Source organism: Hippocampus guttulatus, chromosome 20 (assembly GCF_054856545.1).
Source record: "Hippocampus guttulatus isolate MCC_2025c chromosome 20, RoL_Hgut_1.0, whole genome shotgun sequence".
NCBI lineage: Eukaryota > Metazoa > Chordata > Actinopteri > Syngnathiformes > Syngnathidae > Hippocampus > Hippocampus guttulatus.
Window position 1 is genome coordinate 9,808,366 of NC_141280.1, and position 61,705 is coordinate 9,870,070.

At 44.0% G+C, this 61,705-nt stretch overlaps 6 protein-coding genes across 15 annotated transcripts in view; 1 reads left to right on the plus strand and 5 right to left on the minus strand.

The window, feature by feature from the left end:
• Positions 1-4,654: 4,654 nt before the first annotated feature.
• Positions 4,655-5,681, minus strand: lnc.lemp (lncRNA encoded micropeptide). Of its 2 annotated transcripts, none has more exons than XM_086100173.1 (2): positions 5,442-5,681; positions 4,655-4,849 (listed from the first exon to the last, which is right to left on the minus strand). In XM_086100173.1, the coding sequence occupies exon 1, from the start codon at positions 5,617-5,619 to the stop codon at positions 5,449-5,451; it is 171 nt and encodes a 56-aa protein (XP_085956299.1). In that variant the 5' UTR covers positions 5,620-5,681; the 3' UTR covers positions 4,655-4,849; positions 5,442-5,448. The 2 variants fall into 2 exon arrangements, with proteins under 2 accessions (XP_085956299.1, XP_085956298.1); XM_086100172.1 differs by having other exon boundaries at positions 5,410-5,673.
• A 105-nt stretch (positions 5,682-5,786) lies between these two features.
• On the plus strand, positions 5,787-8,628 carry LOC147187967 (usherin). Of its 3 annotated transcripts, none has more exons than XM_086100169.1 (7): positions 5,787-6,167; positions 6,451-6,599; positions 6,671-6,769; positions 7,430-7,489; positions 7,554-7,700; positions 8,136-8,251; positions 8,462-8,628. In XM_086100169.1, exons 2-6 carry the CDS (start codon positions 6,477-6,479, stop codon positions 8,223-8,225), a joined length of 519 nt encoding a protein of 172 aa, XP_085956295.1. In that variant the 5' UTR covers positions 5,787-6,167; positions 6,451-6,476; the 3' UTR covers positions 8,226-8,251; positions 8,462-8,628. The 3 variants fall into 3 exon arrangements, with proteins under 3 accessions (XP_085956295.1, XP_085956296.1, XP_085956297.1); XM_086100170.1 differs by having other exon boundaries at positions 6,469-6,599; XM_086100171.1 differs by lacking the exons at positions 8,136-8,251; positions 8,462-8,628 and adding an exon at positions 7,803-8,116.
• Positions 8,629-8,819: 191 nt separating this feature from the next.
• LOC147187968 (fasciculation and elongation protein zeta-2-like) lies at positions 8,820-20,598 on the minus strand. Of its 5 annotated transcripts, XM_086100168.1 has the most exons (11): positions 20,201-20,598; positions 17,046-17,154; positions 16,796-16,912; positions 15,726-15,867; positions 15,112-15,239; positions 14,606-14,755; positions 14,389-14,469; positions 13,349-13,424; positions 13,189-13,254; positions 12,400-12,428; positions 8,820-11,330 (listed from the first exon to the last, which is right to left on the minus strand). In XM_086100168.1, the coding sequence occupies exons 1-10, from the start codon at positions 20,518-20,520 to the stop codon at positions 12,418-12,420; spliced, it is 1,200 nt and encodes a 399-aa protein (XP_085956294.1). In that variant the 5' UTR covers positions 20,521-20,598; the 3' UTR covers positions 8,820-11,330; positions 12,400-12,417. The 5 variants fall into 5 exon arrangements, 4 of the variants coding, with proteins under 4 accessions (XP_085956294.1, XP_085956293.1, XP_085956290.1 ...); XR_015097644.1 differs by having other exon boundaries at positions 12,400-13,254; XM_086100167.1 differs by lacking the exon at positions 12,400-12,428.
• Positions 20,599-22,441: 1,843 nt separating this feature from the next.
• On the minus strand, positions 22,442-34,585 carry LOC147187969 (WD repeat-containing protein 26). 2 transcript variants are annotated; one of them, XM_086100188.1, is made up of 14 exons: positions 33,831-34,585; positions 31,799-31,898; positions 31,265-31,321; positions 30,703-30,839; positions 29,877-29,974; positions 29,639-29,795; positions 29,227-29,365; positions 28,577-28,717; positions 28,262-28,381; positions 28,039-28,184; positions 27,663-27,741; positions 27,426-27,555; positions 25,938-26,132; positions 22,442-25,743 (listed from the first exon to the last, which is right to left on the minus strand). In XM_086100188.1, the coding sequence occupies exons 1-14, from the start codon at positions 34,154-34,156 to the stop codon at positions 25,718-25,720; spliced, it is 1,851 nt and encodes a 616-aa protein (XP_085956314.1). In that variant the 5' UTR covers positions 34,157-34,585; the 3' UTR covers positions 22,442-25,717. The 2 variants fall into 2 exon arrangements, with proteins under 2 accessions (XP_085956314.1, XP_085956313.1); XM_086100187.1 differs by having other exon boundaries at positions 29,639-29,974.
• Positions 34,586-37,196: 2,611 nt separating this feature from the next.
• Positions 37,197-47,163, minus strand: LOC147187970 (adenylate cyclase type 3-like). Its single transcript, XM_086101060.1, has 20 exons — positions 46,510-47,163; positions 46,259-46,408; positions 45,789-45,943; positions 44,982-45,093; positions 44,783-44,910; positions 44,442-44,600; positions 44,206-44,365; positions 43,983-44,098; positions 43,709-43,825; positions 43,476-43,634; positions 43,175-43,262; positions 42,994-43,110; positions 41,380-41,645; positions 40,927-41,008; positions 40,676-40,834; positions 40,358-40,504; positions 39,166-39,285; positions 38,958-39,078; positions 38,121-38,245; positions 37,197-37,624 (listed from the first exon to the last, which is right to left on the minus strand). The coding sequence occupies exons 1-20, from the start codon at positions 47,161-47,163 to the stop codon at positions 37,445-37,447; spliced, it is 3,315 nt and encodes a 1,104-aa protein (XP_085957186.1). The 3' UTR covers positions 37,197-37,444.
• Positions 47,164-55,523: 8,360 nt separating this feature from the next.
• The window catches only part of vgll2a (vestigial-like family member 2a), a 6,406-nt gene continuing 224 nt past the window's right edge, over positions 55,524-61,705 (minus strand). Inside the window, exons 1-4 of one of the 2 annotated variants that reach the window (XM_086100569.1) lie at positions 60,938-61,705; positions 58,918-59,176; positions 56,469-56,966; positions 55,524-55,645 (exon numbers count right to left, since the gene is read on the minus strand). The exon at positions 60,938-61,705 is cut by the window's right edge and continues 224 nt beyond it. In XM_086100569.1, coding sequence (XP_085956695.1) covers positions 55,602-55,645; positions 56,469-56,966; positions 58,918-59,176; positions 60,938-61,021 — 885 coding nt within the window. In that variant the 5' untranslated portion in view covers positions 61,022-61,705 and the 3' untranslated portion in view covers positions 55,524-55,601. Of the gene's footprint in view, positions 55,646-56,382; positions 56,967-58,917; positions 59,177-60,937 lie in introns of those variants that run through there. The other variant, XM_086100567.1, reaches the window with a different exon arrangement.

Genomic DNA, 61,705 nt, shown 5'->3' on the forward strand with positions numbered 1-61,705 from the left:
AAAAAAACAGGCACACAGTTCCTTCAGTGTCCACATTGTCCGGAATAGACGTACGAGCGTAAACAGGAGAGAGCTTTGGCGAGCGTGCGAGCGGCGGCTTTTAGCGCTCCGCATATAGCTGGATGTCACTTGTTTGCTTTAATGTGCTGCTTTTATCCACAACATCTTGAGTGCTTCCATTCAGCCGGGATGATGACGCCGGCAGGGATGCCCAACTTTGACCTCTATGGCGCTCGCTGGGAGCACTCTGTCCATTACCTTTCATGCAGCTCGCTTTCTGTCCACCTTGCTGTCCGTCACATGCCTTTGTCGACCGGCGCAGCCGCATAAACTCACATTTGTTTATCAGTTGCGAAGCATCGCGTGCAGCTGCCTTTTTCTCTCGGGCTGTTGCGCCTTATGAACTCTGCCTAGTAACAGGCGGCCACACTAAACCGTGTCACACGTGAGGAAAAAAATCCACTTGATTAAAAAATAAAAATAAATGATGAAAGGTGTGTCCGCGCGTGTCCTTTTATGACAACGCATTTTCCTAACTCACCTTTCATGCACCCTGTAACATGATAAGATGTCCACTGTAGTAACCGCTTTACCTGAAACGGTTAAGTAATCTTTTGTTGTTGCGCTGTTTTTTTTCTTTTTGCAGCACGACAACAAAAATAAAAGTAACACGAGAGCCAATCAAGAACAGTTGGGCTTAGTCTGATTAGTTGAATTAGGAGCATCTGATGGATGGAGTGATGGCGGTCAGCATCATCATCCTCGTCCCCTCTGAAAGTTGCGCACAGCTTGTTGCTAGATAAACATAGACTTGGCACACACACACACATTTTTGACACACACATTTTTGGCACACACCCGCACACCCTCGAGTGCAGCAGCAGGCAGCCATGGCGTTGATGACAGTGGTGGCCCAGCATGAACCAAGGCAAGATTACAAGAGTCTTTCCAGAATGGAAAGCAAACGCACTTCAGCCGCCTCCCGTGACTTTCACACTCTTTAATTCTCCCGAAGATGCCTTTGCGGTCTCTTTTTCTTCTTTTATTTCCTACACCGAATTTCAAGAGTAGGCTATGCCATGTCAGTGTCATGATTCGGTTTAGGGACCAACAGGTGGCACTGTAGGGCTCCCCCGGCAGCTGCACACCTGTTGGTCATAGGTAATTAGGGCCTTAAAAGGACTCCCAGCCCGAACACTCAGTGTTGGGTCATTGTTGCTTCTTGCTACTGTCATGTGTGTTGCTGTTTGCTAGTGATGGGTCCATGAGGCCCCATGAGGCGTGTCGACACAATGACACACTGTGTTGATACTGTACTGATACTGTGTCGCTGACCACTGCCACCTGCTGGACCTTCAAAATCCCTGCAGCCAACCCACTTGACAGACTGAACAAACTGATTTGATGATGACGTGTATACAATGCACTACCTCACTCTACCCACAATAGCCACAAGCGCCATTGTTTATGCTGTTTATATTGTTTATATTGTCTATACTGTTCAGATTACATGTCTTTTTTATACAGTATAGCTGCTATCCTTTCTTAGCTGTGTGTGTTTAATGCACAGCATGTTTGCATGCATGTATGCACTGAGAATTGAGAGGAAGAAATTTCATCTATGTTGCATGTCATACATCAAGCATATTTGACAGTAAAGATGACATTGACCCTTGACAATATCATTCACATCCATGCATTCATATTGTATCATTCCATGTGTTTCAATAATGTGAAAATCATGTGAATGAGGATGCTTGTGGGCCTTGTCTTCACAAATTTTGATTTAGAAAAATAAGATGCTCCAGTGTTTTAAATTTCATTCTGTTGCGTTTAATGCATGCTATTTCCCCTGTTGTGGAGAACACACACACACAATGGAATAAGACATGTCAAAAATCCGAGAGGCACTTGGAGAGACAAGGAGATTTTATTAAATACCTTATTCTCCAAAAGGAGATCAAAATGGCTCTACACGGCGGACAATTTCTATTTGTCCGGAAGCTGCTCCATAATATGCACGTACTGTAGCAACGTCACACGAGTGAAGCGCGTCTCAGCAGTCGATACTCTGCTGCTCTCTGCTGTGAGCGCGAGCACGTACTTGCGGCGCCGACCCAACCCACGCCACATATTAAGCTTTGAACTACGACAACAGCTAAACTAGCCTAGCCGATGTAATGAAGGTCAGCAGACAAGGTTTACGTTTTATGTGACTTTTAATAGCAACGTGGCAGAGTCATCAAACATGCGGTGTGCTCACTCGCAGTCACTTTCTGGAACTCCCCCTTATAGGCGGGACCTCTCAATCAACTGGAGTATGACGTACAGTACAAACGTTCATAAAGCACTTCTCATATAATAATAGCCTATTATATGACAGCCGACATGACGCTCGAAGTCAGACGGACACATTTTTTTCTGATAATCAGTGTGTTTTCCGTATTGCCCAAACATATATTTTTATTCGAGCGAGGGTGAGGTCTGGCTTGTTTCGGCAATCGGCATCGTGTCGCCAGACGCACTTCCTTAGGATACACTGTGCGGGCTTTTGCTGCGTCAACGCCCCCTGCGCTGAGTCGACGCCCCCTGGACTAAGTGGCGCAGCTTGGACTGTGCCAAGCAGCCGATGCAGTCTAAACTGCGCCGGTGCAGTTCTCGTGTCAATCACGTGACGTAATGAAGCAGCACATGCACCGACACGTGGTTTGCTCTGTGAGCCCGGCGCATGCGTTAACGCATCAGTGTCGCTGGACCCATCACTTCTGTTTGCTCTTAGTTTCTGTCATGTTTAGTTCATTGTTATGTTTTAGCTTTAGTCATGGTTTTTGTTTGATACTTTGTGTGTTTGGGATTTAGTTTTCTTTGTTTTAAATACAATTCTTCAAATACACCCTCCTGCCTGCTTTTTGGGGTCCACCACCCCCTCGCTACGTGACAGTCAGGAGCATTTGACACACATTTTGGTGTGTAGATGTGTCACACACATGCTCAAAATCGATGGATATATATATATATATATATATATATATTCATTCATTCATTTTCTGATCTCACAAGGGTTGCGGAGGGTGCTGGAGCCTATCCCAGCTGTCTTCGGGCAGTAGGCGGGGAACACCCTTAACCAGTTGCCAGCCAATCGTATCATGTTTCAGTTTGTGACCAACAGGTGGCACTGAAATGTAAATTTACTTTTCTGAGAATGTTTAGGCCAGCAGAGAAGGCCTTGCTGGCCCTGACGGAATGCCACTGGATATATATATCTATATAGATATAAATATATATATGTATATATATATATATATATATATAGAGAGAGAGAGAGAGAGAGATCTATAGATCGCCATACTATACTATGTCGTTTTTTTCGGCTCAAAAACGCCTTACTATATACTGAGGCGTTTTTAGTCGAATACTAAAAATGCCTTTCTATACATGGTCGTTTTTTTGCGTCTAAAAATGCCTTTCTATACATGGTCGTTTTTTGCGATTAAAAATGCCTTACTATACATGGTCGTTTTCATGGGGCTAAAAAGTCTTTACTATACATGGTCGTTTTTTTGCGGCTAAAAACGGCTTCCTATAAATGGTCGTTTTTTTGGGCTAAAAAGTCTTTACTATACATGGTTGTTTTTTTGCGGCAAAAAACGCCTTCCTATACATGGTCGTTTTTTTGCGGCTAAAAATGTTTTACTATACATGGTCGTTTTTTTGCGGCTAAAAATGCCTTACTATAAATGGTCGTTTTCGTGGGGCTAAAAAGTCTTTACTATACATGGTTGTTTTTTTGGGGCTAAAAACGCCTGATTATACATGGTCGTTTTTTGCGGCAAAAAACGCCTTCCTATACATGGTCGTTTTCATGGGGCTAAAAAGTCTTTACTATACATGGTCGTTTTTTTGCGGCTAAAAACGGCTTCCTATAAATGGTCGTTTTTTTGGGCTAAAAAGTCTTTACTATACATGGTCGTTTTTTGCGGCAAAAAACGCCTTCCTATACATGGTCGTTTTTTTGCGGCTAAAAATGTTTTACTATACATGGTCGTTTTTTTGCGGCTAAAAATGCCTTACTATAAATGGTCGTTTTCGTGGGGCTAAAAAGTCTTTACTATACATGGTTGTTTTTTTGGGGCTAAAAACGCCTGATTATTCATGGTCGTTTTTTTGCGGCTAAAACGCCTTCCTATACATGGTCGTTTTTTTGCGGCTAAAAATGTTTTACTATACATGGTCGTTTTTTTGCGGCTAAAAATGCCTTACTATACATGGTCGTTTTTTTGCGGCTAAAAATGCCTTTCTATAAATGGTCGTTTTCATGGGGCTAAAAAGTCTTTACTATACATGGTCGTTTTATTGCAGCTAAAAATGTCTTACTATACATGGTCGTTCTTTTGCGGCTAAAAATGCCTTACTATACATGGTCGTTTTTTTGCGGCTAAAAATGCCTTTCTATAAATGGTCGTTTTCATGGGGCTAAAAAGTCTTTACTATACATGGTCGTTTTATTGCAGCTAAAAATGTCTTACTATACATGGTCGTTCTTTTGCGGCTAAAAATGCCTTACTATACATGGTAACTTACTATACATGGCAAAAAAGGAATGTGTAATATTTACACATCCCTCAGCATTGTTATTCATATTAATTGCTGTGAATCTTGGAAAACACATTTCATTTATTTCACCAACAAAAATGAGACAAGATACATTCGTGTTCTGCATGTTTTGCAGTTTGGACACTAGTCAAGAATCCAGGATTGACAGACGGACATTCCTGTTTTTCTTCCTCGTCCGGTGGCCAACGTAGAAAATCTGGCAGCCATCCTCTGAGAGCAGCGCACGGTCTTACACCTGAAAAATAATGTGGATCTTCACTTGATCTGCATGGGCAAATTCATGCCCCTCATACAGTTGAAGGTACTTTGGGGTGTAAAATTCCTAGTCATTAACATGGGACAACATTCGAGACACGATCAAAATGAGATAATCATAATTTTTCCTGTAAATGACACTTGAATATTCTGGGAAAAAAAATTAAATGATGAATGGGAGGGTGAAATGCTCTCTTCGTGTGATTTGTGTGTGTGTGTCCAACGACCAAGACCGCGTTTGTATACTCGTAAAATGTGATTGAAATGTTAAATAACAAAATACATGACAGACAAAAATAAAATGACCCAGCAGAGCACAGACTGACCCTTAAAATTCATCACTCTGGTGGATCATTAATTTAAATATAGGAAGACGGGAACACATTTTACAAGGTGTCATTCAATATTCGGCCAGCGGAGGGCAGTATTGACTTTACAAAGATAACTTTCGACAGATTCCTTCACGTAATGCAAGATCAATAAGAAGCATATCGTCTCTCTTAAGGTTTCTACTTATTCTTTTCAAGCGGGCTTGTGTACCGAGTATTGTGCCCGGTTCCTTGATGACGAACCCGTGGTTCAGGCCAAGTCGATTTTCTTCTGCGTCTCACTCAGTTTGTCTTGCAGCCTCTTCTTCCGCCAGTCCAGAAACTTCCTCCGCATTCTGTTGGCCTGCCAGCCGGCTGCAAAACCCGCCAGGAAGGACACGACGACAGCCACCTGCACTGACCTCTCCGAAAAGTCGGCCATAATGCCCGCGCCACGGCTTGCCAGCCGCGCGATACCAGAAATGAAACCCTTGGCACAGGTCTCGCGATAACTCAGCAACGCAAGGCTGAAGTATCACGTAATTGTGTGTGTGTGTGAGAGAGAGTCCCGAGTTTGAAACGCAACACGTCTTGAACTTTTATTATTTATTTTTTGGTATGCATGTTACATTATTTTATGGAATGGAGGAAGGCGCGCGCCCGCGCACACAGGCACGCGCGCGCACACACACACACACACGCGCGGCAGGGTGCGTGAGCAGGTTCTGAAGGCGGTGAGTTTGGTATTGGTAGATTATGTTCTCCTCAGGTAAAATGACACCAGTTTGTTACTATGGAGACACTGAAGCAAAGGCTGATGGGAGGTCAGACCACACGCACGCGCACACACACTAACATGAGACAGTCTGTCATCATGTGTGACAGCTCAAAGGAGCAACAGTAAACATCCCAGAGGGCCAGCTGGTCTTCGGCATTCTGATGACTTGCGCGAGACCTCCGACAAATACCCCAACACGGATCGCGACACCGGTGAGTTGCTCTGATGTTCCTTTCCTCGTACATAGACGACAACACTTGGAACAGAATTTTCAATAAGAGAAATGTTCATGTACACAAGCTGATATTCCTCACTGTGTGTGGACAAACATGATTGGACACTTTATGGGTCGTGTTTGTGGGGACAAAAACACGGGAAACCTCATAAAGAAAATGTAGGCGTTGATACATGAGTATTTATCACTGTATAGGGACAAACATGTTTTGGGGACTTAAATTCGTGAATGACTGCCTTTGCCACAAATGCGTCATGCAGCAAGCCCCGCCCCTCCAGCAGGACCAATGGGAGGCGAGTGGGCCGAGGCGGGCCAGCGTCCAGTTTTCCAGGAGCTGTGGTTCATGGCAGCGATGGCGGCCGTCGCCCTGTTGCTGATGGCCATCGCGCTGGGCGTGGCCCTCCACAAGGTCAGGTGACCACGCCCGCCAATCGCTTCAATAGGCACACTCCATGACAGCCAATCAAAACCGTGTTGCAGGTGCTGAAGAAGGCCCCATTGACCAGAGAGAGACCCCCACTGGTGGCCATGCACAAGCGAAGCCCCATGGCCGTTTATCCAGCCAACAACTCCGTTTTGGTGAGAAGAGCCACCAAATTGTTTCCACAGTAGAAGAACTACAAAAGCCACGAGAACACAGGTGTCAAACTCAAGGCCCGGGGGCCAGATCCGGCCCGCTAGGTCATTTTTATGTGGCCCGCAAAAGCAAATCATGTGTGTCAACTTGCTAAAATGTGTCTCGGAATTTCATATTGTCATGTGTAATAAATAACGTTGAGATTTTGCAAAAATGTTGTTACACAGTTTACAATAATTGAACAAACTATTATAATTGCCTTGGCTGATTTCAAAACTAGTAATCTGTTAATCTAGTGTACAAATTATTTTGTGGTTTCACTGTCAGACCTCCGAGGCAAGTCGTAACTCCAAATTGGCCCGTGACTAAAATGAGTTTGACACCCCTGCACGAGAAGATGAACACTCACTCAATTGAAGAGTAAAACTGAAAAAAACAGAAGTAAAACGTGATGACGCTTAAAAAAAAAAAAATAACACACATTCTGTGAACCAGTATTAGTTTGAAATTATATTCCCGTAATTGCCAACCTTCAAACCAACCTGTTTTACATACAAACACAGCATACGATATTCATAATTACTCTATGATTAACGGTAGATTATATTCTCTCTGCTGCAAGTTTTAACGGAGCCAAAAGCCTCATTTTGTGCTGGTTTCAGTTCGACACGGCGGGTGTGGCCAGCAGTGTGACACTGAAGTCCTTCACCATCAAGATGGAGGTAACGCCCCATTCGCCCCGATGCGCCTGTGTCGCCGTCTGACTTCCGTCTTCCTGGCCACCAGGAGGCGCTGGAGGCCAAATGCGAGGGCGCGAGTGCCCAGGGTGAAGGAGGAGGGGGAGGAGGGGGCGGGACTGCGTTGAGGCGCAGCATCAGTCATGTGATGGACACGAAGACGTCGGCGGAGGCGTGGGGGCATGACAGTGGAATGGTGAGCCAGCCCTCAAACTTCTGAGCGTTTAGGACTTGAATTCTGCTTTTAGGTCTGTGTGCCATTACGCTCCCAACGTGCTCTGCGTTGTCTTACGAGCAGAAGTGGGGCACTCGACGCATGACTCTGGCTCGAGTCACCTGAATTTTTGACTTGGGACTTGCTTGTCAAACACGTCTGGAAAGAAAGACTCGACGTTGGCTTGAATTTCATGGTTTATACTTGACTTTTTTTTTTTTTAAACATTAGACACTATAAGGGGGTCATCTTGAAACGATCGCATGATGATTTGGTGCACTATCACCGGCGGCCTGCACATCCAAAGAACGTGTGGAAATGGGAGACCATTGCCCAAAGTGGATTATCATGGCTAATTTTTCAAAAATGGCTCAAAGGACAAGCCGGCTTTGAATGGCTTTCCTCTTCCATCAACAGTTTATGGACGACGAGGAGTTTGTGGACAGCGTCAAAGGCTTCAGCACCGTTAGGAAAGAGCACACCATGTTCACAGACACCAACTTGTGAGCGGCATCCAAGACGAAACGCTGCAGGCAAGTACCAACAGTAGCACGGATGGACACCCCCCCCCCCCCCCCGTGCAAAAAAAGTACCAAATTTGTACTGGACAGGGCTTTGTCCGTGATAATAGAAGCTCCTCGCCTCTCACTTTAACATCAGAACAAAGAGGCTGCCAAAGCATGACTTATTTCACAATTGAACTCGTTTTTGGCAATTCTTAAATTCAATTATTCTTTTTACAGGGTTGAAAAACCTTCATTGCAATTTTGCTCACAGGTGCAAGGACATTCTATGTGACCCCGAGTGCCGTGTATGGAAAAGGCCTTGCGTATCCATTTTCTCTTTTCAGTAGCAGTAGACTTGCATGAGTTTAAAGAACAGATGAATTAAAAGCAACAATTTGAATCAATGTGTATTATTTTTTATTATTTTTTTGTTGTATTTTTTCTTATTTTATTTGATGCTGTTTTTAACATTGTGTTTGTGATTTTAACTGCTTGTTGTAAGGTGTCCTTGAGTTTCTAGAAAGGCGCCCACAAATAAAATGTATTATTATTATTATTATTATTAATTTAGAGCAATGAGAGGATGGATAAAAAGTGTGGATCGTTCTTCAAATAGTCATTTATTTGAAATGAGGTGCAATGCTGCCAAATTACAGTCAATACATGGTCACAAAAAAACAAAACAGTAACACAATAAATTAATATACTGCAGTACCACGTAAAACAGTAAACCAACATACCCAAACAGGGGTGGAATCCTATGCATTAAAAACGATTAAAAAGCAGTCAAATTAATGTAGAAATCTTTTTTTTTTTTTACAAAGTCTGACTGTTGCTGGTCTTTGCATATAAAATATAAATCTGTAAAATTGTACTTGAGACCAAAGATTGAGGCTTCATTAGAAAACTAAAATCTTTTCTTACCAGATTACATCAAAACTATTTTCATTATCTAAAATGGACCTGATTTGGATTTCACGTGTCAGTCGGCAAATAAGACTGAAAATTTCAGACGGCTACGAGAACAGTCCAAGAAATCGAATCGAATGAAAAGACACGCAACGTGCGGCAGAAAAGTGTGCAGGCGGCACGTCAGAGTTTACACAAAATACCATTCAAGCAAGCACTTTGTCTTTTTCATTCCCGATAAAAACGTTGAAGCGCACACACCTAAACGTCATGAGGCGCCTCCTTTTTTTTCTTCCTCAATTCTTCGGAAATCTGAACATAAAGTCGACTAGATGGAGATACGCTCGAGGACTTTATAAAATTTTACTAACAAATGTAATACGACTGAAGATGCTAACGGTCGTACCTGAGTGCCTTCGAGTTCCCCACTATGTAAAAAAAAAAATCCCTAATTTATGAAAATCCCATTATCCAACGTTTTGCATTTATGAAGGGCGTAAGAGTAAATGGTCACACATCAAAAGAAAGCATGCGGTTAGTGCTGTACTGACCGGTGTTTTTTTGTTTGTTTTAAATTCATGGCCTGGCAAAAGTGTTTTTCATTTGTGACCGATTACAGCACATTGCAAGTTACGTACAATTGTTAACATAATACTGTACTGAACGTAAATCACAGCTGTAGTTAGACCGAAATTAGTGGTGTTCCGCAAGGCTCGCTATCAAGTTCAGAGATTTTAGTGTTTCTCCTACAAAACTCGCAGTATGACTGAAACTTTTTAAACACAACAGCGCCTTTAAAAAAAAAGTACCTCCATCATGACCAGCATTAAAATACAGTACTGAGGTAAAGGCCAAGTAATCATCAAAAACAGCTTTTATTCCGCAAAATATTTTTTAAAGTATTTAATATCCCTACAATTAAATCTTGACTCTAATTTAAATGTGTTGCACATAGTTTTGCCTTGTCCAATCAAGGGTCACCACAGTGAAACACGTGATTTGTTTTTACAGTTTTTTTTACAGACAGTTTTTACACAGAATGCCCTGCATTGCCCAAACATTTTTATCCAGGCTTTGAAGAAAAACATTTATTTAGGTTCGATTTTTTTTTTAAGTATAAACAGTTTGCAAAAGATCAAATGCAACTGTTTTGTACCAAAAAGTAGAATATAGCCTAACTGAACTTGGGTAGTGAGCATGGTACCGTAAAAATCTGTATCGGTGACGTCGCCTCAAGAAATTATCGGTATGTATATTTTTGAAAAACATTTAAAGGCCAACAATACAAAACAATCAAATAAAAACTCTTACATATGAAGAATGAATGCTGTTTTGTGCTGCTTGACCATGCAATCTTAGCCACCGCACAAACTCATTAACTCATTCAGTACCAGCCAATTCTGGACCAAGTCTGAAAAGACGTTTAAAAACGTCTTTGGGAGTGAATGAGTTAAATATTGCCATAAACCACGGGCCCCTTGTGATATGTTCAATTGCTCGGTGAAAAAAAAAAAGCTCGGAGGTGAGCTCTGACAACGATGGTCAAAGTGCCAAAATTTTGGCTACGGCAGCATACAAAGATCACATACTAACATGCTAACTAGCTAAAAGCTTTTCTTGCGCTAATCAACAAATACGCAACGTGAGTAGATCACATCATAGACAAAAAGTGCGACCACATACTACCTAAAGTGTGGAAATAACTAAACACCGAAACTTAACGGCTCTGCCGAGCCACTGCGTTTGCTTGCTAGCTAGCATATAAGTGATGTGGAAGGTACGAGGGAGTCGGTGGGCACCCACTCAAGTGGGTCGTACATGTTCGTCTGGCTTTCCTTTCTTATTCCTCTTTCGTGCATTATAGACAAAAAATATTCTTTCAACATTCAGCCAGTGGTTTGACACCGTCAGTTTGGTGCCACCTGAAATCTCTACTGGACGCAAAAAAAAAAAAAGAAGCCCAGACTGCGTTTCATTTGAAGAACATTAAAAACAAGGAGTCACTTGGGGGCGATGAGTAATACTGGTTAACATCCACGGAGAATCGGGATTGTCCAACTCGATATCCAGGTAAAATCATGATACGGTAAGAAAGTTTTTGTTTAAAAGATCCAACGTTCCAGAAGGTTCTTTGTGGCGTCGCTCCAGGGAGGTTCTGGACACTTTTTTTTTTTTTTTTTTTACGTGGGACAGAGAACTGCAAACACAGCACAAGAGGGTTGAAATGTTGAATTTGGTGGGGCGTTGCCACAAAGATTTGACAAGCGTGAGATGAGAAGAGGAAGACTACAGGTGAGGTGGTACTGGCTACTAGCTGCTAAAGGGGCCGTGTTACGCCGGTATTTCCGGTGTGGGGAAGGAAATGGAAGGGGACAAAATGCAACTAAGCAGACAAACTTGAGAGCAAGGGCTGGGCGATTTAGCAATTTTTTTAACAACTATTTTTAGTTGCTCGGGATGATTGGGGGGGGGGGGGGGGGGATAGGTTTAGCGGCTCCCTTAGTTGAAATGAGTTGACACTGAATCGCAACAACATGAGTGGAATTATTCTCACATTGTCTGACCAAAAAAAGGAGTCGGGTGGCAAGCAATTGACGAGTCCATCACATTGACCTAAAAGAAAACGTGCCTATTTACTATATATTGAGCAAAAGCTGTCATTAGCGACGCGTTGGATACTGTCATGGGCCGGGATCGGACTCTAACGCTTTGATTATCGTCAGCAAAAATATTGTTTTGCGGTATTAAAATTACAGCTCTTAAATTAATTACATTGAAACGTTTGGGGATTTTTTTCTAATTGAATACACCACATTAATTGATTAATTTTTGCCTATTTTTGATTTTATTCTGAAATATTAGTTTTGAAGTGTACTTGTGTAGCTATGTGGTGTATTCAATTAGAAAAAAAATCCTACACAAGTACACTTAAAAACTAATATTTCAGAATAAAATCAAAAATAGGCAAAAATTAATCAATAACAAATTGACTTACTACTAAAAAGGATATTTGAACAATTGATTCATATAAATTCACTACTACTAAAAAAAAATATTTGGACAATTGATTCATCATTTTGACCCTATTTAACTGCCCAAATCCTCAAAATGTCCGCCTCTCTTCAGTAAATCTCCGATATCAGAAGTTCTCCGTGTAAGCAGACTCATTTTTGTCGATTAAAAATGCAGAGATTTTATTTTCGCCCAGCCCAAGTTGAGAGAGAAAGAGAGGAGTGGGAGGTGAAGAGTCAGCGTCCTTTACAAACCTCAGCGTCCAACCGCTCTCATACCAGAGCTGGCCAAAGCGCAAAGCAGCGGCACAGGCGAGACACAAGGAAGGAAGGTACAGTCAAAGTGGGGCAAGCGCACCGACAAACCCTCCCTTCCACTCGCTCTCATGATTACATCAACCAAGAGCAGGCTCGAGAGCCGCACACTTCCATTGGCTTGCAATGTCGGAACTTCAAAAAGGATTTGGAATGGTTTTCTTTTTCGGGGACTGAAAATGTCGTACCAAATGCACTTGAAACTGGCAAAAAATGGAGCGCGCCAAATTTTACAAAAGGAAAAAGTGCTTTCAGAATTAGGTGGACCCGCACAACCTATCGAACAATATCTCACTCAAGACAATTCCACACAATTTTGTAATCTGTGCAAAAGCAGTAGATTCACTTGTCAATTTTCTTTTTATTTTTATGCTCAACAATGCCATCTACAAGACTGGGTTAGAAATTTTTTTGATGGCAACGAAGAATTACAACTTCACCTCAACTTTTCCTGATGGAGGTTTCTGCTCTCTTTTTCCTCCTGATTAGCATTCAACGAATCGCTGAGTGAAGATTTCACCACGATTACACAATGTTTACCTTAGTCGAGATCTGCACATTCTCTTAAATGGTCTTATTTATATTTGGAAAGGATTTTTTTTTTTTTAAATTCAGCTCTAGCTTTGGATGTCTTTCGGATGTAGCTAATGTTGTGGCTAGTGGGTGGAAAATCCCTTTTAGAGAACCAGAAAGAAAGAAACAGCTTCAAGTGGGTGTGCGTGTGCGTACCTTTAAGGATGTAACCTGTGAGCAGAGCAGGAACCTTCTCGCTGTCGTCTCTCATTGCGTGAAGGACTGAGGCACAAAGAGTTGCGCGGATGAACAAAAATGAGGTGGGCAAAAGAGGTGGAAAGATGTGCAAATAGGCTGGGCGGACAGACGCACTCACTCTTTGTCAGGATCTGGAGGTCTTCGACGGCAGGGGAGCCCATTTTCTTCTCATAGGGGATCACTGTGGTCAGGTACTGGAGCAGAAAGAACCAAATGTATTTTACACATCGACAAAGAAATGCTTTGATGCAAACATAAAGCGGGCCAATGACTCCCACGGGCCTTTTTCCAGAAAATTGCTGTGTTCGGAATCAATCCTTAGTATCCACTAAATAGACTCAGCAAGCTGGGCATACTGTCGTCAACGATGATTGGTCATCCCCTACTCCGAGTCTGTCCATGAAGAGCAAGTTGGTAAAGCACTGTAATGACTAACAGATGCCAGTAGATGGCAGTGCTGCTATGGGTTTGGGGACAGCGCATGCTTATATGAGGAGATGATCACAATTCGAACAATAAATCTGTGCTTTTGGTTAAACCAGGCCAATGTTCACCACTGCAAGCGCTGCGTAGTAAAAATTCAACAAAAATATTCCAAAACATTTTGGACCAGTGAACAGTTCACAGACTTTGAATTGCAATAAGTGCAGTTTGTGATACATTTCTAGTTGGATACATGCAACCAAATCAAATAAAGCAAGATGGTCTTGTTTGCCAAGTTGCCAACTTCTAAACTGGATTTGTGGCTTGAATTCTCGGTGAGAAATACTAAACCCGGTTGTGTAATGTACTTTCTTTCTGTAGAGTGTATACATTTCTTTCAGATTTTTGTTTTTATTTTGTTCACAAAAAGGTTTTTTCAATTTTAGTTTTGATTTATTCTGTTAGTTTTCGCTTACGAAAATAAACTTGCTCGGAAGTCAAGGTACGGTTGTGCCGACATCGGAAAGTAAGAATGATTCCAAACACAGTTGATGTGCCTGGAACGTGATGAGGCGCCGTTGAGGCTCGAAACACAAAAGTTGGAAGCAGCAACGTAAAAATATAAAAAATTAAAAACAGCACAGGCCAACTGTTTCTGTCGAAAGATGAAGCATGCTGGGGAGAAAAAATAAAAAATAAAATCAGGAAGAGAAAAAAAAAAAGACGGGAGGGCACCTGTTTGTCCCCTCCTGTGGTACCAAAAGTTTGACGGAAGCCATTTTGTATGACATTGGAGAGTCCCTCCAGAGTGAGGCGCTACAAGGAGTTGAAGGAAGGAAGCAAGAGGAAACAGAGATGAGGAGAGACGCCGATCGGCCACGTCCAAGTCCCGGTCACACCTCTCCCACCGCTGGGCTCTTAACGTGTCTCGTCTGCGGCGGCGGCGACTCACCGTGCCCGGGACGTGCGTGCTGGCGGTCCGCTGGCCGTTGAACGCGGTCACGGCTGCGCCTCGGATCTTCTTCTTCTTGCGCAGCAGCTCACGGTGCTCCTTCTGCCTGTTCTGCACGTCGATGAGCAGCGAGATGAAGCTGTTCTTCACCTGCCGCCGCAATCGCACAAAACGATAAGTACACTTATCGGGGAAAATCAATTTGATTCAGTCGTGACCGCGTCTTGAGGAAGCAATCGCATTTCATGGGGATGTGTCAACTAAGTGTACAAAATGGCCGGCTTCTGAAATAGCTAAAAATGGCTACTACATTTTGCTGCTTATTTCGTATTCCACAAAAAAAATTATTCTCAGAATGCCGTGTTTAGACTAGTGGGGACGCACAGAACATATTCTCAAGAAAACTCCTTGGGGGGGGGGGGGAAAGAAAACGCGTCCGAAATTAAGTGTGAGCAGATGGACCAAAGGAGGGAGTTTCCTGGCTGCTGCGCAGGCACGTGAGTCACCTCCTTCTCATACTCCAGCTCGTCCCGCAGGGCCAGCGCCTGGATGAGCTCCTCGCTGTAGCCGCGGATGGCCGTCTCCACCTCCTCCAGCGTCTCGTTCAGCTCCGACATGGACAGCCGGCGCAAACCTGAACGCGCAAGCCAACGCACACCGTGAGAGCAAACCCGGGCCGGCCTAAAGTCTCGCCACATATTTGTGAACTTGAGCGGAAAAACATGAAAAAGTATTTGCTGTCATATGTTGATGGTACCTCAACATTTTACATCAGCATATAAATTTGAATCTCACGACAACGGTGAACGTGTTCAGTGGAGGAAAACAACAACATGAAAGCAAAATGCCGTCCGATGAGTGTGCAAGTGCTCATCAGTGTGGAAAGTGTGCTTCTTCAATAAAATGTATGTGATACATTACATAACGCGTTGTCTGGTTGCATTTAGCACGGATTACGTAAGAAGGTTCGACACGTGGGTGCGTGTGTCGATGTGTCTTGGAATGACCTCTCACACCTCATTAGGCCCAGCTGGAGGACGCAGCTGAGCTGCAAAGACAGCGCACGTGCCAGCCCTCCGCCCCCGTTTTTTTTTTTGTTTTAAGAGAACTTGAAACGTACGGTCCCTGTAGCTGGTATCAGAGCCAGAGCGTTTCAGGCCGTGAAGGTCCTGGGAGAGCATGGACAGGTCGGACTGGGAAGGGCTCTCGTCGTCGTACGGGTCCGGAGACTCTTGCATCATCTCTTCGATCTCCTCGATCACCTGGTGACCAAAAGCGGAAGATGCGCACTTGAAAAATGAGGCTGGTGCTTTGACAAGTCCATCCATTCATTTTCTACTCCGCTTTATCCTCACGAGAGTCACGGCATGCTGGAGCCTATCCCAAACAAACCATCCGCACCCACACTCACACCTCGGGGCAATTTCGAGTGTTCCATTTACATGCCATGCATGTTTTTGGAATGTGGGAGGAAACCGGAGTACCCAGAGTAAACCTACGCAGGCATAGGGAGAACATGCAAACGCCACACAGGGAGGCTGGAGCCGGAATCGAACTTGCACCTCTGCACTGTGAGGCCGACTTGCTAACCAATCAACCACGGTTTCAAGTGAGATATTCAAATTGAGAACATACGTTTCTAAAGAGAATATTGGGAGGAAATTAAACATCAAAAAAGATCGAATACATTTCAAATTAAAATCGTTCACTCTGAAAAAAAAGTAACACAAATATACAATACACAAAAAAACAACAAATTTAAAATACATATTTGTATTACATTTTTAATACATATTTAAATTATTAAAAATGCTACATATTAGAATAAATGTTTTTTAAAAAACTACATTTCGGAGTAAATTAAAAATAAACAAAAAAATGGAAAATAAGAATGAATGTTTGTATTGCAATTACAATTTTTTTTTAAAATAAAAATGTGAATAAATTAAAACATTCAAATAAAAACTTTTGTATACATTTTGAAATATGCTAAAATTTACAGTACTTTACGTTTTATAATATTTTTAACAATCAATTTAAGACAAATACATTTTAAATCATGATTAAGTGCAAAATACAAATTGCTTGAATTGAGAAGCAAAAACAGAAATGCGGTTGGGTTCAGCATGCAAATATAAGCCCTGCTATGAAGCAATTCTGGATGTATTTTGAGGTGGTGTGGGATGTCACCTGTTCGGCGGTGAAGAGCGGCTCGTCGTTGATGCAGGAGACGATGATGGAGTGCATGTCCATCTGCTCCCTCAGCTCCTCATCGTCCGACAGATCCAACGACTGGCTGTCAAACATCTGCCCATGGAGGACCACTTGCTTTATTTACACCGGTACTTACAGCGAGCCAGTATATGCGTGTGTGTGATTTGTACTTTGGATATGTATAGCGAGTACACAGACAGTAGATGGCATGGGTGAGTGCGGCTACCTGGCGCTCGTTGAGGTTGAGGGTGGGCAGGTGAAGCAAGCGTGTGCGCGACGTCTTCCAGTCCACCGGCATCACGTTGCCGTAGTTGTCCGTCAAAGCGTTCCACACCCTGCAAGGATGGACACACGACACACACCTCCTCAATGTTGATCAGGCACGAGATGTTGGAGCCTGCTAATGTTTCTTTGCAACAAGGTTCTGCTCTTTGTACATATTTTCTTGAACATATTTGCTTCCACAACTCTAACAAGTTCTACATTCCAACCATTCAACAGTATATTTCTTCAGTATTCACACGCAACGGCTAAACAAAATGAATTCAGTCCAGTTCGTTTTTTGGTGAAAGTTCTGTAAGTCGACGCGATGACATCCACGTGAGGATGCTGCAAGGCCACGCATCATCGTTTGCGTCGCCGCTCGCTACCACACAGCGCTTGTTTACGTAACGGCCATGTTTCTGCCTGAGGTGTTGTGCGCAGCGGGGGGACAGAAGAGGGTGGTGGTAGTGCTGCTGCTGTTCTATGTAGGGCAAAGTCGTATTTTACAATGCCTTGAGCGGTAGCCGCCTGCCAAAAAAACCCCCACACAATTAGTTTTGCTCTCATTGCATTAAAAAAAACAACATAGCAGCTCTACATGGCAAGGCAGCAATATTCGGTCCTTTAGCATACTCATCTAGCTTTCCACACTGTCTTCCGTTCACACATTTTCCTTATTTGTCTGAGTTTGTTGGTGAACTGGTTAAGTGACCGAGCACGTTCCCTCCTGCCAAAGTGCATTCATGCGGAAAAGGTTCTCCGGGTTACTTGGGGGCCGCTGTCCAATTACAGTATTCCACTTGCTTTTTTCCCCACCTCTCGAAATGCTATTCAATGGATGAATCAACGCAAACTTGCTTTAGATTCAACATTTGAAATATGTAGCTGTAAACATACTGTGAGTAAGCTCACATTTGGACTGAGCAGCGAGTCTTGTGCAACACCACCAGCTTTCTACTGCATACACAAATAATTGTGATATTTTGACTGTAAAGGCAAGTAATTGTGATATTTAGGTGAAGTACAATATAAAGTGGGCAACTGGTTAGCATGTCGGCCTCACAGTGCAGAGGTGCAGGGTTCGATTCCGGCCATCCTGTGTGGAGTTTGCATTTAGTCCCCATTTCTCCAGGTACTCCGGATTCCTCCCACATTCAAAAAACATGCATGGCAGGCTAATGGAACACTCGAAATTGTCCATAGGTGTGAATGTGGGCGCTCATGGTTGTTTCGTCTATGTGTGCCCTGCGATTGGCTGGCAACCAGTTTGGGGTGTACCCCGCCTATGCCCAAAGTCAGCTGGGATAGGCTTCAGCACGCCTGCGCCACTTATGAGGATAAGCGGATTAGAAAATGAATGGATTGATTGACAATATAACTTAAAATATGTGGACCTTGTAGAGAGCCTTGTGGAACACCACCAGTTTTTGACTGTAAATGCAAGTAATTAACAATGATTTAGAGTACAGTGTAATGTAAAATTCTGTGGGCCGACCATGGAATCTTGCAACGCACCACCAGTATCTGGGGGGGTGGGGGGGGGGGGGCAAGTGTTTTTAACATAAATATCAACAGTACAGTCATTAGGACTTCATTACATAGGACATACACTGTAGGTGTCAAACTCAGGTCCTGGAGGGCCGCTGTCCTGCATGTTTTCCAAGTCTCCCTGTTGCAACACACCTGATTCAAATGATCAGATCATCAGCAAGCTCTGCAGAAGCCTGACATTGAACCTGTTCATTTGAATCAGGTGTGTTGCAACAGGGAGACTTGGAAAACATGCAGGACAGCGGCCCTCGAGGACCTGAGTTTGACACCTATGACATAGGACATCATGTAAATTTCCCCAGTGTAGGACAAATAAAGGATATCTTACTGTGCAAGTGTAGGGTGGTAATAGTACGATGACACATTCCAACTTACAATGAAATGTAGGTTACGTTACCATTGCTTCAATTTGAGAAATATATCAACTTCCCTTTTTTGACTGAAGTCTTGCAACATAAGCGATTAAATCTGGCATTGTCACAGTAGAGCAGTTTAAAGGAGAGAATAGCTCAACTCAACTTGTTGTCTTTAAAACAACCACCACTGTAGACAAAGCGCCGTACATGGAGCAAAAATAATTCATACAACAACGAACAATAAAACAATAAATTATTAAAGACAGTAGAAAGAACAAAAACAGTTAAACTAAAAATCAAATCCCGTGCTTAGTCAAAAGCCAAAGGATAAAAATGAGTTTTGAGACGAGTTTTAAAAATGAGCTGCAAGGAGGCTTGCCGAACGTTCAGTGGGATGTCATTCTAAAGAGAGGGACCACCAACGGAAAAGGCTTGATCTCCTCTGAGTGAGAACAGAAGAGGCCCCAGAATTGAACGCTGTGGAACACCATACAACAGTGGGACAACCAAGGCTAACACAAAAGGTTTTGCCAGTGAAATAGGACATAAACTACCCAAGGGCGGTAGTGCCAAAGCCCACCAAGTGCTGCTAATGACCCAAAATAATACTGTAATCCACTGTATCAAATATTGCAATTAATAGTAACTAGTATTATATAGTGGGAATTGGGAAGTTCTCCATTGTGAGACAAATAAAGGCTTTCTTATCTTATTGTCTGTTTCTGTGACGAGCAAGCGTTCCATTGATAGAACCCTTTTGAAATTATGATTAAGGTTAAGTAAGTTATGAAAGTTAAAATCAGATTTAACAACAGCTCACACCTAAAATCTTGACCTCAAGATTCATTATTTTAATCACAGGAAAATGACAGTTATACCGCTGACATCGTCTTTACGAGATCTATAAATCAATTGATTATTGAACTTGACGCACACAACTGCAGTATAAGTGTGGAGTTCTTTTTAAAGCCTTTTTTTATGGCAGGCAATCTGTAAAATGTATTCCTGGTGTGGGCAAGTTTCTCATGTGAAATGCACAATGAGTTTTAAAAACATAACTCACCTTTTTCCAAGTAGTCAAAACAACAGACGTGTTTTAAATGAGCGGCGCTGTGTTTGAAGTAGTCGGATTGCGGCGAAGCTACTCTCCACTCGACCGGTGAAGCTAACGTGGCTACGGAGCACTTAATTTAAAAAGACGGGCACTCACTCATCGTCTTTCAGGTAAGTCTCCTCCGTGATGGGCTTAATGGGGGCTATGTGCTCCGTGGTGGTGTTGTAGTTGCGGAAGCACACAGTCAGCTTTTCGTCGAAGTCGTGGACCAGGTCTTCCATGGACTGGAAGCTGCAAATCTCCCCGGAAAAACTGTTGTCCAGGTCGGACAGATCTTCCAGGCCCCCCGCCGCCAAACCGCCGCCGCCGTCGACCGCCACGTTGGAGTTGAGCTGGTCCAGCTGCGCGGACGCCTCCTTGAACTCGTTGAAGTCCTGCCAGTCCTCGTCGAAGTGGGCTAGCGGAGCCGCCGCCATGTCTGCCGTGCGGTGCCCGACAGTTTACAGCGAGAGCGATGAGTTGTTTTCGGCTTGGAGGCGTTTGTTGGATGTGTCGTTGGGGGCGGAGTTGGAGAACGGAGGGAGTGAGGGAGCTCGTGACGTCATCAGAAACAGCACAAGCTCCTCCCACGTCCAACAAGCGTCCAACTCATTCCAGTTGCGAAGTACTGTACCGTATTTTCAAACAAACTCAAAGAGCACACAACCGATTTTCACCAAACGCAACGTCTGACGTTCTGTCAAAGTTTTTTTAAAATACATACAATTTCGGGCCGGCTATTGCAACGGAAAACCTAAATGGAAAATGGCTGAATTCGAACACTCCATAGAAAAAAAAATACACGATAATCACTCAAAAAGCCGTAGACGGCACATTAGATGACTGCACTGAGAAATGAAAAACATTTTTGTCCAATGGAAAATATAAAATGTGTGAATTTTTAAAATGTGTGACAAATTTGAATGCTGATTGGTTCTGCCTTGCATTTGGTTTGGCAACAGCAAGATGGAGGGGCCTATTTTATAGCACAAACAGCATTCGAGATGACTTCGGAAAATATGCTTATTTCTTTTATTTTTATTTTTTGTAAGACAGAGATTTTGTGAATAAAAGGACTTGGGATGTTCTTCTAACATAATACTTTTTTTCTTTAGCTGTGTGAGTTTTTGGTCCAAAGAGGTTTCTGGAATGTTTTGTGTGTGTGGGACGTAAATGTCATTTTGGCCCCCCATCTCACTCCGTATTTTCTAATCTCCAAACAAGTCATTGTCAACCCATCAAATCCGCATTAGGATCACCTTTTTTTTTCCAAAACCCAGAATACTTTATTGAAAATATGCATACATGACGTTTTTCCTACACAACAATACAAAACAGTACAATCACATCTGCAAATACCACGTGGACGCCCCCCACCCCTCTTACACACACACACACACACACACACATCACTCCGTGCTCAAGGAACTTAAACATGCTCCAGTAAGCCCTTAGTTCTTAACCCCGCCCCTTCCCAAAAAATTCTAAAGAATAAGACATGAAATCAGAATGAATCTCTTGGTAAACCTCTTAAGAGGAGATAACAGATTGCATACAGACACAGCGTATGACGTAAACATGTTCAACATTTCTTCCTCATCATCTTTGTCCCTGTACTAGTAAATGTTTTGTCCTCACCAGAGACAATGTAGTGCACTACTCGTAATGTTTTTTCCACTACTTTATATTTTGGCACGCTAATAGGACAACTAACCATGACAAAAAGAGTGTGCACAAGTTAACGTGCATGATACGAGTACTACTAATGAAACACTACATGTGAACTACAGAATTTTATCACGTAATTAGTAGTACTAATACCACTTAGGCAGATGTGTCAGGGGCACGGCGGCCATCGTGAATGTCGGTAGAATTTCCAGATTGTCCCGAACGGCTGGTCTATTTCTGGGCCGCAGTGGACAAAACATCACGAGTAAGACAGTCGGTCGACCAATGTGTTAAATTGTGGGGACAAAGAGCATACTAGTAGAAAAGGATACAGAATAAAATGCTAAAACATGCTTCATTTTGGAATCCATCCGGTTGTCCAGGTGGTGGGATGAGCTGCAGTGGGGTATCAAAAGCGTCCAGACCCCCCTGGGAAACATCCCTTTTCAAGTGATTTGGTTTTGACAATGATGGAGATTGGCACACAAAGAGACGTCAGTCAGTTAAACACACACACATACACGAACAATAGTTATTTTTATGTTTTCAAGGCGAGGGGTGGCTATTTTTAACCTGATGGGGTTTTTTTTAGGTAACGCTTCCAAACGGGTGTTACTGTGCATATTTTGGGTTAGTGACAAAACTTAAAATAAAAAAAAAAGAACAGAAAATAAAAAGAAAGAGTCCAAATCACTGGTTATACTTTAATATGATCATACAAGGTGGGGGATATAATGTGGGGGGTGGGGCAAAATAATAAAATAACAAAATATTCAATAAAAACAAGACAGTAAAGCACTCTTTTTGAAACTTGAAAAATGTCTGTGGCAAAATCATCGTCACAAACCCTGAAAAAAGGGGCGAGAAAGAAAGCTTCTGAATGGACGCTGACCACTGGAAACGACTGGCAGACAGGAGGGCGTTTGTCTGGGCATATTTTAAAAAATAATAAAAATCGAATCAGTCAATTCGGGGAAGAGTTCAATCAAATTAAATTGCCTCGACAACCTCTCCCACTTTACAGTAAATTAATGACAAAAAAGGGAAACGGTTGATTGGGGTTTTTTTTGTTTGTTTATGCAGGAAGGCAGTTTGTGTGCGTGTTTTTGAAACTGCAAGTTGCCCTTCCCAGTCAGTAAATATTGTTGTCCTCCGTTAAAAAAATAAAAATAAAATGCTTTTCTTCCAACTGCTGTCAACACAGTGCACTTCCAATGCCACATGGTGTTAGTGTAAATCATAATAATTATATATCTCAGATTTAAATTAAAAAATGGCTCTCAAGTATTATTCTTTTGTTCCACAGATCGAGGTCCAGAGGGCTTTGGATAACTTTTTTTTTAGAAAAAATAATTGTCTTTTATAATTTTGACTGTGGGATTAAGAAGTCTCAGAAAGGAAGGGGGTGGGGGGGGGGGGGATTTTTTGCTGGTGCGAAGTTTGCGAACTGAACACATACACACACACGTGCGCGCACGCGCACACAGAGTCATCTGATCATTTATTCCACATCCCTGATGTCCACCAAAAAGTCAATGTACTAGTCCACTCCATCCTCCCGAGTAAGACAACTTCTCACAACTGAACGACTCAGTCCTCCCGGAGACCGACTGGGTCTTCCCATTTATGTTTTCCCCACGACAGTGTGACATTTCAGCGTACTAGTCCTACTAATAAAAGCACATAACTGCTGAAATGCAAAAATGAATGATTGTTAATGAAAGCCACGGCAGTTCAACTGACTTCTACTCGTGTGCTGATTCATTTTACTCACAAGTACAAAGCGCATAAGAGCACACATGACCTGAATTTGGATATCCAATAAATGCAACATTTTTCAACGACTGCCTTTCTACGACTGTACATCTTTACTAGTATATGTTGCTAGTAAGACAAAACTACTAGTGGAGATTTTAGTGCTAACTCGTAGAGTCCAGGAGGCTACTAGTGTGTGACAAATGCCTAAAAGTTAGGTCTCGTGCAGGTACTAGTGCAGCACAGTAAGGCTTAATTGCATACTAGTCGGTCAAAATTGGCACTAGTGGCAGCGGGGAAAAAAATCTTCCAGGCGTTCTAGTCGTGCGCTGAGTTGTCCTACCAGTGAGGACAAAGAGAATCCTTGTATATGGCTCTTAAACCGGACATCGAGGCTATGGAATATACACTCAAACTGCGTTTCATACACACACGGACTTAAATTTTTTTGGGGGCGGGGCGGGGCGGGGGGTGTCACAGTTTGTCCCAAAAAATGACAGCCCTCCATCACACAAGCGCGCACACATGCACACTGATATGCAGCGTCCTCCCTGTTCAGGCGGATGCAATTGTGCTGCAGCAGCAGCGAATGTCAGGAAAGGGGGACACACGATGGGTGAGCGGCAGAGTCTGGCGTGAGGACCATCCTTGCTCGCCACAGAAACCAAAATGGAATCAAGATGAGTCTCGCAAAAAGAAAATATGTTCGGGCTGTTGTTTAAAAGTAAGTTCCCAAAAAAAAAACAATCTCCGTAAACATTTTTTGTGTGTGCGTGTGTTGCAATGGGAAGACAATACACTAATGCAACAAAGTTGAGCATGCTGGGCATTTGGGTGAAATTTCAAAACCAACCTAAAATGCGCTACAGTGTTGCCTTGACAGATTCATTCGACGAGCACGCTTGGCGTCTCATCGAAATGAAGGGGAAACGTCCATCTGTTCCAACGCTTTTTAAACATGTTTTGGGGTCAGAAAAATGCTCTTTTATCAAAATACACAGGGCAGTGGACTCCTATTTGTGCGGCGGATGGGAGGAAGAAAAAGAAAAAAAGACATGGTATAAAGGAGATCTCAATAAGCGGGTAACAGAAAATAGTAATAATAAAAAATAAGGAAGGGAATGGGACTATAATACTACTAATTGGTGGGGACTATACCAGGAATAGGATCCCCCAAAAATCTAGCAACAAGGGAATCCGTGAATGCCCCCTCCCCCAAAAAAACAACCCACGTTTTGCATATTTTTCGATCAGAAAAAATTGCACTCAACAGTATTGTACTGTACATAACTTACAAAATTGTCTAGCAAGAAAACGTGCGCTAATGTATTGTCCTTCCTTGTTCTTCTGCGAGCTAGAATGAAAAAGCAGCTTAATGGCGCATCAACGCCACCAACTGGTACTGTCCTTACACTGCAAGGAAACCAAAGTGAATTGATGGTGGCTGGATGTTGTAACATTTGCTGCCCTCTAGCGGCAGGGATTTGAAGTGCACTGGTACCTCCAAAAAAAAATTCCCACTTGCATCTCAAGACAGGCGGGGCAAAAAATAAAGAAATCGGCACCAGTGTCTAAGCTAACCTTATCAGCTGATCTTAATTTGACTTTTGTGCACAAATTGGGCACTGCCAAAGTCACAACCCAAGTTGCGAGAAGGTCAAACGAATTGGACCTGGGAAGGTGATGATGCATTTTAGGTTCTCGGTGCAATTTCACCCAAAAGCCCACATCCCACAATTTAGTAGTCGTAGTGTAGTTTTTGAGAAAACGTTGTCCCTTCCACCATTCTTTCCAAAGGAGGCGAGAGGAGACAAACGGACACATGTCGTTCAATGACAACAGCTGGACTGCAAAGTGGTGTGGAAGCGGTCAGCAGAGGATCGAAGGGCTCTGCTGCTTCACCGCTTGGTGGTGGTGGTTGCGTCCTCGCTTCACTGGAGGAGCAAAGGGGTATGGGGGAGGAGGGGGGGACAGTTTTTTTTTTGTTTTGTTTTTTTAGATGAGGACACCAAATTGTCCATCATCAAGGTCTGTCGAGACGCTTCTGCATCCCAGTGTCAGTCTCTCTTTTTTTTTTTGTATTGGTGGCTTGCACGCTCCTTTGTTTTGTTTGTTTCTTTGTTTGTTTTTGCCTCGGCGTACGTTTTGGGTGGGTGTTGAGATTGGATTTTTTTATGGAGTACTGGTGGGTTCTCGGGAGAGAAGTGTCCATCAACTGTCCATGTTACTGCAGTTCTCTGGGGAGGGGGGGGGGGGGGGAGACAGAATAACACGTTTTAGCTTTTTCTTCTTTTTTTTTTTAAATGGGAAACATGACATCAAACTCATATCACAGTATGAAATGGTGACACTGATATGGACAAGCATTAGAAAAAAATGGAAGTTTCGACTTGTTATGGGAAAAGTGTATTGGCCCCTTAATTGTAAGTACCGTTGAGCGCGTCAGCTTCTTGCGAGTCGTGGAAGGGCGCAGGGCCCCAGACGCGCACCGTGCCGTCGTCCGAGGCGGACGCCATGAGCCCCGGGATGGTCGGGTTCCAGCTCACGCAGTTGACGGTACGCGTGTGGCCCATCAACTCCGCGATGGGAAGCTCGCCCCGCCGGTGCCAAATGTACACTTTGTGGTCTGCGCGGGAGGAACACCAGCAACAAGCAACGACTTATGCATGAATGAGGAAGACAAACAAATAAGAACAGATTCAAATGACTACTATTTTTCCATGAATGGATAATGATTCAGTTACTTGTTTGGCCCGTAACATGTCAGAAAATGAGGAAAAAATGTTGATCATTGTTTTTCCAAAGTAAAAGCAGAGTTTCGCAAGTGTTGACTTAGTAAGTAGATACAATTCATTTATACAATAAATATAAATGACTTGATTAGTTTGAAGATCCTTTACCCGTGACATCTGAATAAATATTTGTTCTTCCCTCAATGAGTTACGAAATGTGTCCAAAAGAAAAAAGTTCTTATTTTCTACTGGTTGAGAAGAGGAAACAGCACCATTCGGAGGAGAGAGTGGGTACTACAGTTTACCCTCAAGGCCTTTTTCAGACTGGGCATGCACGGCATGGACGACCTAAAGGCCAAAAATTAAATAAATACAGTAGTTGTGTCATGTATTGTTTGATTAGAATCGATTTAATGATTTCAATGTTTATTTATTTAGCCATTTCAAAATCGAATGATTTCAATATATGATTAAATAAATACTGAACCCATGAAATGAAATACATACTGACATAAATAATGATTGAAATAATTAAATATGGAAATTATTTTAAAAATCGAAACATTAATTATGAATATGTAATTATTTATCTGGCGTAATGGTACTTAAAAAAAACCTGGCATCGTATTTATATGTGTGCCAGCCAGGTAGTGAAGTATTTTTTTCGGGTTGCCAGGACTGTTCTCATACTTGTTTCAAACTTGCCCAAGAGGTTGCAAAATTTGGAATCAAGCCAGCATTTTCTGGCCAGACATGCCTCAGAGGTTGTCAATCCAATTACCACATTACAAGAGACAAACAAAGAAAAAGAAAATAAATATCAGCAGTTTATAACAGAGGAATGCGCAAATAGATATTAAAGGTGCAACCCCCGCCCCGAAAAATTGCAAACATGGTAGAAAGGTTCATTTCTTCCAGTAGTGCAATTCAAAAACCCCCAACTGAGAAATATTTAACTGTCATTGGAGATCATCTATATGACGTTCACTTTTTGAATTTGAGTTTGACGCAAATTTTTAATTTATTGAGATGCAACTGTATATTCTGGTTGAGAGCATTCCGTTTCTCGCCTCACAACCTATTTTGTGTGTGTGTGTGTGTAATTTGTTGTGAAATTCCATTTCCTTTCTCAGCTCCCGAAGTGGTGATTCCACCTAAAGGAAATGTACTGCTGGTGTGTGCTGCACCTTCGCTGCCACTGGCAATGAAGTCTTCATTGTGTCCCCCGAAACACGAGTGGATGGTGTAGAAGCCCTGGGTGACACCTTGGTATTTCCTGACCAGCACTCGGTCCTGTAGGTCCCACAAGTGCACTCCCTAGGAAAGGGCACATGCATGCGTTGATTACCGGACACGTGTCTTAGATGACAGTTTTAAAAAAAAATAAGGGGGGGGGGGGGGAGAGAGAAAGACTGTCTGCTCACCTGAGTTGCTACATTTAACACAGCTAATCTTCCATTCTTGGAAACAGTAAAAGACATGATAGGATGGTCCTCCTGGACTCTGCCGGGCAAAAAAAAACAATCATAACATTAGAGCTCCTGTATTTCTTTGGATAACTTGACACATACATTTTTAAGTGATCCTTTTTTTAATGCCTTTTGAGTTCACCTTTCGAAGCATTTTAGGTTCATACTGAAATTCACCCAGAAAACCTTTTGGGGTGTCGCGTAGGTGTTACAATCCAAGCATTCAAAATGACAATGTGAAAAGATGAGGGTGTGTTTTCATTGGAGAAGATTGTTTAGTTATCATTATTCATTTATACAGTCTGAATGAAACCTCTTGTTGTGGGCGTACATGTTTCTGTCGGCGAGGTCCTCAAAGTTGTAGCCCCGAATACGTTGGTGGGTGTCTGAGGCCAGCACTGTCCTGCCGTCGCTCAGGCACCACAGGCACTGCACTCTCACGCCTTCCCACGAATCCAGCAGGTTGCCGTCCAGATCCTGAGGACCCACGCGGCAAATGTTCAAGACATGTACGCAGAGCAGGAGGCTGCAATGAGCACGCGACGCGCACGTACGCATTGATAGAACTGGCCCCTCTGGCCTCCCGTGACAAAGCGTTTGCCGTCAGGGTTCCAGGCCACGCTGGTCAGACTGTCCTCGTGGGACTGCGACATTTTGGTGCGCAGCTCCCCCGTCTGGTCAAAAGGCAGGAATGGCGAACAGAGGGAAGAGCGTGGAAACAGGGTAGGGGGAGAAGGAAAAAAAAACATTAAGAGCAGGAGAGGGGAAAGAAGAGAAAGTGATGAAGATGGTCACGCCTCTGCGTCCAGACTACAAATAATTGGCACTTGGCTGCAAAACCACCAATCCAAAGCCACGTCGTCGCTTACCTGAACATTCCAGAGCCACAGCTCAGAGCAGTCGTCGGGTCCGCAGGCAATCAGGTAGGTGTCGTCGGGGCTCCAGGCTAGGTACGAGACCCCGTACGCATGACCCTCCAGAGTCCGCAGCAGCTTCAGCTGGTGGCTCTCCTGCACAACAGCACCATAGAAAAAAAAAACATAAAACGACATACACCAAATAATGTCCTCTGCTACGGCTTGGTTCATCCTTCGAGCCCCTGTAATGTTAACATTAAGCTAGCAGACATTAATTAAGCTAGCAGGCTTTCTCGAGACATGCGTTTTTAATGCACTGCATGTTTTGCACTGGGGATTGAGCAGAAAGACAATAAAGATGACCTTGACCTTGATAATATGACGTGGTCTGGTGCAACAGTTTGGTGTTAAACTCATTCACTCCCAAAGACGTTTTTAAACGTCTTTTCAGACTTGGTCTAGAATTGTCTGGAACTGAATGAGTTAAATATGCAATGTGACATCCCTTTTGTTTTGTATGTCAGTTTCAGACAAGACTTCCAACCGGGTATGAGAAATATCGTGAACGGTGACAAACGGGGGTTTACCCCATAACAGAATTTAAAAAAAAATAATGTTAATAATAATAAATACGCTCGAATTCAGCAGGTTTGTATACGCACCGGGTCCACCTGCCAAATGATGACGGTGGTGTCTTTGGAGCCCGTGGCCAGCTTGGTGCCGTCGTTTGAGAACTTGCAAAACCACACTTCGTTACAGTGCTCGGTCAGAATCTGTTGCGTGTAACATGGGAACTGCTTCCTGTGAGAAAACAAGGGAGGTTAAAAAAAAAAAAAAAAAAAAAAAAGCACAGTAAGATCTTCACATAACATTTTCGCTAGCACTGACAGAGGTGGTCAAAGTCCAACAAATAAGGCAAAGATCAGATTAGAAAGTACAAAATGAGATCGATAGCCAGTCGGTTCGCCAAAGTAAACACAGGTTAAAAACTGTGAAACCTCACAATTCAAATGCGGCAGTTGAAACAAAATCGACAGACGTCAAGAAGGAATGCCACACGGCGTGAGCAGAGACCTGCTGCAGACATGATCGATGAGCAGCGACACCGAGTCCAGGCTGCTATCCAGCTTGGTGTTGTGATAGAGGCAGCGGTCCCTCTGCAGCTCCACCGCCTGCCGCAGGAGGTTCTGCAGCCGCCGCGGGGGCAACATCACGGACGGCGGCAGGTACGCTACAGATGGACAGAGACGTCGGCACGGCGCATTAGTGTTCCGGTCGCCGGCGGGAGCGAGACAAACGGCGTCTCCCTCACTTTGTAATTTGTCCAGCAATCGGCAGCGGGAGGCCGTGCCTTTGCCCTCCCACTCCGCCTTGGCCCTTAGATCCTCAGCATGGCTGCACATAAGATACCTGCCGCAAGCATATCAGAGGACGGACAGCGTAATTCGCACAAAACAGCCGTCTGACAGCCAGGCACGTCCTTTACTGCCCGATCAGATCTACTGAATCGCATTTACTGGTTTAAGAGAAAGCAAGATCACACCTGCATTTGATCAGCACAACTCCACCTGATGATCAATATGGTGAAAGGGGCTAATATTTGCCAATATAATCGGTTGGACAATTACTACCCTGCACATACCGGTAGTTCGAATTTGTCTATTGAATGTGTGCCTCTAAGAGGTGTGGCCTAGTGAGTGACATTTGCAGCTGGAATTAAATAATGTGCGAGCATCTGGCTGCAAGCTGTGGGCCACAGAAGCTCCGTATGAATGTTTATCCCATTCAATAACAGCTTAAAGTGCACACGGCTCTCTTTAGATTATCTGAATAGCTCAATTTTTTTCCCCGTCCACATCACATAAGCCGCAGTGTATCTTAAGCTTGACCATCACAATACATTTGGTTCAGAACACAAAACAAAAAAATGAAAGAAATGAGATAACACAAAAAAAAAAAAAAAACATGTTAGGGGACTCAAGTTACCAAGGAAAAGTAAAAAAAAAAAGAAAAGTAAACAAATTAAATCGTACATTAAAATGGAATTGGGTATTCGGATTTGGCCACTCCAGCCAAAAGATTTTGTCAATGGGGTGTGCGGGGTTATGTATGAGCTCTTAAGAGTGACAGAGTGGTACCCGCTGAGCACGTGGATGCGGTCCGTGTTGTACTTGAGCGGCGTCAGCTCCCCACGGAGCACCTGCAGAGCCTCCAGGACTTTGCCGTCTTCTAGGTACTCCAAATATTTCTGTTGCAGCAGCAAGAACTTCATACGCTGAACACACACACCCAAAAAAAAAAAAACACTTGAATAGGCTCCGGCCTTTCTCCATTCCACTCACGTGATCTCGTAGAAAACCAAAAAATACATCGACCCAAATTGTGTGATCCAACCGAGTAGCCTAAATAAATAATTTTTTAAAAAACTTTTGGGTTTCAATAGGCCACAACAGTGCCAAAAGGTTCATTTTCATCATAAGTCATTTTAAATAGGATTTTGATGAAGCTTTTTGGGCCACAGTTGATCTCTCCCGCAAGGTCGTTTTGACAAGTCATTATCATGGCAGTCTACGAAAACACATTCTGGAAGCAGCAGCAACAACAAAAATGAACTTTCTGTTGGTCAGAATCCTTCCAGAAGGCCCCCCCCAGAGGATATTCATGGACCCCTGGTTGAGGTTTTGCAAAAAGGCCGCTTACCACAATGGCGTTGGGCGAATGCATCAGGGCTCTCAGTTCATTGAGATCATTCTCAGCCTGGACCAAAACAAAAGGAAAAATGGTGAGCGCAGCAGTTTTTGCTTTCACACTGACGGCCGACGGGGGTGGACAAGAGGCTGGGAGGGTGGGAGGGCACCGCTGCCCTACGAGAGATTTTTTTATTTGTAATGAGAGAGAGACATGACCTTGATTTTTCACAAGACATTTTTACGACTATAGGCTTGGCGTCAAGAAGAAGAACGAGGCCAATTTGACATCGGCTGGGGCAGAGTAAAAACCTTTCACATCCTAAAGTTGACAGCCTTTGTTGACGTCACTTTCCAGCTAGAAGCACTTCACATTTTTGTCACAAAATTGTCTTTTTTGGACAATTTATAGCCTCGTTAGTTACCCCTGACAAGAGCAAAGGCCTGTTCTAAAATAACATGCGCTTGCAAAGATGACACTCAGAGTAGATATAACAACAACTTGGGCCCCGCCCCCACTAATGTGGTTATCCCCGACAAAACTGACCTTGTCCCACTCGCCCTCCATGACATGGTTGCGGAACTTGCTGGCCGACGAGTGCTCCAGTCTGCAGCCCGACTCCTGCATCAGCAGGTCCACCGTCTGACTGCAGCCACCAAACACACACAGAGAAAGCAAGTGAATGCAAAAAAAGGAGGCAGACGTCTGAGGGGAAGAAAAAAACAAATTCCACCCCACCTCGATTTGATGTAGGCACCATTTGTCACGGCAAGGATTTCTAGCAGACTATTATGTACTATAGGTGTACCCGAATTGCCACTATGTGAGCTGAGGTCAGGAAGGTTAGGCATGGCCTTCAGTGTGATCGCATCCCATTAAGGTTTACAAAGCAGCATTTCTAGCCGTGTAAGTTCAAATGTTACAAAGGCACAGCAACGACCGGCAGCAGTCGTTGAGTCACAATGGAGTTATAGTCCTGCGGCGATGAGATAACCCAAATTTGTATGCGAGTTGGAAGGTGTCGTTGTCTATCTACAAACAACTGAAGTCATCATTTCAAAAATTGTTTGTCCGAGAAACACAAACATCTGTGGACTCAGTTGCGAGCCTCTCTGAACAGTTTTGAAAGGGAAAATTCTGATGGGTTTATTTTTTCGTTTCCATGTTTATTTTATCCACCACAATGTCATGGCACTACATGTATATCGCTATTCTCATATACATTCATGTAGTGGAGGTTTTATTTACTGAGTGACACATTACAACAAAAACAAACAAGTTTAGTACTTATTACTTGAAGAGAGTTACTCAAACAGATTTCCAAGTCAGTAAAAACTTTATGTTTAAGCATGTCTTCGAGATCGTTGCAATCCAGTTTAAGGTCCATGTACTCGTGCGCTCATTGTGCTCACCCGAAGGACACATTTGGCCTACTAGTAAGAAAACCTTTATTCGTCTCACAATGGAGAAATTCACAATTTACAGCAGCAAAGCTATGAAAGGAAGAAAGTAGAAGAACAAAAAGTATAGGAGCTGCTGTAAAGGCAGCCACTCTCGCAGCGCCATCTTGAAGTCATAATAACATCATAATAAAATAATACAACACAACACATAAAACACAGACAGTCATTCAATCTTAACCACTTTTGTGCATACTCTTTGTTGTTTGAAACAGTTATAGATGAAAGAGGAGCGGATGAGGAGATAGTAGGCCAACTAAAGGTTAGTATGGAGGAAAAACTTGTGGGCATTTTGGCGTGACTGGTAAACTCCGGAAGGCTACTTTGTGCCTGAAACATGCCTTCGAGTTGAACGTGGTGAGGGCAATTTAGTGCTAGTCAGCCAAAAGTGGCAGGAATAGAGGAAATAACATTACTGATCAGACACAACGGTTCAACTCGTGCGATGAATTGTCTTACTTTAAAATAAACAGTGTACTAGTAAATGGACCTTAAGACGGAGAGCGAAGAAATGCAGTAAACAGACAGCTTTTGCGACTACTTTTTTGGGGGGGACAATTCGTCACTAGTAGCTTGCATAACATTGCAGTCGGGCCGCCTATTAAAAACACCTCCCAATAGGCCTCAGAAATGTGACATTATCACTAGTGACAGTCAAAATGGAGGAAAACCACAACCCTTAAAAAAATGCTACTACGGTGTAATTCGCTCAGCCAGTCATTAAAAAAACATTGTGAAAACGTAACTGATGAGAGATGATGTAATGCACTCCAATGAGCAAAAAACACTAAAAGTCGTGTAAAAAAAAGAGCACCACTTAAAATCCACTCACATTGTGGTCGCAATGTGTATTTGTATGGCCATTGTTCCGTTTGGTGTGTAAACACGCCAGCTGAGAGCAGGCTGTCGCTTGTTAGCATGCTAAATGTCTAAGTGTTATTGTGCAAGATGGACCCCTCGCCTTCTCGCCTTCTTTGCCGAGAGCGAACCAGACAACATTTGGACCCATCCCCCATGTTTGTCCCTGTCAAGGCGCAGCAACAGCGCTTCCCCCGGCCGCTGTGTCGCACTTTTTAAAGAAAGCAATATCATTTCGAATCAGTTGTGCCACAACTTACTTGAGCCCCAGTCCGTGGAGATGTTGACCTATGAGCCGGATGACATCTTCCTCTGCCTGCGACAACCGCTTCTTCTTCTTCAGCGAGCCCACCTCCGAGCCCGAAGAGGCCGCGGCAGAAGTCCCACAAGCGGTGGAGGTGGACGACGAGGAGCCGTTGCTTGAGCCCACGCCGTTGTCCGCGCCGGCGAGAAGAAGCCCGTTGGAGTGCGACCCACCACCATCGCCGCCACCACAACCACTACCAGCCGCAGCCGCCTCGCCGTTCTGCGCGGAGGCCAGACAGGAAAGCTCGGCCGATTCTTGCCCCGCTCCGTTCGCCTGCATGCTGCTGTTGCTGCTGCTCAAGTGGCCGACGGCGCTGCGGTTCAAGTGGATGGTCGATGTGGCTCCGAGTCCCAAGACAACTTCGGCAAGGCCTGGCACAACCGCTGAAGCCCCGGGCTCTCCTGCTCCCTCCGCCGCCGAGGCTCGGTGCTTCTTCCGCGGGGGCGGCGACGCTCCGCCGGTGTCCGAGTCGGAGGAGGAGGAAGCGGAGGCCAGAGTTTCCTCACCGAGAGCGGCCGTGGTTAGAAGCCGGCGGTGCTCCGGGTGGGAAAAGGGGGCTCAACTTCCAGAACGGAGGCCGCGTCGGTCGAGCTTGGAGCGGACTGTCACCGTTGGCCGCTCCGTCTCTCGGCCCCGTTTTTGTTGTTGTTGTTCCTCTCCAAACAGCTGCAGCTCTAATGGAGGCCTGCCGCTCTGACGTCACCGGAAATTCCGACACCACCAAGTTTCCGGGTAGAACCAACAAGCCTTGCACCCGGATTATTGTAGTCAAGGATTGATTTATGGTTTGTTTCATCAAGTGTTTGCAATTTATTTCGGAATCTTTTCATAATTTTGCGCCACTAACTGATCATAAACTAATTACTATTCTTTGAGTTGGTTCTAAACCTAAATAAATAAATAAATACAGCCCATGGTTTCTGTAAATCACAGGTGTTAAACTCAAGGCCCGTGGGCCAGATCTGGCCCACATCATTTGATGTGTCCCGCAAAAGCAAATCAAACATGCTTACTTCTATGTTGCTTGCTAAAATTTGTACCAAAACTTCAAATTCTTGTATTTAATATATAATTGAGCTATTGTAAATTTTCTTGTTACCAAAACCCTCATTACGGTAACTTAAACTACAGTTGAATAAACCATTATTCTTGACTTCCTGATATGGTTTCACAGTCATAACGGCCCTCTAAGGGAACCGCTAACTAAAAGTGGTCCGTGACAAAAATTAGTTTGACACCCCTGCTGTAAACTAAATAATAACCTCTTGAATGATAAAATATAAAATATTTTGAAATATGGTCAAGAAAACTGCAGTACAGATACTCTGGATTAAAAGTGAAAATAATCAAATGCAAAGATGGGAACACTTAAAGTGAGTTAAACAAATATTTAATATAAAAAAAAGTTAGTGAAAGAGCAATGAGATGAAGTAAAGAAAGCCATTTCAACTAAATAAATCGTTATCATGAATGCACAAAATTCTAAAATGGAAAAAAGATCATCTATCAGAGGATGAAGAGATTGAAATTAAATAATTAAAAGAGGATATAGATTTTGCAGATATTAACATGGTGAAAGGAGCTTTTATAAGATCAAGCGCCAAATGGATGTAATTAGGCGAGAGAAATCCATTATTTTTTTTACTCTGGAGAAACATCAAAAAAGAAATAATGTTTCAACCCTTGAAATAGATGATAACATGACCAACAATTATTTGGATATTTAAAAATATGTTGGACAATTTTACACTCGTTTATATAAATCAAACTCTTCAGAGATTGTGATAAATATATTCAAGTGATTAAAGAATTTCCACTGACTATTTCACAACATAATACATCTCTCAGTCTAGTCACGTAATGGAAAAAAAAAAAATCTCCGGAAAAGATGGTCTATCACTGGAATGTACATTTTGGGGATATTATTGAAGATCATCTATTTGCATTATTGAAAGAATGCTTTGTTAAGAAAGACATGTCCACAAGTATGAAACAAGGTGTAATAACCATACCATACCATTTTCTACCACTTATCCGGGATTATGTTGCGGAGGCAGCAGCTTTAGCAGGGAAGCCCACACTTCCCTCTCGCCAGCCACATCTTCCAACTCTTCCGGAGGGATCACAAGCCGTTCCCAGGCCAGCCGGGAGACATAGTCTCTCCAGCGTGTCTTTAGTCATCCCCGGGGCCTCCTGTCAGTGGGACATGCCCGAAACACGTCACCAGGGAAACATCCAGGAAGCATCCTAATCAGATGCCCAAACTACCTCATCTGGCCCCTGTCAAGGTGGAGAAGTAGCAACTCGACTCTGTGTCCCCCCTGGATGACTGAGCTTCTCACCGTATCTCTCAGGGAGAGGTGGGCCCCGCATCCGGGCAAGGGAGAACGTGTTCCACATTTGTCAATCATCATAATGGGCCTCTGAACCGTGCTTTGTCTGGTCCCTCACCTAGGACCTGTTTGCCATGGGTGACCCTGACCTAGAAATCATTTCTGTAATTCGTCTTTATTTTGCCCTACCTAATATAATACAAATTAATAAGGGTTAAAGTCAGCGATGCAGCTCATTCAAACCCTAAACATATACGAACAACAACATATTCACATACTGACTTTTAACATATGTTGGAATGCAATAATTAAAGTGAAAGATTCATTTTATTGAATCCCAAAATACAATGTGACTACAACAGCAATAATTCGCACCATCCCCTTTTTAGGAAGTCTTCTGACAATTTCCAAGTATGTTTGGTTGTAGATTGTGAAAGGAAAGAATGATTCAAGTTTGTCATCTTTAATAAATCGGTATGTTTTAATTGCTTATACAGATCCATTTAAGATTAAAACATGCGGTTGTTCTTTTATTTAAATAAAATGGCAAGCACCACCCTGGGATATTTGTCGTTGACTTCCAATCTAATTTGATCACTAATAGTAATCAAGGCGGCACAATGGTCCAGTGGTTAGCCTCACAGTGGGTTCATTCCCAGCTCCGGTCTCCCTGTGTGGAGTTTGCATGTTCTCCCCGGGCCTGCGTGGGTTTTCTCCCACATTCCAAAAAACATGCATGGCAGGCTGATTGAACACTCCAAATAGTCCCTGGGTGTGAGTGTGAGCGCGGATGGTTGTTCGTCTCTATGTGCCCTGCGATTGGCTGGCGACCGATTCAGGGTGTCCTCTGCCTACTGCCCGAAGACAGCTGGGATAGGCTCCAGCACCCCCCGCTCCCACCCCCTCCCGGCTACCCTTGTGAGGATGAAGCGGATCGGAAAATGAATGAATGAATGAATAATAATCAAATCAGCTGTTGTGGTTTAGTTAAGGAAGATAAAATCAATATTATAGTGCAAGCTTGTTTAATGAAAAGAACAAATACATAATTGAATGAAAAGTATGAATGGCAGCCAAACCCTTTATCAACCTAGTGCCAGCATTTTACCGTACGGGTGGGGTAATTTTTATTTTTATGTTGGTCTACATGTAATTAGCATTGCTACAGAGCATATGAGCAATACCAATAGAAGAATAAACTGCAGGTGTAGCGAAATGGTACCGTGTAGTTTGGTCAAAACACGTGCACCGCTTGGTGAGGAAGAGTCGTTTGTGGATGAACGTCGCTTGTGTTTTTTTCTTTCCCCTTCATGAAGTAGGTGAGCAGCTCGCCTTTACCTTTGACAAGAATGGGTCCCCTTCGCACAAAGCGGAAGCCGAAGAACTTCAGGATGTCGAAACAGTCTTCCACCACCTGAGGGGAAGCCCAGATACAACACTTTTTTGCGAAGTGCTTTCTCAATTTATTTTCAACTCATTCACGAACATGGACGGTCATAGTCATAAAATGGAAGCGAAATGCTTCAGTATGTGTTTCAACAGTTAGGTGTGGAAGAGGTTCAGGTTTGTACATAGATTCCTTTAGATGGCAGCGGTGCATCGGTTTGGGTTGGTGATCAGCACCGCGTTTGAGAAGAAGATAAATATTAGGAGGTGAATGTCAGCTATTTCCGTCAATTATTTTTGGTTTGGTTTGGTTATAATTATGAGGGGGAGAAAATGCCAACATCTTGGAAGTTGAACACGTTCAGGCACCTGGCACCTCAAAAGAGGAAATATATGCAGGGTTTGAACAGAGTATGTCTGGCGGTAGACAGGTCAGTCCTGGTATTACATCAGCATGTGCTACATTAGTCATCGCAGTTCTTCATCCTGTGTGGGGTCTCTCACATTTTCAAAACCGTTTTTACCTGAATGTTTCCCATGACTCCGGTGGACTCCATCCTGCTGGCCACATTGACTGTGTTCCCCCAGATGTCATAGTGAGGTTTACGAGCTCCGATCACACCGGCCAGAACGGCACCTTTATTGAGTCCTGTGAGAACATAAACGAAAACACAAATTCAGTCAGACTGAGTTCATGTCAAACTAGAACCCCAAAACAATGACTGGGTCCACAATCAGTCAGTCAGTTGCAGTTTTATAAAAACAACAGATATGTAGAAAACTAGTATGAAATACAAACAGGCATATATTCTTTATCCTCTTTAAAGAAGTACTGATATTACAGTGGTTTACTGCACTTAGTGTGATGTCTCCATGTTGTCGGGTTGTGCTGAGGTCAAAGAGCCCATGAGTAAGGTGTGGATGATAAAAGATGTATAAATGATCTAACAGGAGCGCCAAGTCAAGATGAAGTAATGGTGATGGGATGGATTTCTTGCGAAATAAATTCATAAATTAATGGGTTAACCCCCAGGAATAGGTCGTTCCTCCAATTTGAATTTGGAAACAATTGAAATTGTAATTTCCGATTTGAACGCTAGAGTGCGCCAAACCACCGTCCACATAAATGCAATGCATATGAGGGATCAGGGAAGTTTTCATCCTTTGAACAGAGAGTCGGCCAGGACTTTCCCGATAGTCCAACAGGTAAGCGGGATCTGACATTGTTGAGTACATTTGCATGTCTGCAATATATTGCCCCCAGGTGGCCAAGATGCACACAACAGAAGGTGCCGTGGGAGTTTCGAATAACTGATTTTACACACACACACACACACACACGCACACACACACACACTGACCAATTCGTAGCATGAAGTTATTGAAGGACTGCTTGTTGAGGCTGTTCAGGGTGACTATCATGGCCAAAGCAAAGTCTGCCAGATCGGCGAGGTGCTGCCAGTGCTCAAGAAGCGTCTGCTCCTCCAGCTGCACGATGACACAAACACGGCACATTTGCCAAGGACGCCAGCTTGTCAGTCAGAGCGCAAAAGACGGCGTGTTCCAAACCTTGTGATGTCCACCATGTCCATTTGAGCTGCTTTTCGGGGTGAGTCCTGACGCTGCCATGTAGGTGCTTCCTATTGTCTTGATCTTGGTGATGTTGTGGAACTCGTCCCTGTCAAGCAACTGTTGGGAGGAAAAGTGGACTAAAAATACACATATACAGTATAATCAACACACACACACACACACACACACGCACGCACACACACGTACACTACTCACCAAAAGTTAGGGATATTTGGCTTTCAGGTGAAAATGCATTTCAAACCTTTACAGGTGAACTTAACGTGCCCTTCTTTCAGCTTTTGAATGCACATGTCCAACTGTTAAATGTTTCGGTACTTTTGGCACAAGTTGCTGTTCTCTTACAAGGAGCTTAACGGTCATAACAGGTGTTTGATCTTTGAATCGACCAATTAACGTCCTGGTTCAATTAGAGCTCATGTTTAAACAGTCGTCCTTGTCATGCTGTTCACATTTTGACATCATGACGGCACTTAAGAATGGATCAACAGTCTATTGTCATTGTGATGCTTCAAACAGGATGCTCTCAGACGGAAGTGGCCACTGAGCTTACAGTGTCACAGAGTGTCATCAGCAGGGTGCAATAAAGAGACCGAGAGACTGGAAGAGTCACAGAAAGATGTAGAGGTGGATGTCCTTTGGCTATATGCTATGCTGATGACCGCTACATTGTGAACAATACCCTGAGAAAGCGGACGATGAATGGCACTCAACTCCAGGCACGTTTCAGGGAGGTGAGAGGAACCTAAATGTCACTTCAGACCATTCGACACCATTTAAATCAACGTGGTCTGCGTGCTAGACGACGTGCAAGGGTACCTGACCACACCGCCGGGCACAGGCTTCACCGTCTTGCACGGACTAGGGAGTATTAGAGCTGTATGAGGGACCATTGGGCCTAATAAGTCTACTTGTGAACAACACGAGACATCGTCAAGCTGTAATTGGTGCTCAAGGGCACATGATGAGTTATTGGGAAGTTGAATTTTTTTGTTGAGGTGTACCCACCATTGTTGTTAACATTTGTTTCAATGAATAGTTTGAGATGAGAAAATCACCAATGCATCCTTCGACTTAAATGTCCTACTTTCGTGATATGATATGACTGTTGCGTGAACTTTTGACATTTTCCATAAATTTCACCTGAAAGCCAAATTATATCCTTACTCACACTGTCAAAGTCAGAGATGATCTCGTTGAGGATCCGGAGGCACTCGATGCCTCCGTTGTTGATGCTTTCTTCTGTGTAGAAATCTGAGAAGTTGGGGATGGACGCGAACATCACGCCCACTTCTTCGTACGATTGACTGTACAGCTCCTGAAATCGCATGTTTGTCACCCTGCTTTCCTCATTCACAAACGCTCATTCGTTGGACTCTTAGTCGGCCGAAGGCATGAGCCAACTAAGCACCTGCATGTCTGGTGGTGTCGTGACATTTTTCGAATGTAAAACATACACCTAGGATCAATAAAGGCAGACAACGCTGACCTCATCTCTCTTTTTGGTACCCAGGAAGTGCTTAGCCACATGCTCGGGCAACATGTTGGTGACCAGTGCTTCATTCCAGCGTCTCATCTCCAGTACCTTCTCCTTCTGGTCGTGCACGCCCACCTTCCACATGAACAACTCTCGGGATTGGCGCTCCAACTGCAACCACACACAAGACAATAAACGACGGCGCGGGCATGTCGGAGAGTGTCCTCGGCCGTCCCGTGAGAAGCGGAAAAGGACTTACTCACATGGCGGCCGAAGAGGTAAAGGCTGATCATCATCACGATGGTCATCGTGGTCATCAGATACTTGGATGGTACCATGGATGTTCTGGAAGAACAACAGACATTTTAGATGTTTTATACGCTTTGTAAATTTGTATTCATGGTTATACTACACATTAAAAAAAAATCACAGATAAAAGATATCATTTACTATAATAATGTAAAGCTTGGATTATTTTTCAGGGTTATGAATTTGATTGGTTATTTGTTGCTAGGCAGGATTCATAGGGCCTGATGGTAACTGTCCCAATGAGGGGGGAAAAAAGGTATTTCATTCATGCGCTTTGATTTCCCAATTGAATCACTTCACTGTATTACATATGAAATGTAAATAAATGAGAAATATACAAAATATTGTATATGATTTTTTTTAAAGGAATTCAATTTGTATTAGAAATGAAATGTTTCATTCTTCACCTGTATGATGCAAAGTGCATAAAGTCATAGAGATCATAGATCCCTCGCCAGCTGTGGATGTTGACGGCCCCCGTCGCCGTGACGACCAGCAGCATCAGGCTCAGCTTGATCAGGTGGCTAACCTGCACCAGCATGGCGGCGGCCATCAGCGACATCACGGCCATGAAGCTGTAGTGTTTCGGGTTCTCGGCACATTCGCCCAGGGCGTCCAGCGCCACGTCCGACGTGCCGTTGATGAGCCGCAAGTGCGGCGGAACGCAGCTCAGCTGAAAAAAAAAAAAAAAGGGAAGCCGTGGAAATATATCCTTGTCAAGTTACCCTCGGGCCGGCGTTACAGATCACACAAAACCCGGACAAGCAGATTCAGGGACAGTTTTTTTCCTAGAGCTATTACTGCAATAAATAACCACCGAAAATAATCAAAGCTACTGCATTTTAAACTCACTACCTCACTTGTGCAATAATGAGCAATATCTGAGCCATTTCATTTCATGTGCAATATGTGTCCTGTGTGCAATATAAGCCTCAGTCCACACTACCACTACTGCTGCTGTTGTTGTGTGTTGTTGAGTTTTGTATTTATTTTATTTTATTCTATTTTTTTTTCTTTCGAAATGCACCCAAATTCCATTGTATGCTATACAATGACAATAAAGGTGATTCTGATTCTGAGTCATTAACTCATTGAGTACCAGCCAATTCTGGACCAAGTCTGAAAAGACGTTTAAAAACGTCTTTGGGAGTGAATGAGTTAACTATAAAGCAAATTGGTTGAAAGAAAACGGGACAGTGGCGGGAAGTAAAAAACGTACTTAAGTAGATTTTTCAGGAGGGGTCCCTTGAGACACGAGTCACCCATGTAGACTGGGAAAATAACAATACTCAGTGGTGTATTTTCTTTATCCTCTGCGAAGAACGACATGAGTCCCGTGCTGAGGAACTGGGAACGTCTCCGTGTACATGTAGATCCGTCTCCATCTGTTGGTATCATTCTCCCCCGCAGTTCGTTAACCCGAGCATTCTTTGCGTTTTATTTAATTGTGATGACTGTGTGTTTTATCGAGCTTCATTTTCTATTTTTCTTCCATGAAAGGGCATGAGCATTATCCATCTTTATCCTGCGTGTGCTCACAGTGTGACAGTTGACGGTGTTCACTTGAGCGTCCTCCCGATTCCTGTCAGGTGGATGAAAGGCAGCCGTGTGTTTTACAGGCTCCGTTGGGGCCTTGGCAAATGAGGTTGCATGCACCGAGATAGATGACTAATAATGCCCACGGGGTGAGAAGCAAGTCAGGCGCGCCAAAGGCACTCAAGTGATGACAGGTGGCTAGACGGATGTGAGGGTGAGCGGGTTCACAGGTGGGCTGATGGATAGGAAGCCTGGTTGCTTCCATTGGTGGGGACAGTTCAATTGCACAGATCAGCAATATTCGGGGGAAGGTGCTCAAGCCACCCCAAAAAAATCCAATCGCAAATCGCTCAAATTATTCCAACCATTTAGAAAAACACGGGTGGGTCGATGGGTTACTAATTGGATGGGTGGAAAAATGCACGGAGAGGTAGATACATATTTCGGTAGACACTGTATATAGATAGGTCAAAGCCACGTCTTACCATAACAGCGATCACAGCCATGGTGAGGACAAATATGGCCGCCATTGCCCATGTGTTTCTTGCCCAGCGTGTGCGGTCGATCCACAAAGAGAAGGACACCAGCTTCTTGGAAAAAAACTACCCGCAAAATTGTTATGGTCATCGTCAGACGCAGAAAGACATTTTCGCGTGTTGCCTTTACCCTGGGGAAGATGGCAGCCAGGGAGCACACAGTGAGGATGAGCAACAGAATTTCTCCTATTGCGAGAATCACGTAGTTCGCCACCAGTCTGCACACACAACCGTGCAAATGTGTCTTCCAAACTTGGTTTTGACCGACAGAGTCCACGGAAAGCTCTTGGAGCATTAATTGGGGAAAACTGTCACTAGTAAGACACAGCCGAGGGCGCCCTTACTTATTATTTCGGAACAAGTGCTGAAACGGCTTTCCGTACAGCGCCGACTGCAAATGAAAAATGATAATGATATGACGGCGGACCTACAGCGGGTCAATGAAGACTTCCACGGCGGTGATGAAGAGCAGCACGATGGCGCAGCAGCAGAAGGCCGCGCCGCTGCGCTTCTCCTTCTCCGAGGAGTAGCGCGCCTCCAGTTTGCCGTCCACAAAGCGCAGCGAGACAGGATGGATCCGGTTCTTTAATCTGGAGGAAAGGGATGAACGGACGAGTGAAGTATTTCACTCGCGGGTTATGATTATCTCATCCGATCCTCTCACATTTGTTGTGTTTCTCTCTCCAGGAGCTCCCGCTGGAGTCGCGTGTTGATCACTTGCTCTCCAACCAAGCGGCACCTCTGAGGATTGGCAAAGAATAGGCAGGCGGGAGAAGAGAAGCTCAACTGATAGTATGCATTAGCGGCCAGATCATTAGGCACACCTACAGAATGTGAGCCATTCATCCAAATGACACCCTGACAGTGTGGCTAGCTAGTTAGCTAGCTAGTGAGTTAGTTTAGGATTGGGCCCTGGTGTCTCTAAAGTGTCAGTGAACGAGTGTTGATTTACCTCCTGATGCAACTCAGAGACCAGAGATGACGAGGGCATGTTTCCGTTTGATGTGGTGTTTATCAACTGCCGAGACTTTCTGGTCAGCACAACACTGGATTTCTGGAATGAGGACAAACAGAGAATTTCCATTCAGTAAATTACTGCTGGAATCCTGTGATCAAATTCATGACCTGAAATGAGAAGTTCCAGGAGTTGTGCAGACTCACTTTTCGACTGAGTTCATCCGCCTTGTTTTCAGGAACCAGAACCAAGTATGTTTTGATGCCTTTCTCCAATAAGTACTCGCACCTCTCGCCACCGTTTCCTGGCTCCAGTTCAAACTCCCCGTGGAGACATTCCTTGGTGCTCTGGGAAATGTGTACTCGACTGCAGCACAGAAACACATTTCGCCAGAGTCAAAATGATAGCCCCCCCCCCCCCCCGGCCAATATGTATCTCCTACCCAGGAATGCCCCCGGACTCCATCTTATTGGCGACGGTAACATCCGTGGACCAAACGTCAAACTGCCAGCGTTTCTGGCCCAGCACTCCTCCCAACACGGTACCCGTGTGCACACCCACTCGCATGTCCACCTCCGTTTTGGTTTTCTCTCGCACATAACTGACACAGCAATGGAAGGAGCAAAGAGTTGAACACAGCACGTCTCCATTTTCTTGCTAAATCCTTATGGACCATCATGACTGAACTGCTTTTGGATTGTTAAGTGTGGAAATAATTTTTTCCCCTCCCTTGGACGCCATCGTTATTGGATATCAACTAAGTTGGAGGTGGCAAGCACTCACGAGATGGCTTCTACCATGGATAGTCCCATCATGATGGAGCAGGCGGCATGGTCCTCTCGGAAGTCGGGAAGCCCGCAGATGCAGTAGTAGCAGTCACCCAGGATTTTAATTCGCAGTTGATGGTGTCGCTGTGAGATGACGAGAGGGAAGTCACGTCATCAGTCACATCACCGGGCCGCCGCCACCGGCGAAAACTCACTTCAGCCAGTTTGTCGAAGCGAGCGAAGAGCTCGTTGAGCAGCTTGACGAGCTCCTGAGCGCTGCAGCTGGAAGACAGCTGGGTGAAGCCCACGATGTCGGCAAACAGGATGCTGGAACAGGCGGAGGATCAGCCGTGCGCTTGCACTGCTGGTTTTGTTTTGAACATCGGAATGTTTGCCCGACTTGAACTTGGAAGAAATGTGGCAAGTAACACAGTCCAAAGAGTTTCTGATGACTTTTTACACTAGAGATAAAATCAGCTTCAGTTGGGATCTTGATTGCGATCTCGGCAAGGCAGAACATGTGCTCAATATATTTTACAAGATATTCTGAGAATTTTTACAAAGGCTAAGGGTGGGTAGTACTCACTTGTGGATTGATAGTGTCAAACTGTTTTGCACTACTTCAGTTTTTCCGATTTTTTTAGATGTAGCTAAAATGGCACCGGATGACGCATTTTGGAGTATCACATGAGTTGCCCCTCCCCCACAAGAGAAGAACTTGAGCACCTTAGCACTGCATCATTGCTTATCAAACGCAATTGCGACCTGCATTTAGCTAGCTAGCTACGCCTACGCGCTGAAATTGCCCATTCCTTTGAGATATCTGCTGGCATGGATAATTTCGAGTGCCTCGTTTTCAGCCACGAGTGCATGCATGTCACAGAGAAAAGGCGGAAGAGGAAGATTAAAAATAAAAATAAAAAAGTAAACATGCTGATACAACGACTATCGTGTGGAAAGGAGCTTCGCACTGGCGTGGTCGCTCCTGAGCGCCTCGATGTCACGGCATGGAAAAGGCTCACCTGACGTGCTCATGACGGTACATGTACATGGTGTTAAATTGCTGTGGCTGCTGCTCCTGCTGTTGCTGGACTTGGTTCTCATTGGCCTGATTCTTTAAACCCTGCAGCATTTCATCAGCAATGTGTTTGGGCAGGATGGACAACAGTAACTCCTCCTGCGTCGTGAGAGTGGAAATGCCTGTGCATGGGTGAAGTAATCACAGCTCACGGTATACGTACTGAACACAAACACCCTGTGCCGCCCCAGCTAAGCTTAACCAGTCGGGAAATGTTTCCAGAATTTTACCATGCAACACTAGCTGTTAATATACAGTAGGTCTATTTTTTTCTGGGCCAGGTTCATTGATGAGTGCCAGGTAGGTGAAAACAACCACGTCCCTAATCAACCAAGGAACAGCAAGCGTAGTTAAACACTCGCTAATTGGCAGGCACAGGGTGTTCCTGTCCCTGTATTGAAATGAATGACATACTTGCTGGGCGCTCTGCTCCTCTAGTGTGAGTTTAACCTCCAGGGATTGATGTGCCTCCAGAAAGGCCGTCCTGTACTTCCTGTCGGACATGTAGTATGACATCACCCCCACTGAGGCCGCACACAGGTACAGCATCACATTGGCTGCGAGCTGCGATTAAAGCAACCGTGATATAGCAGGGTAAAACTGGACTTGGGGGTCCAGCGAGAGAGAGAGACAGACTTATATTAATTCAAGAGCACCACATTTACCTGCCTGACCAGCATCGTCCCTTGCGCGTTGTCCTCAAACCTCTGAGCCACAGTCAGTCCCAGCAGCAGGATGTGGATCCCGCAGGAGAGGCCCGAGAGCAGGAGCAGGGCCGCCAGGTTGAGGGGCAGAGTCAGGAAGGCGGAGAAGCTGAAGAAAGCCTGCCAGCCCACCGAGTCGCTGGCTTGAGAGACATGCTGGAAGTTGAGCCCCGTGTAGCACAGCACGTGAACGGTGACCATCAGCCACAGGACGTACGGCACGGCCCCTCGCCATACCGCCGAGTCGGGTAGCTTCTGCCTGCGGTACAGCTCGTGGAAGACCAAGTCTGCGGCCAGCCCCACGACTGCCACGACCACCATGGCCCTCTTGTGCTTGGCGTACACAACGGCGCACATGATGACGACAAAGCTGTTGAAGAGAGCGGCGAACGTCATCAGCAGCAGCATGTTCTGCTGCTTCCGCCTCCGCAAGTAACTCTGGTAAAGCCTCTCCAGGGAGTCGGGGGTGAAAGCGGCGCGGATAGTTTGTAGCAGGCCACGGTTGGGCTGGAGTAGCGTCACATCACGGGTGATGGCTGCAACACCAGGAGTCTGAGCTGAGAATACAACGGGGCACTCCGCAGTTTGCTCTATGTCACACACCCTGTTGGACATTTTGATTGGGATTAAAGCTTTCCTCTTTGCTTCCTCAAAACTGCTATGGGAATCTTGAAGGGCAGTCACGGATGGTGTTGCGGTACAGTAGACTGATGATGGGGCAGGCAGCTTGGGTTCAGCTCCCATTCAGTGATGGCACGAACCATCATCTCGCTCCAGATTGGCAAGGGACTGAGTCTGAATCTCAGGTCTTCCTGAGTGGAGTCTGCATGTTCTAGTCGGGTACTTCTGACATCCACAGTCCAAGAACATTTCTGGAAGATTCAACAAAGACTCAAAATCGGTCCTGTGGTGAACGAGATCAGTCGATGGTGCATTCTCCCGTTTGCCCCATGTCAGCTGGGATCAACTCTGACTTGGAAGTGACCGTGAACCGAATAAGCAGTTTTACAGAAGTCGCCATATGTCCAGTCTCGGAGGTGGAGTCACCCAAGCTTCAGCAGCTTTCGCCATTTTTGTGAGGTTGCCCTTACCTTTGAAGAAAGAACTCCTCAATTTGGAACATTCTAAGGAAACTTCACAAATCATCCAGGAAAAATAAGATTTGACGTCTTCCCTTTGGCAGGTGTAGTCTGTAACGCTGCCATAGTCGAGCAACAAGATGTTGAACCACCAGTTTGTTTCCTTTTGCATGCTGTATCAAAACGGCTTCACCGAAGGTAAAATCTGGAAAAGGAGAAGAAACTTTTCATGACATAAAACAAAGCGCCATCCCTAAAACACAGATTTGCCCGATTCCATGATCCGCCGCTTATGTCTAGCTGCCGCATCTCCTCCCTCTCCTGCGCTCCTTGTTCTTGGCATCCTCTGTTACTGTTGCTACGATGAAACCAAAGTAACTGTCTCGTCTTGGGAAATGTGACACTGATGGTGCGAAGAGGCGTGTAAGAGCGTACTTGCGACACTCTTCGAGAGCTTCAACAACCTATCCCGTGTTTCTCCTGGGGCATAATCAAGTCGAAATACTACGATGTTCATGTTTGGAACTTCAAAGTACTTCCAGGCTAAAACCAACGAAATAAGCATATTGTTGATTTCATAAATTCACCACATAACCACCGGTACTTCCACAGTCTCTCGTCTCCACAGATCCACCGCGCCCCTTGTGTCTCTACCCCAAGGGGTGCTAACAGCTACCGCAATGACTTGTCTCCATGGCGATTGCTCTCTTTACACTGGCCACTTTGAAAGATATGCAATGGACAGACAGTACGTTAAGTTTACACAGCCATACCTTTGACCATCGTCCAAAGAAGTGATTTTTGGTTCTTTTTTTTTTTTTATTCATTTATTTCAGGTAGCCGTCAACATAAACAAGACAACCAAAATATAATAATCAAAATTAAGACTCAGCCTGAAAAGGGGAGGGAAGGGGAACCCTAACCCTAACTTTTTAAATCTCCCCCTCTCCACTATTATTAGGCTTAAACATTAACATTACGTTTAAGATATTAAGCTTATTTTGTTGCATCCTGGTAACATTTACTATAGCAGCATCAATTTTGAAAACAAAAGAAAACAACGTGTGAATCAACAGTAACACCACATCAACAGTTCATACAGCAAAGGCGATGGAAGGTGACAATGGTATTCACCTCAACAGGGCCATGTTCCACACTGAGGATTATTGCAGGGTTTGTCCGATTGGCAAAAACGTATCACGAAACGGAACAAATGACAAAAAATTTATAAAAATAATAATATTTTTTTGCATTTGAATGCATTACTCATAAAACCAATACAAACTATGCATGGGAAGTGCAGGTATGATTTTTGTCCACTTCGGGTAACCATCCTCACGTTTATCTTTGACCAACTGTGGACGGATTACAATTTGGTCGAACCAGTGGTGGCAGGCTATAATGAATGAGCAAGACATTTTATTCACCATAGACATGCTGTTGTGTAACCCCAGTTGTGCATTGCTATAGACACTTTACACTTTATTTTCTTTTTGGGGTGTGAAAGGACTCCAAACTATGAATATTCTCTGTCTTTTATCTCTTACGCTAATTGCTACTGTAAGTAAAATCCTGCGATACTGGCCCAAAAAAAAAAAGGGTTATGAAATTACTGTAGATAGGTATGGTTGAAAACACATGATACAATGAAACTCCTAAGAACTGAACCACAATATGGCGAAGGTTGAATATTTTTTGTGGCCTTTTTTGGTGGGCGTATCTTGAGATTTTTCTCATGGAAAATATGTCTTGGCTCAATAAAGGTTGAGAAACACAGCGTCAAAGAATGTATAGATGAAAATAAGAAACAAATGCATGATGTGCATAATGTATGTCTGCATGTTTGAGGCCTTGTCGTCACCGCCTTCATGTAGACTCGAGCGTAGCAAGCGAGGAAACGTCGAAAGACGCAGCGCTGGTCTGTCAAGGATGCTCACGGTCTTGAATGTGAGAAGGGCGACCTCAAGTGGACAAGAACGATATTACACATACACACGTTAGTAAGTTCGGGGTTTGTAAAATCATTATTTTTCACTTAATTCTTGTAAAAACATGACTTTTAATAGACAAAAACGATGGCTTATTAAAAAAAGAATATTTATAAATAAGAATTAAAAAGATTGTTGTTTTACTGGCCTCTGTCGGCCTTTGTTTCACAGCTGAATGACGCCAAGCGAGGAGCTTGCCGTCCTCACTGCCACCACTAGAGGGCGACAAACATGATATGAACGTGAAAAGCCAATTTTTTTTTTCCAGAACAGGAACATCTTGAAATCTTTTCAGGCATGCTTTATTGGCATTTATAGAAATATATAATTCTATAACAGTAGACAAGGTTATTTATGTGTGCGTTCGTGTGAGATGAGCACGTGTTCAGTGATAAACTCTTGTACCCTCAGCTGCTTCCCCTCCTCCTCGTGTGGCATCATCACAAAGAGTGTGTGTTGTTTCAGGAAACGCACGAACACACGCACGGACATACAGATAGCTGTAGAAGTAGCGGTGGTAGTACTTGTAGTACGGTGTACAGTACCCAGCTGTCTGACTTTGTGAGCGCCACTGTAAGAGAATCCCGGTAAGAGACTCTCCATCAATCGGGCTTCCAATGACACAAACTATGTGCACCTGTTCGCTCTCTCTCTCTCTCTCACACGCACACAAATAAATAGAGGGGGAGAGAGAGAGAGAAAGACGTTGATGGTGGAGTGGTACATTTGCCTGACTTGTGTGCGGGCAGGATCGTTTCCCAACTTGGCGACGGTGTGGATGTGGGTGTGAATGGTTGTTTCTTTCTGTGTGTGCCCTACGACTGCCTGGCGACCAGCTCAGGGTATAATCTGATTTTCGAACCAAGTATTAGATGTGGCAAAGTGAACCAAATTGTGAAAATGCTTCCCAGGAGATGGATCATCAAGCAAAAAAAACCTCACTGGATTAATACAGAGTTATTGTTTTATATCATATATATATATATATATATATATATATATCCCATCCCAAATCCAGCACCCTGAGACTGTACACAAGCCGAAAGGAAGGAGGTCGGGGACTAGTGAGTGTGAGAGCCACTGTCCAGGATGAAACATCCAAGCTCCATGAATAGACCAAGGAGAAGGCTCCAATGGATGACGTACTCAGAGAATGTCTCCGACAATGGGGAACAGCGGATGAGGCGCTGGAAGAGGGACCATCATGGGAGGACAAGCCCCTACACGGGATGTACCACCGGACCATAACTGAAGTGGCCGATCTGAAGAAGTCCTATCAGTGGCTAGAGAGGGCTGGCCTGAAGGACAGCACAGAGGCACTCATCCTGGCTGCTCAGGAGCAGGCCCTGAGCACCAGAGCCATCGAGGCCCAGATATACCACACCAGACAAGACCCAAGGTGTAGGTTGCGCAAAGAGGCACCTGAGACGATCCAACACATAACTGCAGGGTGTAAGATGCTGGCAGGGAAAGCCTACATGGTACGCCATAACCAGGTGGCTGGCATAGTCTACCGAAACATCTGTGCGGAGTATGGACTGGAAACCCCAAGGTCAAAATGGGAAACACCTCCGAAGGTGGTGGAGAATGACCGAGCGAAGATCCTGTGGGACTTCCAGATCCAGACTGACAAGATGGTCATGGCGAACGAACCAGATATCGGGATCAAAGATAAAGGGCAGAGGAAAGCCGTTGTAGTGGATGTAGCGGTCCCAAGTGATGGAAACATCAGAAAGAAGGAACACGAGAAACTCGAGAAATACCAAGGGCTCAGAGAGGAGCTGGAGAGAGCCTGGAAGGTAAAGGTGACAGTCGTGCCTGTGGTGGTCGGAGCACTCGGGGCAGTGACCCCCAAACTAGATGAGTTGGTTGCAACAGATCCCGGGAACAACATCGGACATCTCAGTCCAGAAATGTGCAGTGCTGGGAACAGCAAGGATACTGCGCAGAACCCTCAAGCTTCCTGGCCTCTGGTAGAGGACCCGAGCTGAATGAGGGACGGACACCACCCGAGGGGTGAGATGAGGATTTTTTATATACACTGTATATATATATATATATGCATGTACACACACTACTTGTACATGCATATCTACTTTTTCCCCCAAAAACAATGCATATTTGGTGTGCTCACTTTTGGGGGAATTTGTTGGGATTACATGCTGACCTCGGGCTACTTTTTAAGGACATTCCAACAAAATCCTCAACTTTGGTTACTAAAGCGCAGCTCATCCATCCCCAACTACACCACACACACACACACACATAGCCAAACAAAAAGCCCGAGGCCTGGCGGTACCTGTTGACACTTGTGGGCAGGAAATGGGCCAAGGGTCCTGGAGGTGGGGGGCGTAGGGGGCGGGGGGGTGTCGCTGTAGGGCTTCAAGGTGGGCCTCCTCTCAAGTTACATGTCCATCCAAACTTTTGTTTACACGTAATGACTTCCTGCGACTCCGCTTGTCCACCGTCACAAGACTTCATCTGGAATTGGGCTGGAACACCAAGTTTGGTCTTTCCAAAAACAGAAATAATTAAATACAATACAAAATAATGTCAATTAATTTGAAATTAATTACATTATTTTTGATACAAAAAAATGCCACTTTACATGAGAATGAATCAGTATTTTTTTCCAAGAAAAAAAAACGAGAAAAGTCAGAATTTTGTAGAAAAAAAATTGACATTTCACGCAAGACAAAACTTTCTTTTTTAAGATTGTTACAAAGTCTAAAATCCTACATTAGAGAAACATCTTTTACGTGAAAAGGTTTGGGAATTTTGTCAAGAAAAATGTAGTTTTACAACAATGTATTTGTTTGTTTTTTTAAATGCATGCTTTTATTCTGAAATGAATCTTTTCGAAAATTACCACAAAAAAAAAAGTGAGTGTACCTAATGATGGTATTTCACCAAATGGATGGTTCTTCATTGGCAGGGTGGTCTGGCGAGTGAGCAAACGGCGTGTAGAAATGTGTGGAATGCGTGGGGACGCTGCGCGTCCATTGTGCCAGGTGGGTTCCGCTCGGTCGGGCCTGAAAACGACGTCAGGAGTGCGAGAAACCCGATCGCGCCGCTCGCCCTTCATCGGGACTTCATGGCCGACATCACAGGAGGAAGAGCGGGATGCTTTCAACGCCACCGACGCGCGAGCAAACAACCCAAGACAATATTTGATTTTTTTTTTTTTAGATTTAATTTTTTTAACTCACAACAATTAAAACAAATTCTCGTGAAACCACAAAAAAAAAACTCACCAAAAGAAAATTTTCCGATTCAAATGGTGAATTTTTTTCATAGCATTAAGACCAATTAAATTTGTTATTTTTTAAACATTTCTTGAAAAATAAATACTAATTTCGTCTTTTAAACTTGACATTTTTCTGATGAAATAACTTTTTCCTATAACTTTTTTCATACAATGATGACTTTTTTTCATATTTTTTGACTTTAAAAAAAACAAAACTTTTTTTCATTTTTCTTTTTTGTAAGTTTGACTTTTCCCTCGATTTTAACTTTTTCATATTTTCACTTTTTACTCAAAAAATATTTTCTTGGAAAATGTCATGTGTTCTTGGAGTAGAATTTTATTCTTGAGAAATTCAGAATCAAAAAAGGCAACTTTTTTCCTGCTATTTTATTCATATCAGATGTTCACTTTTTCTTCTTGAAAAAATATCCTCCTATTTTAATCTCAACATTCCCAAATTTTTGTCCAAAATTTCTTCTTTGAAAAATTTGGACTTTTTGACATTTGTTTCTCTTCATAATAGCACATTTCCCAGACTGTAAAATGATTTTTTTTTTAAATTAAAAATGTGTTTCTTCTCAATGTGACTATAGTTGCCTCAGTGTTAACCCTTTCAGGGACAGCGATGACTACAGTGGACAGCTTATCGCGTCATCAGGTTACAGGCTGCATGAAATGGTTAAAAACATGCCACTCAAGATTTTTCTTTCTTTTATGTCGTAAGTTTTGTCAAAAGAATCCAACTATGACTTTATTCTGACGAGGAACACGACACTTACCTTCATTTCGATTTCGACTGCCTGTGCAACCTTTAACGGCCATTTGTCTTCATGATGCTGATTTTTTTTTTTTTTTTGGGGGGGGGGGAGCCTTACTTAAGTCACGATCCCCGCACAGAACACGTCTGAACGCGTCATGCAGCGTTGTCGGACTCAAAGCGGCTCTGCTGTGACAAAAGTTTAAGACGACATATTCGACGTCGATTTCAATTCAAATCTCACAAGTCAACATTACTTCATTTATTTCTCAATAAAGCAACACGGACGTAGACGCGCCAGATCACTTTTGGCAATATGTTCAAAATATTTACAATGGCATAGCTGCACTGTATGGACACACACACACACACGCGCGCGCATGCCAGCACCCACGCAGGCGCGCACGCACACACACACACACACACATTAAAGGCTTGTGTTTCACACACTAAATGCTTCTCCCTTATTAACTTCATATACAAGTATGAGCATCCACAACTGTGTGTGCAGCAAGTTGACGAGCAGTTGTCGTTGACAGCTGCATGGGGGTCAGCGAGTGGCCCCAAATAGCCGAGTGGCACTCTCCTAAAATGTGCCCCTATCCCACCCCTCTTCTACGACCACCAAGCTGTGGCGCAGCCGTGAGCGTTTTTACATTCAAACCACTTTCCAATCCCTTTTTTTGTTTCTTCTTAACCCTTTGAGGGACAGCGGTTACTCCAGTGGACAGCTTGCCGTGTTATTAGGGTACAGAGTGACTAAAATGAAACTGTCAAGTAATCCAAACTGATGAATGGATGATATCATTGATGTTTTTTTTTTCCAGCCCCACCGTTTTTGCACCGCCGGGCGGGTTTCACGTGACGAAATAATTTGAGAAGACGCCGTCAGCGTCCATGAAATGCCAAACACACCCGATGAGCGATGAAATGACTTGTCGAGTAGTAAAGTTGACTAGTCAACTAGTCGACCAATCATTTGAAGCTCAACTTTTTCATCCAAATGGGCCCCGGAAGTGGAAATGAGAGGGCGTGAGTCAATTGCGTTCGACCTTTTGTCGGCCGGCAGCGGGGTGCGGATCAGTCCGAGTGTCAACTTCTCTGCTGTTGGATCTTTGTTGATGGTGAGAAACTTTGTAGCGTCTGACTTTGAGCCCCATTCACCAAGACAGTCTGATGCATCAGTTGCAACAGGAAATGATTGTGAGTCAAAGTTGTTTACAAGGAGCAGCAACATGGGGGGGAAGCAGGGACAATGTCAGATTTTGCCCGGCAGACACAAATTGGCACAAAGGAGATTCACCTGAGTGTCTTTCACGCAGCCAACGGGATACGTTAGCTACTTTCATACGAGGCCATTTAAGCGAGCTTTCTCCCAGCCATCCTGTACAAAAAGTACCAATCCAAAAAGGGGATTGCGAGGGACGGACAGGGGGCGGGGGGTCGAGTTTGCCAGGAGAGGCGGAACAGAGACGGACGGAAAGCTGTCAGTGAGTAATGGGCTGCGAGCAGAAAGTGACCTTTTTAACACCTGAGATGAAGATGACTAAGCCTCTCTTTGTGTTCAAAGAAATTGTTGCTGTCACAATGTCATCACAAAACATCGAGAGAAAAAAAAACATGAAGCCGCAATGGAGGTGCAAACGCACACTTCAGACATGGCGACATCTCTCACTCGCTTTGACCAGTTGTGTCACGAGCAAAGAAATGCAGCTTCCATTCAGCACGAAAGGGGCTTTTGGTAATCAGTCCAACTTTCACCAGGACATTATCCCCCCCCCCCCCACACACACACACACATCTGAGCGTCCCCACTTCTCCAGCGCCGCCGTCCCACGTTTGTCACAGTCGCTCAAAGACTTTTTCAAACGTCGGAGGTCAACGCAGGTTGCCTCGAGCAGAGCGTCAATCAGTTTGTGTGTTGCGCTTTTTTTTTTGTTTGTTTCTCGGCAGAGTGAAGCAGGGTGAAGGAGGAAAAGCATCTAGAACCAGTACAAATCCTTGCTCTTGTCCTGTGTCTGCAGACCTGAGAGGACAGCAGTGGAAAAGACAAACAGAAGGTATTAAAGAGGAGAGAAGAAAAAAAAAGGCGCTGAAAGCGTGAAGTGACACAAAAGCGATGCAGACAGCTGGCCGCCGCCGCCGCCGCGTAAGACGAGCCGAGCAGGCGGCGGAATCCGTCTTGAATTCATTCGGGCTTTTCGCCGGCGATGTTGTTGCTTCGTTACGCGGCCGCTCGCGTTTTGTTTTCATTCCGAGATGGCGAGCGCACGCGGAAAGTTGGTCAAAACAAAACCGGCAAAAAGGAGGAGGTCCAATTTAGACGCCTGTGCTTTCAGCGTGTTTATAGAAACAGAATCATTCGCGATACCAAAATATTCCGACATTTTGATCAATCAGCCTAATAAGTCCGATGGTTCACAGTCGTGTTGAAGACTAATTTCAAAAAAATTAACATATCACTGATAACACGTTTTGACTTTTTTTAATCAAGAAAATTCTTTTAGTACCAAACTTACATTTTTCAGCAAAACTCTCCAATTTTATGATCAAACGTTAACATTTTTGTGCTGTAATACAGATTTTGTTTGTGGGCAAATACAGTGTGAAGCTTAATTGAGCAGAAATCCACCATTTTGGTGGGCTTTTCCTGAAATAGAAGTTCAATAAAAAAAATGTTGAATGTTACTTTTTTTGACCAAATATGATGTTTTACTGGCAAAATGTACATGCAGGACTATTTTTAAGTAAAATTTGGCCATAGTTACCTGTAAGTTTTTACTGAACAAAATGAACACTGGCAAACTCAAAGCCAATTTTCAACCCATTTAAAATTCGGAGTTTCTCACCTGCGTCCATGTTGAGTCCAATCTCGCCGACTCCAGAGAACGTCCCGCTCCAGGCAGCCGCCGCCTCGCCTTTCCCACCCAGGTCGCAGGGTGCGCCGCCAGCCGGCCCCACCGAGCCACCACCGGACGCCAAGCGGTGGTGAGACCTGACGGACGGCACTAACAGCGAGCCGTAGCGCGGATCAAACGCTGCGCCGTACACCTCGTGAACGGCGGGCCGCGAGTACGGTGAGCCCTGCGCGCTTATGCCGCCTCCTAGCGGGTAGGGATGGTGGTGGGGGTGGGGGTGGTGCGGGTGAGACGGGTGCCAGGCGTCAGGGCCGGGCTGGTGCAGGTGGCCGTGGAGGGACGACGGGGCGTATGGGTCCCCCGCGGCAAAGGCCAGTTCAGAGTGGGGGGCCGATAGAGCGCTCGCTAGCGAGGACGGCACGGGAGATGGGTAGGAACCGTTCCAGAAAGACGGCGGGAAATTTCTTTGGCTCATCGGGAACGAGCCATCTGGAAAAAAAAAACCAGCACCGTTTTAATCTCAAATTTTCAATTTTGAGGAAAAAAAAAAAATTACGATTTGCTGTTCACGTCAGCCCTGCTCCTTGTGCCTCAAATACAATATTAAGTGGTATTGTTATTTTAATGTCAAAATATTACATTTAGATGGAAAGTAATCACTTTAAGCAAATATTTAAGAGGAAAAATACAAATGGTAACAAGATAAGATAAACTTTATTTGTCCCACACTGGGGAAATTTGCAGTCTACAGCAGCAAAATTGGGGGGGGGGGGGATATATAAATACAGATGTTGAGTGGTTTTGAGCAAAAGAAACATTGCCATTCCTCACTAGCTCTTAAACACTCAACGTGTACTGTGATTTTTTTTCAATGTTTTTTTTTTTTGGTCATTTTGCCAAGTTATCAAAATGGGTATTGTATATGGGCGGCCCGGTAGTCCAGTGGTTAGCACGTCGGCTTCACAGTGCAGAGGTACCGGGTTCGATTCCAGCTCCGGCCTCCCTGTGTGGAGTTTGCATGTTCTCCCCGGGCCTGCGTGGGTTTTCTCCGGGTACTCCGGTTTCCTCCCACATTCCAGAAAACATGCATGGCAGGCTGATTGGACGCTCTAAATTGTCCCTAGGTGTGAGTGTGGGCGTGGATGGTTGTTCGTCTCTGTGTGCCCTGCGATTGGCTGGCAACTGATTCAGGGTGTCTGCCCGAAGACGGCTGGGATAGGCTCCAGTGCCCCCCGCGACCCTAGTGAGGATCAAGCGGTTTGGAAAATGGATGGATGGTATTGTATATAAGTGACGGCAAAAAATAATCTTTCACATTATTGTTTGCAACTAATTTTACATTTCAATTGAGTACACGACCACAAACTGCAAAAATGTTTCCTACTTTATTGGTTTTTTATCTTTCTTACATATCCACGTGACTACATGTTTGAGCCGCAAAGTCAAATCCACTTGCAGTTTCCGCCGTCTGGAATATATCCCACCGGGTCATCGTCGGGATATTCCATGGCGCGACAACAAGGTGTTTAAAAGCGGCCACACTAGTGCGAAGCTCTGGTCCACGTGCAGGATATTGTCAGATTCCATGCACTCACAGCCAACAACGAGGTGCTCTAAAGCAACCACACCAAGCAGAATATCCCAAATGAAGTTATGTTTTCTTTGGGTGCAGGGAGAGCTAGCTCACGAGCTAACTGCTACAAAGTGAATCACACAGTGCCATTTCAACCGCGGAAAACAGAAATGCTCAAAAAGAGTTCAATGGCATATCTCCTGTACTACATCGTTCTTATTCCTTGCACAAGTTTTCAAACATCTATCACGTATTTTGAAAACCAATCTTTGAACTCACTTTACAGAGTCTTTAAATACAGTGAAACTCCTCTACAACGAAATCAGGTTTGCAGCAAAAAAATTCACAACAGGGTTTTTCACTGTAGCAAATTTGATCTCAGATGTAAACACACACACACACACGCACACACAAACGTATGTGTACTCTTTATTTTTATTCCAATAGGGCATAAATATGAGCATACACTTATTTGACACTTCATATAGTCAGGGTAGAAAAAAAAAAGGAAAGAAATTGCTAAATTTACGATCAGCATTCACTTTCACTTACATCAATTTCTTGGATAATGTCTTTTATTTTGCTTCCTCCGTCTTAAATTTTGATCACTTTTACCCTCTCTTCCAGCATCAGAGCTCTTCTTGTCTTCTTGAAGATTTTTATTATCTTTTCGCCCATGTAGGTTTCGTTGTAGAGGAGTTCCACTGTGTCATTCAAACCTGTCAGCGTTTTGATGAACACCTTAGGCTTACTAAGCTCTTATATTTTAATGTTGTCATGATGGTGCTCCTTCTTTTTCTTTAGTCTATTTGGTTTAAAATGTTTGCATCCCACTGGTCCATAAGGCACACAATAGTCCGCACATACCTTTGAGGGTCTTGTGGCTGCTGGGCGGGTAGGATGTGGACGAGAAGGCGTGGCTAAGTGCACGGCTGAAGTGTTGGTCGACGACAGCGCTGATGTCCCCGTGGAAATATGTGAAGAGGACGCAGCGGGAGCTCAGGTACTCGGCCCCCGGGGGCAGCTCCTTGTCTTCCTCCTTGATGGTGAGGGGTCCGGGGGGGCCCAGGCGGCCGGCACTGCCGCTGTGCTGAGGTTCTTGCATTTTGGAGTCCAAGGTCAGCTTCTGACACAACAAATGGCAACAGTTTCAGTCTTTTTGAAATCCGAACTGGGGAAACTTGACCTTTGGTTGAAACCTCAGACTGGAAGTGCAACTCCCAAACCATGATTTCAAACAATATGAAACCTTTATTTGAAACCCCAACCCCAATTAGAAACCCAAAACCCAAGTTAACAGTAGGTTTCAAATGCGGGTTTAAAATTAGGATTTGGGTGTCAAATTAGGGTTTCAAATTGGGGTCAGTGTATCTATTAAAGGTTTCAATTTGGGATTTATGTTTCAAGTCCAGGTTTCAGGATCACATAGCAGAATCCTCCCATGCATAAATAATAAAAATGCTCTGCTTTTGATTGTAAGATATAATTTTCTTCTTCTTGAATCACAATTCAAACCGTGACCAATTTGTTGAATGTCATCTTGCATCGCCGTAACATCAACACAAACAACACAGAGAAAATGAATATTACGACTGACGCGAATGTCAAAAAAAGCCATTTCCGACATTACAATTCATACCGTGATAATCGTCAATAAAACCCACCATTTGGGGGTCCTCGGGCCTCAGTTTGGAAACCCTTCTCCCCAATGTCAATGTGATTCATGAGAAATTGCAAAGACTAAAATGATACATTTCATCTTTAAATTAAAAAATTTCTGATGAAAAATAAACAGCTTATTTCTATCAAAAAACACATCAAAGCATCTTATAGAATTAAGTAAGACTTTTGAATCAAAATGCGTGAGTAAGTGTGCGTGTGTGTGTATGTGTGTGTCCTTCCTCTGAGGCGAACACTCGTATGGAGTCAATCAATTAAGCGGCGGGTACGGAAAGTTGATTACTTTTCAAACTCATTAGCGGAAAATCTAAAAGCAGCTTATTGCGATGCTTTCAGATGTTACGATGACAGCATCCATATTTGTGTATCCTTTAATTTATTTCAAGACTTAATTACTCGGGTGATGAAGATTCTGTGGAGTTATCCGACTAATGAGAAACACCAACATACCAACAAAAAAAAAAAAAAAAAAGCACATAGATGGTCAATACATTTTTATACGAATTCAATTCATTTTGATGTGGATTTTAGTGACACCAAATGATATATAAAGCAGATCTTGGGAAAACATCCCATTTCGATGATAAAGTACATCTCACCCAATTTATAAATGCAACCAAGCAACAATGAAATCTATGCAACCGGCAATTAAAATGTCAAGAAGTTGAACGCGAGCAACATTGAGTGTAAGGGGCAATAAATACATTTGAAAACAAAACAACCTGTTCTGATGTCAAAATGAACTTTTGAGTAATTGGGCATTCAAAATGAGGAAATTGGAGCAAAACTGAAAAACTAATGATTCAAAAGGACAAAATGGAGTTGAGAATGTTGCCGAGCAGAAAGATGAGCAAAAAAATATATATAACATCCTATAGAAATATTCTTGGTAACATTTTTTAAAAAATGTCTTCTTAATACTTGCTCTGCGATCTTTTTATCACTTTTAGTGTTGCTACAATGCTGAAGGAAAACAAAAAGAATGAAGTACAAATATGAGACATAACGTACTCATTTTATAGCCCTGAATAAAAACAACAAAAATGGAAAGCCAATGATGCTCACGCAGCCTCGTACCTTGGGAAAGAATACGAAATTATTGAAAAAAGGCAAGAGTTGATTGTGTTTGCATTTTTTGTTGTCGTTGAAGTTTTGCAAGAATAGCATTTGTTTTGACGGTCAAGTTGTGGCGTGCGCGTGTGCATACCTGCTGCTGGTACTGGTAGGGCATGTAGGGGCTGAAGTACGACTGCGCTCCGAGCACCTGGTACATCACATCCAAGCAGCTCATAGCGGTGGCGTCAGCGCGATCGGACGCCGGGAGTCATTGAAAGGCGGCAATGAGCTGAAGAGCCGCTTCTTCTGCTTCTTCTCCTTGCCTGCGCAGGGCCAAGTCCTTGAGCAAACTGAGCGGCATGCGACGCTTCACTCACACCCACACACGGGCCCAGCCCCCCTCGCACCCGCCATACAGGAACCAGGACCCAGCCTAAAAGCCCACCCCCACTGCAACCGGAAGACGGCCTCCAACCGGGGATCCTCCCCTCCAATCACAGGCCACCGGATCCACCTCAGTGCGCTGACAGGGTCACTTCCAATGGCCACCGGCTACCGTCTACAGCCTGAAGAAGGGAGAGCTACAACTGACAGATACGGTACATGGACAGACAGGCAACTGGATGGAGGGAGACACGGATAGCCGTGATCGGATACGGTTTTAACGGACTAACTGATCTGCTGAAGCAGGACGACGAATGGACACACTGAAGGAGAGACAGGGGGACAGACAGACAGGTCTGATGAAATTTTACAAACAGATGGTTGCATGGATTCCAAAAGACAAGGGTGCCCACACATTTTGTTTTAGCATGCGGGCTAGGACGGCCCCATAAGCGGACGTCCGTCATCCGTCCAAACAAATCGCTGATGCACGTCGTCATGTGTGAACATGTTATACATCTTTTCTTTCTTTTAA

Coding starts and splice junctions, on each gene's coding strand:
- lnc.lemp (XM_086100173.1), bottom strand. CDS start 5,619: ATGGCCGACTTTTCGGAGAGGTCAGTGCAGGTGGCTGTCGTCGTGTCC.
- LOC147187967 (XM_086100169.1), top strand. CDS start 6,477: ATGGGAGGCGAGTGGGCCGAGGCGGGCCAGCGTCCAGTTTTCCAGGAG. Junction 6,600..6,670: donor TGGGCGTGGCCCTCCACAAG/GTCAGGTGACCA, acceptor ACCGTGTTGCAG/GTGCTGAAGAAGGCCCCATT. Junction 7,490..7,553: donor CCTTCACCATCAAGATGGAG/GTAACGCCCCAT, acceptor CCTGGCCACCAG/GAGGCGCTGGAGGCCAAATG.
- LOC147187968 (XM_086100164.1), bottom strand. CDS start 20,520: ATGGCGGCGGCTCCGCTAGCCCACTTCGACGAGGACTGGCAGGACTTC. Junction 17,155..20,200: donor ACTTACCTGAAAGACGATGA/GTGAGTGCCCGT, acceptor CCATCCTTGCAG/GGTGTGGAACGCTTTGACGG. Junction 15,868..16,795: donor CGCTCTTCACCGCCGAACAG/GTGACATCCCAC, acceptor TTTGGTCACCAG/GTGATCGAGGAGATCGAAGA.
- LOC147187969 (XM_086100187.1), bottom strand. CDS start 34,156: ATGCAGGCGAACGGAGCGGGGCAAGAATCGGCCGAGCTTTCCTGTCTG. Junction 31,322..31,798: donor TGGAGGGCGAGTGGGACAAG/GTCAGTTTTGTC, acceptor GTTTTGGTCCAG/GCTGAGAATGATCTCAATGA. Junction 27,742..28,038: donor GACCTCGCCGACAGAAACAT/GTACGCCCACAA, acceptor TTTGCCCGGCAG/AGTCCAGGAGGACCATCCTA.
- LOC147187970 (XM_086101060.1), bottom strand. CDS start 47,163: ATGTCCAACAGGGTGTGTGACATAGAGCAAACTGCGGAGTGCCCCGTT. Junction 39,286..40,357: donor TCATCTCTGACTTTGACAGT/GTGAGTAAGGAT, acceptor TCCTCCCAACAG/TTGCTTGACAGGGACGAGTT. Junction 39,079..39,165: donor GACATGGTGGACATCACAAG/GTTTGGAACACG, acceptor GTGCAGCTGGAG/GAGCAGACGCTTCTTGAGCA.